Raw genomic sequence first — 72,089 nt, forward strand, 5'->3', positions numbered from 1 at the left:
ATCCTCAGCCTTATTTTTCCTTTTGAGACAGGTTCATGTTTGAATTGTTCAAGTTTGCCTTGAGCTTGTTCAGTAGCCTGGACACGCTGTGGACTTACATTCCTCCTGCCTCAGCCTACAAAGAAGTAGGGATTATAGGCTTGTACTACCAGACACCGTTTAAATGACTGGGAAATTATTGAAAACGCTCTGCAAATCTAGCACATCTGAAGCTATTACTTCTTTTTTAATACTTTTGTCCTGAGAATACATTACTAATTCTTATTTTCATTCCTATGAAACTTGGTTGAATTTCAATGGCTTGAACAAGTTCATTCAAAAGCTAATGGAAAAGAGAAGATTGGGTGTTTGTTTTTGTGAGTTTGTGGCATTCTGGGTACTGAATTTTGTCCCTATCACATACTCCTCATTGTATTAGTTACTTGTCTTATTGCTGAGACCCAATATCTTTCAGGATCAACTTAAGAAGTGAGGTATTGATTTAGGTTGATGACTCTAGGAGATATAGTCCATCATGGCAAAGAAAATACCATGGCAGAAGGAAGTGGTTGGTCACATTTCACTTGTAGTTGAGAAGGACAAAGCCTAAATACTTGTGCTTGCTTCACTTTCCCTTTTCATTTATTCTAGGAACCCAGCTCAGAGAATGGTACCACCCATAGTTGAAGATGGTTTTTGTCCCTTGGTTAACTCAATATAGATAACTTCACAAATCTTCCCAGAGTCTTTTCTCCTAGATGAGTCTCCATTCTCTCAAGTTGATAATATTAGCCATCACATGTCCCCACACAAACACTCTTTTGTGTGACATTCTATTATAGCCATCAGGGTACTACATTTCAATCACTACAGCAAGTACAAATCCTGGAAAACAAAGGTCAGAAACACATCTTGACATTTCTCACTAAAATCAGAAACACTGAGACTTAAGGGTGATTGGTTTTGAGCCTTATGAAAAATGAAATTTTCAATATTTCAGTGTTCTTTACAACTTTAATGCTGGCAAGGATATCCAGAGGTCATTCAATGCAATCAACTATTTCTAACCAAAAAGTATGTATACTTCAGTGTAGCAGGGATGAAGCTTTCTCTTAAAGTCACTATCAAAGTGTTTCTCTTATTTCTGGTTGTATCATACACAGCCAGTGATCTGTTCTTGTAAGCAGAGAGAACATTGCCTCAGTGGACTTTCTTCTGAGTGTTGGGGCTCCAGCACTCAGATTCCTTGTCCACTGCTCTTTGGCCAGGGGTATCACTATATGAAAGTTCCCACCTGCCCTGCAGACCACATCAAATGCTCCCTAATGCATTTCACATGTATGTTGATAAGAAAAATGTAAATGTTACACTATCGACCATGTGTCAGTAATATCATTAACACATGTGGCAGTTATCTTTAGTTCCCAGTTTTCTTCACATTGTTTGATAGGTAAGAGGCATTCAAAATCTGCATACTAAATCAAATAACAGGAAAACATATGCTATTATTACCATAACCTGGCTACGGGTAAGATAGCTGAACAATTCTATCCATTACAGCTCCACTTTTTATATATTAGAGTACACCTTGAGGAATAAAATTCTCAGAATGCAGAAACCCTTTGGGGTGTGTGTGTGTATGTGTGTGTGTGTGTGTGTATGTGTGTGTGTGTGTGTGTGTGTGTATAAGTAAAAGTCTCTGTTTCAGTTTCATTTCTGTTGCTATAATAAAATATATGTACGAAAAGTAATTTTTGGAAAAAGGGTTTATTTTAGCTCACAATTCCAAGTGTGAAGTTCACCACTCTGAAAGAAGTTGAGGTAGGAACTCCAAATAGCTAATTATATCACATAGCTAATTACATCAAATAGCTAGTTATGTCAAATACCTAGTTACATCAAGTTCATTGTCAAGAACAGTAAGAGATGGTTACTTGAGTATAGACTTGCTTTCTTGCTTATGGTCAAATCAGTTTCTTCACTCCACCTCACTCACTGTTCTACTGAGGTTATAGTGTTGCCCATGCTGGGTATGATCTTTCTATGCCAAATAATTTAATTCCTCACAGGCATATTCTAAAGACCAATCCAATGTAGACTTTATCTTATTGACACTCTCTTTCCAGGTAATTCTAGGCTTTGTCAAGCTGACAATTAAAGCTAACCATTATATTATTTTACTTGGCAGTGATTTTCATTGATCTGGTTCATAATTCTGTTCACTTGTACCTGTGACTATGTTTCAATATATGCCAGATAATATACTAGAAAACAAGTATTCTATTTTGACAACCTAATAAAACAGGCTTATAGAATCACTATCAATCATTTGTAATAACTTTATTACATTAAAATATTATGACTGTACCCTGAGGTCAGATAAGGAATACAAAACAGGAGTTAAGTTGAAGAAGGAAAATGTCATTTAATCATTCCATCATGAGCCATTAACAAAGTCAAAGTAAGACAAAGTCAAAGCAAAATCCAAATTGTGTTATTTCCAAGAGAACATGAGTGATGCTCAAACAAGGCAGACCTTAGCCAATCTGACTACTTGTGTATTGATTATAGAAAAGATTATTCATGACCTGAGAAATTTCAAAGACTGATATGAAACTTCCTTCACTTTTTGATAGTATCTGTATCAAGACTATTACCACTTCCAGCACTCTGCTGAGAATTCTGTAACACAAGACTGACTCTTGGAGGAAGTTTATTCCCATTATCCCCTTCTACATTGCGTCCCCTGGGCTATACTTTTCCTTCCTTCTAAAGTAGAATAATCCAAACATTCTTTTGACTGTACATATGTTCTGAAGGACATTTTGGAGTGGGCTTCCAAAACATGTTTCCAAATAGCAAAATACTCTCTAAAAGTTATAGTGGTTCAGTACTATGGTGTTCTGTTTCTGGCTTAGCTATGAATTAAATCTATGTGCACCCTTCCATGAGATGCTCACGACTCACAGCATAAATTTTTGTGATAAGTCTTTCTCTGTCTCTCATCAGTCTGCTTCCAAATAACCACACAGAGACTTATTAATTGTGAAAACTTAGCTGATAGTTTAGGCTTGTTTCTAACTAGCTCTTATAACTTAAGTTAACCCATTTCTATTAACTTACTTTTTGCCTTGTGGCTTTATTACCTAATTTACTGTACTGTCCATGCTGCTTTCCTGTTTCCTTCATGTCTGGCTCACTACTCCTCCCTTTTTCTTCCCAGTGTTCTTTGTGCCTGCTATCTGTGGTTCAGCTTTTTATTAAATGAATCAGAGAGACATCTTCACAGTGTACAAGATTTTTCCGCAACTCACTCTTCTTTGTATCAATTTGGCCTGCTGTACAAAAGCAATATAGACAGAGAAACTTTCAGTCAACATTTCTCCTCAGGCCTCCATAGGCTTGGAAATCTGAAATTAGGGTGTCAGAGTTAGTGTGTTCTGGTGAGGGCTTTCTTGCAGGTGGCAAATGGCTGACTTGTTTTTTCACATGGTGACAGAAGCACAGCCAATTCCCTGGACACTTCTAATCCCACACACCAAGATTCTATGCTCATGATCTACTTACATCCTAAACAGCCCAAGTTACTTTGGAATTAAAGTTTCAACACATGAAATTTGGGAAAAACCGAAAGCAGCCCATTGTAGCTTCCTCATCCTTCCTTCCTTCCTTCCTTCCTTCCTTCCTTCCTTCCTTCCTTCCTTCCTTCCTTCCTTCCTTCCTTCCTTCCTTCCTTCCCTCCCTCCCTCCTCCCTCCCTCCTCCCTCCCTCCCTCCCTCCCTCCCCCCCCCTCCCTCCCTCCCTCCCTCCCTCCCTCCCTCCCTCTCTCTCTCTCTCTCTCTCTCTCTCTCTCTCTCTCCTTCTCCTCCTCCTCCTCTTCCTCCTCCTCCTTCTTTTTGATATTTCAAAATGCTTTATTTTCACTTGGTCCCAAGACTTGGAAGGGGCTCCAGAGCAGATACAAAGCTGCCTAGAGGTTCAGGCGAAGGTGCTGAGAGGCTGGCTGGTGCAGAGCAGAGGATGGAGGCCCCTTGGAAGGTGAGGCTTCCTGGTCATGCTTGAGAGTGAGTCTCTCCAAGAGGTACTTGCTCAGAGATAGCGAGGACGCACCAGTCTGTGCTGGCTGCGGCCCAGCCACTCTGTGGAGGTTGGTCAGGTGGTTGCCCATCTTCTTGATGAGCTTCACCTCCTCATCCAGGAGGTGGTTTTCCAGTTTTCCAGGAATTCACAGAGGTGAGGATCTGTGCCAGAAGAAGCCAGGGCATGAACATCCAAGAGGGCCTGGTTCAGGCTCTTCTTCAGGGCCAAGGCAGCTTCCATGGCCTTCTGGGATTTACCCCACTCATCTTGAGATGGCTTCTGCACATTCTGGAATAGGGCGAGGCCTCCAGGTTCGTTCTGCATTTTTAGCAGCCGCTCGGCACCCTGGCGCTTCTCCTCGGCCAATTCACGGAAGAAGTAGCATACACCCTCCAGAGCCATGTCATCACCCTCCATAGCCTTGTCATCCCGATCAAAATAGTAGCCAAAAGACAGGTAGGTGTAGGAGGCCCGCAGGTGCAAGTTGACCAGGCGGTTCACTGCAGTCTCCACTTCGGTGGAATTATTCTGAAGAACCCAGGAGCATATGGCATATACGCAATATGGAACTAACCGCCAAGAGACTGTACTGTCTGGTCCTAGGAGTCTAAGGCTGGGAGAAGATGGTCCCAGAGGCTGTGAATGGAGACACTGAGAGGCGGCTGGAAGCTAACAAAGGGAGTCCCTGGGTCTGCTCCGTCCAAACACTGTTGAAGCAAGACACAGACATGGGATCTCTGGGTGCTGCTTGAGAAAATGTGATTTTCATACTAAAACATCATTCTGTATAAGGACCACTAACTTATTTATACTTGGTTTGCTCTAATTTTCTCTTTCTTACAGTGAAAGACCAGGTGAAGATCTTTAAAAGGGCTGAACTAGTTCTCTTCCCTTCTATTTATTTTTCACCTCAGCTTTTAACATCAGCTAATGATACTAATATGATAGAATTAACAGGGATGTTTGATGATATTACTAAATATTATTAGACCCTTCAGACTGGACTGAAACAGAAAGAGGAGCTTAGGCTGCACCTTAACTTGAGTCTGAGCTACGGTTCCTCAATTGGAAGTTTTGTGTGTGTGTGTGTGTGTGTGTGTGTGTGTGTGTGTGTGTGTGTGTGTGTTGTGTTCACAGAGTTGATAATTGATTGGTCAGTAATGAAAGTATTATGTTATAAGTTGTGGATGTAAAATTCTGGGGCCAACAGTGGTGATCTTACAACCAGAAGTTGGAATAACAGTACTCAGAGGAGAGATTCTTGTGTAGCAGCAGTGGTGAGCACTAAGTCTTTCTGTAAAGTGCGATCTGTGTTGATAGATAAATTAGAGATCCATCAAAGGTTAAAAGGGGGGGTTTAATTGAGAGTTTTCTGGAGCCATTGCAGTTGAGATCTGGAAAGTGAGTAGAAGCCCATGTGTGAGAAAGTTACTGAGGGAGCACATGGCATAGGTGACTGCCAGGAAGCCAGGGAAATTTTTGAATTCGAGTAAAAAAGAAACTGGCAATGGTCTTGATATTATACCCCACACAACCCTACAGAGTCATATGTTAGATACCATCACTTTGGAATTAAGGGTTCAACATAGGACATTTTGTAAAACACAAACCTTTATTCATTACAATCTTTGGGTATAATTAATGAATTTTGGGAAAGAAATATCACTATTCTATCATCTCCCAGAGGTCATATGTTGAAATCTTTATCACAGTTAGGTACTAGGTGATAAAATGTTTCAGGGTGATTAGTTTTAGGAGGTAGGCCCAATTTAGAAAGGTTGGCTCTCTTATAAGGAGTCTTAGAAGGTCCCATTTGCTCTTTCAATAGTTGAGAACACAAGAATGGACCATCTATTTCTATAAAGTGAGTCCCATCCAACATAAAATAGACTCCGAACCTGAACTTTCTAGCCCTAAGAATGGCATTTTTGTTTAAAATCTGCCCCGGCTATATATGGCAAGTGGTGTGGAAATAGCCTCATGTAAGAATCAGGGATACTATTATAGGATAAAGCTGATTATGTCATTTAGTTCTTGTTCAAATCTGGTGTTGCCAAATATTGTTTCCCCTGTCCATGTCCCATCTTCCTTCTCTTATTGCTTCTCTCTCTCCTCCTTCTTCCCTCCTGACACCTCCCTCCCTCTCTGCCTTCCCCACTTTGAGTCAGCTTTCAGATGTCTACTTCTTTTGTGTGTAGTATTCTTTTTCTCTTAGTCTGGCTTCTATCTGTTCAAGAGTTGGCATACCTAATACTACAGATTTGGTTTCTCCTATAGCATTTCACTATATCTCATCTTGCTGGACCACAGGCAGCTCAGAGGCTCATAATAAGCCAGTAAAGCAGTATTCTGTATGCATTTCAGAAGGTGCTCAACTTCTCTATGCAATACTTTAGTGAGTATAACAGTATCACAACATTATTATTAGAGCTATTTATTAGACATAAAGTAGTTGGGATAGCTCCTAGCACACAGTAAGTATTCTACCTCTAGTTATCTATAGAAATTCCAGGTTCTATGCCTAATCATCACCTGTTCTGACTTCTAATTACCACATTAAATTGTACTTGGGAGCCTAATTTCTGCCTACTTGAAATCCTTGGTGTGATCCTATATCTTGACTCCAAGTATAAGCCAATGTAGATGTGTCTAGGAGGAATTTCAATGATTCACTTATTGTAACTGACCCTGTCAATGACACTATCTCTGTTCCCCAGGGTTTTTTTTTAAAACCAAAACCACAGGAAGAGAGATTTCTTTAACGTTGGTTTTGTTAGACAGAGTGGAGTGTAAGTTCACCAGTATAGTTATTTCTTTTCTTCCTGAGAATGAAGTCAAGTTTGAGTAAAGCTGACCTAAAAAATAGATGTCTATAATTTTGCTGATATACTTGGGAACTTTCAAACACTTCATATACATTTTTTTTGAAATTGGTAAAAAAAAATATGCTTCTGAATTTATCATTAGTTTCAGCAAGGTGTTCCCAAACACCTGAAACTACTGGCTTTACCAAGAACATTCAAATCAACAGCTGGGTCAGGAGAGAGAGATGCGCAGTTCGTCAGAAAATGATCCAGTTGGCTCACTGCTGAGCAGTTATTTTTAATGTGCACATTCTATGCTCCTTCATGGAAAAAATTCTTCTATGTCTTCAAGTCAGCTCTGACAGATGGTCCCAATAGCTTAAACCCTTGTAACCTACTATAGATGGCTGGTCTCTTTTCCCCATGCCCTGTGTCATTCAGTTCTTCTGGGATATATTAGCTTCTGTTAGTTTGTTTTCTTAACTCTTGATAAGATATCTACACCACAGTTAATCCAGAGTCAGTGACAGCAAACCACTGTTACAAATGAAACAACACAGATAAGCATGGAGGTCATCCTCTCCTCAAAGATTAAGTGAGAAATTCTCTCTGGTTCTCTGTGACAGAAAATTTATTCTTCATTTGTATCAAAGGAGTAGAAAAACTTGAAGATGAGTAAATTTTTACAGATTCTAGAAGCAAATAAATAAGAATCAACTGAATTAGGAGTTACATTTAGGTCAACTCAGTCCACAGATTCATATTTTTTAGAAAGTCTTGCTCAAAAACTGCATGCTATCCCTCATATAAAGACTCTAGATTATAACGTACATGTGCATGTGTACAAATGGGAAGAAATGTAATGAAAGCCTATGAAACTAGAAAGGAGAGTAAGAAATTGCAAAAAAGATATGCTGCACATGGAGTGGGTGTGGGGTAGGAGATAGCAAGGAACCAGGAAGGAGATACAAGGAGGTCCATTGGGGATGGTGAGATGATAATGTTTTGTTTGAAAATGCTACGATGATTCCTAGTAGTTTGTATGCTAATTTTAAAATACCTTGCTTTGTTTATGTAAATGCAGACATGTTATACACTGCTTGGATCTCCCTTTCTTATGAAGTCTGGAGTCATTGTGACATGAGATAGGTTTCCAGTTCTTATATTTCTTAACTGACTTAATTGGAGAATATTCTAAACCTCTCGTGCCATCTATTTCTGTTGTATAGAAGTGATTGTTGTTATTGTTTGATTCAGAGGACAATTCTCAAAACTAAACATGACCCTGAATTAAAGATACTTTCCAAATAAAGGAGTGTAACAAAAATATGTTAGAGTCATTTTCATGATTGCCATTATTTATTAGAATAAAAACAAGAGTGGAGACTCAATAGTGTCCAGTGAATCTCTCCTGTGTAGATTGTTCCATAACTGACCGTGTCAGTAAGAAAAGATTTTTTTTTTTTTCAAAATGACAAAAGCAATACATCAGGGGTTTAAATTTTTCTTCTCCCAAGGGAGAGGTACTGAGTTTATGATGATTGATTGTGACCTTGAAAATACAATTATTTCCACAGGACTGAAAATGCAATTTATTCTTTTCTGCATTTAGGACAGGTGGAAGGATCTCACGCTGACCCGCAGAAGTGGTGGGAGGGCCCCCGCAATTCAATAACACCAGGTCTGCAGATGTGCCTTGCAAATAAATTCAAGTGAACATTGTTAAGTTTCCTTAATTTTAATCATAATGTTCACTTATTATTGAACAATGCTAGTAATTAAAGTAATGGAAAACACTAAAGGATGCATCGTGTTTAAGTTATTCTGGATAAGTTTGATGTGAACTACAAGGACCTTCAGTATTTCAGACTCTAACAGACAAAGAAAACAGAGAGAAGTTTCTAATATTTATCCTGGTTCCCATGGTTTCAGATACCTGCTGGTAGAAAGATTAACTGCAGCATTTACCAGCTTTGTTTACTGAAATCAAGAATCAATTGCTTTGTGTCTTAATCCTGTATGTATCCATTGGGAATACTGAGGTCTGGACCTTCTTCAGTCTCATTCTCTCTAGTCCCACCCACAGAGTATTTGGACAAATATGCAGCCAGAATTCTTCAGCTAGTTACACTATCTGCACTTAGATGGTTTAAGATGCTGGCAAGTGTGACTGTTGACTGTTTTGTCTCAGCATGGCCTGGGCTGATGACAGTGTTTGCTGTCAGAGATAGATGCTTGAGTTTTAAGGTAACAAAAATGGCACACTCTTTCTTGGCTTGTAAGCATAGTTACCCTTTCCATACTCAAGATGCTGTTTATCGCTTTGTCTCTTTAGTTAAAGAAAACTAAAGCATTGTATCCATCCTCTGTTGTAGTTGTTCTGTGAACCATCATCTCCTTTGTGTGAACAATGTTTTTCTACAAATGTACACTTATATCTACAGTTTGGTCAGTGTTTCTAGGTCCATGATAATTCCTGTCATCTTGCTGGAGCAGAAATGAGGCCACAGAGGGCAAAGTCCTTATTTATGAAGGTGTTTGGACTCTTGGTCATTCCACAGTCTCGACTCTAAACATTTTTATGTTAGTAAGAAGTACTCTTACATAATTTTACCTACCCATCTTTTATATTTCCTTTGAAACACAGCTTTGGAGCTTCAATGTATCTGAGTGTAAGAAAGTCTTACATTTTTAGAGACAAAGTAAAATAATGGAATAATGAATTGTTTAGCTTGTAGAATAAGGCTCATTGCAATAGCTAGAATAATAACACTTCAAAGACTTTCACATTTGAAACTATAGAAATTGAGTATTTTATATTAGCTAGCAAAGGGAAGTCAGGCTTACACATCAATTAAGTGAATTAATGAGCTAACTTTGGGATGGGGAATTTTCTGACCCTGCTCATCATTGACAAGGGTATTAAATAGAAGACAGAGGTGTTACTATCACAATGGTAATGAAGGAGGAGCTCAAAAAGTGATGCATCATGAGAAGGACTTGACCAGCTATAATGACCCTGAAACATAGAAACCAAAACCCAGGGAAATTCTTTGAGCTGGAAAAGTCAAGGAGATGATTCTGCTTTGAACCCTCCAAAAGCAATGCAACACTTCTGATGGATTGGCTTTAGCACAGTGAGATCCATTTGACATTTCTGAGTTCCATAAATATAAGATAATAAATCTTTATTGTTTAAAGCCATCAAGCACTTGAAAATTTGTTATAGATGTAGCTGAGAACTTACACAGTAAGCAAGTATTTTTGGTTAAGAGCCAGTCAGAAAATGGTAGAGATTTTGATGACCATACTCTCTTTTCTTACAATTTAAAAATATTGCCACTCTAGTGTAATAGAAGACACAGAGAACACTAAAATAAATAGACATGGCTGTTGTCCATTAATATTTGAACTAGAAAAAAGTGGCAGCCCAAGTTTAATTGTGGATCATGTTTTGCTGAGTGATAGATAGATTCTGTTAAGACCCCCACCCCTAGTTCATACCCTTGGATCTTTGGGGAAATTATTAAATAACTGTGAACTGTATGTATATGTATGTATGTATTATGTATGTATGTATGTATGTATATATGTATATAAGTGTATTTATTTATTTATTAACAGTGAAGACACTTACTCTCACATACCAGAGATAGATGGCTATCTTCAAACACTCATCTTCTGGATTTTGTAATGGAAGGTATATCTGAAATGTGGCTACCCTTCAAGAACACCTTTCCTGAGGGACTAACCTAGGCATTTTGCATATATGTTACAGTTGTGTAGCTCCTCTTATGGGACTCCTAACAGTGGGAGCAAGAGCTTTCTCTGATTCTTTTACTGGCTTTAGGGACCCTACTCTTCATACTGGGTTGCCTTGCTCAGCCTTAATAGTTGGAGAGGTGTTTAGTCTTACTGCAACTTAATATACCTTGCTTTGTTGATACCCATGGAAGAACTACCCTTTCATGAACAGAAGAGGATGAGTGGATTGGGGAGTGGGAACAGAGAGGAGTAGCAGAGAGGGACTGGGAGGAGAGGATAGAAGGGAAAATGTTGCTGGGATATTGTTGTTGTTTGGTTTTTTTTTGGATCTTTTTGGGGGCCTACAACCCAGCTTCCACATAAATCACACATGAAGGCTTATTCTTAATTATAAATGCTTGGCCTTAGTTTGGCTTATTTCTAGCCAGCTTTACTTAACTTAAATTATCCCATTTACCTTTTGCCTGTGGGCTTTTCAGTAAATCTTACTCTTACTCCATGACTTTCTGTGTAGCTGGGTGGCTAGCCCCTGGAGTCCTCCTCCTTCTCTGGCTACTTCCTTTTCTTTACTCCTTCGTCTATTTTTCCTCCTCCCCTTCCAGATTTCTCCTTCTATATATTCTTTCTGCCTACCAGCCCTGCCTCTCTCTCTCTCCTGCCTTGCTATTGGCCATTCAGTTCTTTATTAGACCATCAGGTATTTTACACAGGCACAGTAACACAGCTTCACAGATTTAAACAAATGCAACATAAACAAAAGTAACACACCTTAAAATAATATTCCCAAATAGTATATAAATTAATTAATTGATTAATTAAAAAAGAATACCTTTGCTGCCTTCCTTTTACTTAGGTAGAGTTATGACTTTATGGGTATGGGAACATGAGACCATGTGATTGGTACTATGTCCTTGATCAATCATATGATCATTTTCTGTAATTTCTTAGAGTAATATCTAGAAAATATCTAGAGGATATTTTAAACAATGGAAGTAACATCAAGGCATCTTTCTGTGAAACACTTTGTGGAAAAAATACATTTCTATTCTATTTTCAGATCCAATAATATGCAGTGAATAGGAAGTAAACCAATATTTTTGATCTGTTATAACATCTAGAGTTTGTTAATGTAAGCATTTATATGCTTTAAGTATAACCCTATGTTTATAAATGCTGGTGAAGATGAAATATTATATTAAACACTACATATATAAACTAGTACTAGAGAAATATTAATCATACAGCCTCATTTTCTAAGTCCTTCAGCATTCTCCTTGGATGTAATTGTAAGTTGACTATGGGTTGTTAGGCTCTCATTCTGTCTGTGTATCTGTCTTTTTCTCCCTCTCCCTTTCTCCTACATACACACAAACACATACACACAGTATACGTGGTAGTGCTTTAAACAGAGAGAGCTCAAGGACTTACCATGTGATAAGCTAATTCCACCACTTAGCTGTTGCTTCTATTCCTTCTGGCTCTTGCCTCTATACTTCATAGAGAACAATTCCTTCTACTTTTTGAGGCCCTGTAGTAAAAAAAATCTAAAACAATGAACTTCAAACTTATCCTTATGAGGATATATTTCCCTGTATTACCTATATTTCTAAAATATAGTTCAGCTTTAATTTTACTTGACATCATTTATATAAAATGATATTTACTAGATAACAGACATATATATTATGTTTAATTTCTATGTGTGTACTGATTGTATGTCAAGGTAATAAAAAGTAATAATTGAGACATTTATTCACTTATAAATTAAGCAACATTTAAAAAGTGCTAATGGCTATTTCTTCTGGTCTACTCTTCCAGGATTTTGAACTTTACTCTTTCAAAGCCTTTAGGTACATCATTAAATTATTAGTTTGAGATCTTTCAATTTTTGATGTAGGCATTTTTCTCTTAGGTCTACTCTCTTTGTGTCCCACAGATTTTAGTATGTTCTAGTTTCATTTTTGTTTAATTCTAAGATTTTTAACTCCCTTTTTAGTTTCTTTCTTGCTTCAATTATAATTTATATTAGGTTGGTTAGTTTATTTACTTCTTCTAGTTTTGATTGCTGTTGATATCCAGCTTTGTTCTAGTGAACTCAGGATTCATCACAACTTTCCTGTATTTGTTGAGACTTGTTTTGACTTCCAATATACCATCTACTTCAGAGAAAGGTCCATAGACTACTGAAAAAGAATGCATATTCGTGTTTTGGTGGAATTTTCATAGATGTCTATTAGGTACATTTAACTTATGATATCATTTATTCCCAATGTTTCTGTATTTACAAAAAGTATGGGTGACCTATTTGTTGGTGAATATTAAGCCACCCATTCTTACTATGTTGAAGTCATTGTGTAGTTTAGAACTAGGGATGTAGTCTGTGTTTGGTGTGTATATGTTTAGAGTTGTGATATCCTGTTGGTGGGTTGTCCCTTCAATGAGTATGAAATGAACTTCTATAATTATCTGACTAGTTTTGGTTTGGTATCTATTTTGTCAGATATTATAATAATTACATATACTTATTTCTTATTTACATTTTCATAGAATACCTTTCACCCTAAGTCAGTGTCCATCACTGATGGTGGGGCATTCTTTCATAGAGACAGCAAAGTATGGATTCTGTTTTCTTTTTCTTTTTTCTTTTTTTTGGTTTTTCGAGACAGGGTTTCTCTGTGTAGCTTTGCGCCTTTCCTGGAGCTCACTTGGTAGCCCAGGCTGGCCTCGAACTCACAGAGATCCACCTGGCTCTGCCTCCCGAGTGCTGGGATTAAAGGCATGTGCCACCACCTCCCGGCCTGGATTCTGTTTTCTAATTTAATCTCCTATGCTGTATCTTTTTCCTGGGGGGAAATGAGACTGCTAATATTAAGAATTATTGTTGAAAGTTGTGTTCATTATGCGTGTTGTGTCATTATGTTGCTTTGTGGTATTTCTTTAGACATCTTTGGATTAACTGCTCTGGAAATATTTATTCCCTGTGACATCTTGGGTATGTTTATCCTTTTCTTCAGAGCTAAGTGTTACTTTCAGTATCTTTTCTAGAGCTATCTTAGTTGTCAGAGATTCATTTAACCTTTTATTTTAATTGCAAGTTTTTGTTTCTTTTTCAACTGTAATAGATAATATTGCTGGGTATAATAGTCTAGGTTGATGATTGTGGTTTTTCAGATCTTGCATAGCACCTTTCCAGGACTTCTGGCTTTAAACATTTCTGTCAAATAAGCTATTGTTAATTTCATGGCCCTACTGCTAAAAGCTATTCAGTCTTTCTTTTATCAAGCTTTCAAAATCATTGATTATTCTGTGTTTGTAATATTTTAAGTATAGAGCTGGAGAGATGGTTCAGCTTTAAAAGGCAAGGCTCACAACCAAAAATAATATTTCAAGTATAATATAAAGAGTTTCTTCCTTTGGTCCTCCATGTTTGGTACTCTATAGGACTCTTGTATATGGACAGACATGGCATGTCCTTCACACACATGGACTCACAGGGCAGCATCAAAGGGCTGTTCATGCTCTAGTAGGTGATCTTCCATCAATGAACATACTGGCAGCTCTAAGTGGAATCAGGGTGTGGTGGTATGAATAGGAATGCCCCCCATAGGCTCATATATTTGAATGCTTGGTCATAAGGGAGTGGCACTACTGGAGAGGGATTAGGAGATGTGGCTTTGGTAGAGTAAGTGTGGAGTTGTTTGAGAAGTTGTATCACTAGGAGTGATCTTTGAGGTTTCAAAAGCCCAAGCCAGTCCCATTGTCTGTCTCTTCCTGATGCCTGCAGATAAGGATGTAGAACTCTTAGCTTCTTCTTTAGCACCATGTCTGCTGATGTGCTGCCATTCTCCACACCATGATGATAATGGACTAAACTTCTGAAAGTGTAAGCAAGCCCAAATTAAATGCTTTATTTTATAAGAGTTGCTATGGTTACAGATGATGTCTCTTCACAGTAATTGAATGATGGCTAGACAGTAGGATGGGAAGAAACTGGAGAGGAGAAGATAGAAGGTGGAATTAATCAAAACATATTATATACACATAGGAAATTTTCAAAAATAGAAACAATTGTAAAATACACAAAATTTCTATATGTATATGTACACTTGTATTTTAATTTATCAGATGAATTCAATTTGAAAATCTTCTTTAAGGATAGAGTGTTTAAAAATAAAAATAAGCCCATATAGTTCCCCCAAAGTTCTATGTAGTATCTTCATAATGGCATATTTGCCTAAGTTCTTTGTGATATATAATACCAACAACGAGGACTCAACTTAAATATAGCAAAGAATGGTATAACTTGCTAAATATAATAACTCTGAAGAAGGAGACTTCAGTTAGAATTTATGCTCCTGTGCATACCAATCACATGGTCCCTTCCTATGGTCACTGTTATACAGTCTCCCAACTTCAATTTTTTTAGGTGTAAAGTACAACATTCTGGATGAGTTTTAGAAAAAAATCAGTGAGGTTATATCAAAACTTCTGACAGAATCCAGTACACTTTATGTACACAAGAATTTATCATCAGAAAGATGCGGTACAAATACTCAGAGTTTATCATAATTATCATCAAGAGTTTCACTGTGTTTCTGATGTTTTCTTCCTGGTGAGCTCAAAGTCCTTGTTGTAGAAGTGGCTGTAATACCACTTCAACATGCTGGACTTTGCCAGAGTAGCAGACTTGACTTGGACATGTATTGGCTAACTCCTGAAGATGATGAATGATTTTCATTAAAATTCAATCCACTCTATGTAAACCCAAATACTGTACACAATTAAATCTTCTGATAAATCAAAAGAGTCTGTGTGCAGGCAGAATACAAACAGAGGTCATCTGGGAAGTGAGACTGGTTAATCAATTCATTTGCATAGATGTGAAGACATTCTGTTTAGTTACCCTTCAAGCACTCATGACAACATAAATCACTGTTTCAGGCAGGTTTTATAATATCAGACACTAAGTAGCCCTTGCCCCAAAGAAGCAAAAGATTATCCACAATAATGCTAACTGCTCAGTCACAGCTTGACAGGCAAGAAGCCACTGCAAGAACAGTGCCAAACATCTTTAAAAAGTCATTTCCTTCTCTCCAGATAAATAAACCTGATGGTTTTAACCTCCATGCCTGCAGAGATATATGTCTGAAAAATCCATAGTCCTAGTTTTTGACTCATTTCATACTACATCTTTGAACATTCCTTGGATTTTCAGTTCTTGGGATTATTATTCCTCCAATTCCCCAAGTTCCAGTTTAACGGATGTATCTGACTCCAGTTTTCTTTTATCCTTCATAAAAACTGACTGGTAACTACTCCAGCTTTGACCTGGAAGTACTACCCCTAGTGAGGCTTCTGGTAACTGTTGCACCTACCAATGATGTACCCTTGGGGTGGGGCTCAGACAGGAGCCATTAAGACCCGAGATTCGATGGATGTTCCAGCCCTCTTGGTTCCTGGTGATTCTGGATGCTGGATGGTTGATGGAGCAGAGTTCTCCAGAGAACACCACTGGATTGCACCTTACCTCTCCCGGATCCTGTAACCAACCCCTTTACTGGCTGTAAGTTACCCTAAAATAAACCTCCTTTTTTAACTACATGGAATTGCCTTAATAAATCCCTCAGTAACTGACCAAACGTGTCAGCTAGGTAGTTAACACTTGCTGCTCTTCAGAGTACACTAGTTTGCAGTATTCACAGAGTTTGGCTCACAACTGCCTATAACTCTAGCTAAAGGAGATCTAACACCTCTTCAGACTTCTACAGGCACTCACATATATTCGTCCATACAAAAAAACACACTGAAATACAAGTAAGTCCAAATAAAATTCAAACAGTAAGAATTCATCTTTATGATTCCCAGTTTGTTCCTAAACACCAGCCATGTAGTTTCTTTATTATTTACTGTAGTACTTCTGAAATTGTCATCTACTCTTCAGAAGTGACATTCTAGTTCCAGGAAATATGGACAAAGAAAGCACATTCATATGCTTCTAAAACCCATAAAATTATACAAAAGTTGAAGCCAGTTGTCTATACAAGTATATGCTGCAAATTATATGGAATATAATTTATTGCAAATGTATTCATAGGCTCTCCTGGCTTCCTTTAAAACCACCTATTCTTTCTCTGTTCTTATCACTTGACAATTCAATATTTGCTTTTATTAATTAGCATATCTTTTTATCAACTAGTATATTTTACAAAGGTAAATTGTAATGAAAGTGTCATAGAAAAAATGCTCTCTGTGACATATTTATCACTCCTTATTATTTTGAGGGGAAAATGTACATACACACACACACATCAACACACCTTTAGTAAATTCTTCCATTATAGGTTCACTTTCATATTTCTGAAGAATCCTCTTATATTACTGTTTTGCATTTTCTGTTTTTCATTAATATTCTATTTGGAAAAGGACTGTTTATCTTTCACAATTGCCTTCATGACCTATGATCATATCCTGAAGAGACAATCACAGTAAGGGCATTCATATATTAGCATGCATCAGGATGAGCTCATAGGCTGAGGGAGTACAGATCCAGGGATATTTTTCCTTAGTGTTTCTGATTCAGTAGTTCTGAAATGAGAGACAATAGTTTGTATTTCACATCAGAGAAGGTCATAGCCACAACTCTTCAAGTGGTCCAATGCTGCTGTTCTGTGACATATTTTGGGGGAGACACTGAATTTTTATAGCATTATTATTTGTAAAATCAATATTTGATGTTGTTATTTTAATGACCTGAATATAACTCCTGTCTGTTCCACATGGTGAATGGCTGTTATAATTCCATTATTGTACTATTTTGTTTTTCCTAGAGGTGATGATTTCTTTCATTTTATGTTTAGCCTTTTTAAGAGAACTAACGCATCTCAACTGTTGGAAGACATTCAATCATACATTAATTGATTTCACTTTTAAAAAGCATCTCTTCTGGGATCACACTAAACTCATGTATAAACATGTATGTCTAACAAATATAAATGTGTGTGTGTGTGGTTGTTGTCAGAAATTTTCCTTGACTCGGATTGCAATTCTCCAGTTTTAGCCTCTCGAGTTGCTCTGCTTACAGACTACACTGTCATTTTTGAAACTGTATTGGCTATTCTGATGCCTGGATTTTATTCCTTGTATTTTCATTTTCATTTAATTAGAGTGATTTTTTCCAAAGGTGATCCCTTAAATCTATTCATATATTCTTATTAATTTACATATTTGATTGCCATTGGCTAGTTACACTCTTGTAGGTTTTAAAAATTATTTTCTCTCTGTATTTTTAAAGCATCACTTTAAATGATGTTATTAAGGATTCCAGCATTAATATTCTGGAAGGTCTGTATGTTCTGCACACACACACACACACACACACACACACACACACACACACACACAGTATTATACCATTGAAAAGCAATGGTACTCCAAGTAAGGGTGTGGCAGGGATTTATTAGAACCATTAGATGACAGTGCACAAAATTACATAAAATGGAATATATTTTCCTGAGAGAAATTGTTTCTTTCTACAGCAGCTGAATTAGTCAGAATTCTATAAAGAAACAGAACTTACAGAATGAATTTATTTCTATATCTGTTATATCTCTATCATCTATCTATGTATCTATGTATGTATGTATCTATCTATCATCTATCAATCAATCTATATATCTAATTTGAGTATATATATACATACATATATATATATATATATATATACATATATATATGGACACACAGCCATGGAGAGGGAGGGAGAGTGAGAGACAGAGAGAGAGACAGAGAGAGAGAGAGAGAGAGAGAGAGAGAGAGAGAGAGAGAGAGAGAGAGAGAAGAAAGGGGATTCATTAGAATGACTTACAGGCTGTGATCCAGCTAATCCAACAATGGCTAGCTATGAACAGAAAGTTTAAGAACCCAGTAGTGGCTCAGAACACAAGGCTGGATGTCTTAGCTGGTCTTTGTTTGAAAATGGAATCCCAAAGAATTATGTTATAGTACCTGCAAAGGAATTGACTTGCTAGCAAAGTGAGAGCAATCAGGCAAAGAGGAATTATATTTTCTTCCATGTCCTTTTATGGGCTCAGCAGAATCTATGGCACAGATTATAGACATACGTCTTCCTGTCTCAAGATCCAGATTAGAAATAGATCTTCCTATTTCAAATTAAACAATAATCCCAAACAGGTGTTTCCTCCATTTTTGGATTTAGTTAATTCAGGATGTAGTCAGTTTGACATCCAAGAATAATCATCACAGCAGCACATACTTGGAAATGTGTGTGTGTGTGTGTGTGTGTGTGTGTGTGTGTGTGTGTGTGTGTGTCTGTTGCATGTTTCCATATAAGAAAGAAAGACCTTTCTTCCATGGGATAGCTATGATGATAAATACCATCCTTTTTTTGGAAAATTGAATGACCCAGGATTTGCAATAAAGCAATATTTCTATGTGCAGTTTGTAAATATAGGTACATGACCCTAAATGACTAATATTGTCAATGTCTTCACATTAGATTAAAATTAACTTTTAATTTTTGTGTTTAGTGGCAAATACACATATCAAGAGTTAAAAGCCTCTCTGGGAAGAAAGCATAAAGGCAGAGAGTAACTTGGCTTTGAAAGACAAGTTTGAGACCCAGAATCCTTTAACTTATACTTTGATATATTAAATAGTTCCTTTATTTTAATTTTTGACAATTGGAATAAAGAAATAGTAAAATTGGACTCTTTCAATTCTCCATAGACAAGTCATTTATGGCATTGAACATGCTATTTAATGTGTGTGACACAATACTTATAGGCATCTATGTTGTAATCAAAGACAATCTGAACAGATCTTCTCAAATATCCATCTGTAAATCAGAAAACCTTCCCCAAATAAAAGAATAAGCTAAAATCCAGAGTGATAATAAAGTGATAGAATATGTGTTTGGTAAAGTGCTATCAACAGTGGTTACTCCTCTTATTTAGATTTTATTGTATTTTTATTAATATCGTTAACACTACAAGGCCAGATGCTTATTACACTGAACATTCTTCAGTATAGAGCTTGTGGCATAATTATCATTCCATCTACTGTAATGTTACCTTTATTGTGTCATTATTTATTAAGATGAATAATATCATCATTTAGGACAAATAAGATAACATGCTATTACAATTCTGAAAAACTTTATCATAACCTATCACAATGCCACATGCTCCTTCTTGGTGCGATGATTCTGAATCTTTTTAGTGCTTCTCTTTTGTATGCCTTGCCTCTTATCCCCTTCAATCATAATCTCCCTTTAATTGCCTCTTCTCTGGCAAATACAAACATTATCTTCCTTACTCATGGAATTAATAACTTTTCTGATGGCTTATCATCATTTTTGTTCTCCAGTGTGCCATTTCCAATTAAAATGGAAATTAAATGGAACTGAATCTGAACACCAAAGTTATGTGTGTAGCTTTTGGTGGATTTGGATTATGCTGAATGATAAATAGAACTCTATAAATGAATCTCTTTCCTATCCTGGACACACACACACACACACACACACACACACACACACACACACATACACACACACACACATACACACACACACACAAACATGGAATGGGAAGCTTATGATTGCATTGTTTATTGATATTTTCAATTTTAGACAGGACTTTCTAAATCCACTTAAATTAAAATTTTTGTTTTTCACCTTCTATTGACTTGTATTTCTTTTCAATAATTCTCATTTTAAAATTGTCCCTACTTCTTAAATCATTTCCATAATAATTTGACTTCATGGTGAGAGCTTGACTTGGCATCTACTTGGGAAATGGTATTCAATTTGAGCTGCCCCCCATACTTCTCTTATTTGAGTCATCCCACTCCTAAATATAAAATCACATTCCTTGACCTTGTAGTATCACCGTCTGTGAGTTCAGAGTGCTTTTATCCATGGGACGAGTTTGGTAAAGGCAGGATGGACTCAAACCATTCAATACGGGCTCATTGTATTCAGAGGTCAAGATTCATGGTCATCTGGTGTACTTGGAAGTCACAGAAATCCAAATTCAACTCCATAAATTTCCTTTTTCATCCTGATAAGAGGCTACAAACCCAGAGCTTATGAAAGCATCTCATTGTTTCCAGCAACAAATTTCATAGATCAGCACTGGGACATCCTTGGTTTACATTTCAAAATAACCTTTACTCTAACTCTATTTACTTCTAATTGGCTGTTAATTTTTATTGATTTTTATTTGATAGAAAAGTAATTCCTGTTCATCACTAATAAAATGAAAATTTAGAAATGATAAAGTAAACATAAATTAAAGTTGCTAATGATTTGTACACTTGAAAAGCATTATTTAATGTTTTGGAAAATATATTCTCAGTTTTCACAAAAAAAGTAGATATGTACAACAGAGGAACACTTACCTTTAAAATATGTTATACTTAGTTAATTGATTCTGTTATAAAAATGTACCATGAAATTCTTTTTGGATTTGAATAATAATCTCTGAACTAGTGAACATAGTGTGTTGAAATCAATACCACAGACTAAGTGTCTACAGTAAACAAAGTCCATTTTGCTCCTAGTTACTGGGACTAGAAGTCTGAATTCCCAGCACCATTGGCACCATTGCTCTTATTACTAGTAAGATCTTGTTCCCAGTTTTCTAATGGCTTCCCCTTTATTAAGTTTTTCCATGACCTTTCCTCTGTTTACAGAAAGAAAGAGTTAAGGAGAGAAGGAAGAGATAAGATAAAAGAAAAAAAGGTGAATGAGAAAGAACAGAATAAAAGAGCTAAGAGGTGGGTGGAGATCAATTTCTAAAGACTCCATGTTACACTACATGGACTACAAGACTCATCTTGGAAGTTAGGGCTTCAAGATCAACTATAGAGTGACACAGTTTAGTAAATAAGGATCTCTTTCATATAATTTAATAGTTGCTAAAATCTAATTATATATTCTATAGCATGCTTCACATAATCTATATGCTTATGGATGTCTAATCCTCTGTATTTTTAAACAATAAATGCTGACACAGTGAACATTCTTGTGGAACAGATTACATTAACTCTCAGTTGTTTCATTTGAAAAAAAAATAATAGGAATAAAAATTACTTGGTCAAAGTAGTTTTAAGTTTACCATATTTTGTGTCATTATGTATAAAAAATCACTTTAACATCAATTTATGATGCCCAAAATATGCTTGAATAATGTGTGGTCTTCCACTGGCACATGATCAACTTGCTATGGTAAAACCCTCTTAGAGAAAATTGATCCTTCCATTCCCAGAAGCTAACAGTTGCCAATTGCTTCATGGCTAGAGCTGGGATTGTGCATCCAACTGCTCTCTCCATGCTGGGGTTTGGTCTAGCTTGGACTTGTAAAGGTTTTGTGAAAGCTGTCATAACCATTATTTGTGTAGTTGTACAGTTGTATCTAGAAGATATTTTTATTCAGTTATCCCCCTCTGGCTCATAGAGCCTTCCTAACACCTTATGGAAGAGGGGATGCAATATATCTTATCCTATCTATCTATCTATCTATCTATCTATCTATCTATCTATCTACCTACCTACCTATTGGGATAAGCATTCTGAAGTTTCTTAGTCTCTGAACCTTGGCCAGTTTCTGTTTCAATGTAAATCAACATCTACTGCAAATAGAAATTTCTCAAGGGATGCTTGAGAGATGAATTCTTCTGTTGGTTACATAACATACAAAAGGCTCATGTTGTGGGATATTTGTACACTGTGTAAAGATGTTTTTGTGATTGGTTTAATAAAGAGCTAAATGGCCAATAGCTAGGCAGGATTTCCAGAAAGAAATAGGAAGAGGTGGAGGAATCTAGGCATGAGGATGACACCTGGTGTAAAATCTGCCAAGAGACACAGAACAAGTCCAGTGTACCGAAATGGGGAATAAGTGAAGGGGGGGGGGGAAGCCACATAATAGAACATAGATTAATAGAAACAGATTGAGTTATAAGAGCTAGTGGGACAAGCCTAAGCTAAAAGCCAAGCTTTTATAATTAGTAAGTCTCCACGTCATTGTCTGTGAGCAGGCATCCTGAAGAAATATCCAAGTACATATAGTATCCAACGTAGAGGCTCAAATATCCTAACACAGGGCCCGAGAAAGCTAAGAAAAGCTTTGGCTAGGGAGCTGGATGTGGCTTCCTAGTCCTACAGTTTCTCATACAGGCCAGTGCTCAGTGGCATACAGAGGAATGGCTACCAGCTGCAGCCTGCGGGCTGAAGACAGATGCCAGTACCATGTGCCAGTGCCTCGGGCTAAGGTCAGTCATGTGGTGGCTCACATGGTAGTTTAAGATTTGTCTCAGTGGTCAGAAAATGTTCCTGGTACTTAGACACAGAAAACCTCTAAACAGGTACAATATGTTTTAAAATGTGCTCATATGCAGAAGAAAGATAAGAAAATGTATATTGTTAGTCATTGTAAAAAACAGTTGAAAAATAATAAAGTCTTTAAAGAGTAAAGTAATATAAAAAATAAGCCACTTAAAGATGGGAAATACACAGGATGTCTGGATCCTGTACGGTGCTTTGTTGACTTTGAATTTTTTTAATGCTAATGTATAAAACACAATAGCTCCTAAGAGACATTGGATTTGGAAAACTGCTTTATATCAACCTATGTATTTTAAGGAAGTCTTAACTTCAAAGTGGAAATCAGAATGTATGCTATGTTAGGGAAAAGGTTATGCCTTTGTTTCCACAGGAAACAAAGAGTTATGGTTCTCTTCAAAGTTAGTGAGGATCAGATTTGATTGAGGAAGACCTCCTGAAAATCTTGGCTACAGACATGAAGAAAGAATTCAAGAAAAACAACAAGACTGGTGATGTATATGCTGATCCCTCTACATGGGAACAGCTCTGAGACTGGATAAGACATGAAAATTTTGTTGGCTGCAAAGTTCTCATGTCTTATTATTAAGTACCATCCTTTCATATGGCATAGATAGAGATTTATATTACCATTTGGTTATTCAGTCCAAACAAAATTATTAAGTTGACAGATATCTTTTATCTGCTCAGATATAGAACAGAGAATCATCTTTAGCTAATTTGTGCATACTGTACATTTCATACTTATGTTAATGCAGATATGTATGTTACCTTTAAAAGTTTGTATGGTTTCATAAAAAAAAAAAAAAATGAACCAGATACCAATGAAAACAAGTAACCCAGGTGATTCATCCTCTGTTACAGTTTCCACAAAAAATCTGCAAAACAACTTCAAAGCTGCTAGCTGAGATAGTATAGCCTCATTGACTACTCTGGTTAGGATTTCAAATTAGCTCTGAACTTTCCCATCACACCAAGATTGGACAACAAGTAGCTCTCCCCAGACTTGACCATTATCTCCATTTTCTTAGGTATCCCTAAAGATTCCATCACTCCCAAACAAGAGGAAGCAGTCTAGAGAACACAACATCCACATTCCCAAGAGGTATGGTGGATGGATTTTGGTCATTTGGTGGATTATAGAAGTTTGTCATTGTTTGGGAGGTTTGTTGCAAGTTGTTACTGGTCATGGTCAGGAGAAAAACTAAACAAAGCAGCTGATATTCAGGGATCTCTTTCTGAAAAAGGCAGGGAGGGACATAGGAATAAAGGAATAAAAGAGTACACTATCAAATTTACTTTTTTTGAGACAGGGTTTCTCTGTGTTGTTTTGGTGCCTGTCCTGGATCTTATTCTGTAGTGGTCTTGAACTCACAGAGATCCTCCTGGCTCTGCCTCCCAAGTGCTGGAATTAAAGGCATGCACCACCACTGCTTGGCTGTCAAATCTACTTTTAAACAATAAAAAAGCAACTACTAATCTCAAATATTTTACATTGATATGGGATTTTGTATATTGATATAAAATTAAGATTATTTTTGTTATATATTCTGTATATATGTTTTTATTATTGTTTAAGTTATGATACCTATGCAGCTCATTTTAAAATTAACATTTTAGTCCTTAAAAGCTATTTAGGATAATAAAGAAAGACAGGTTAGTAGTTAGTCATCAATAACAATCAAACTTGTAGTCACATTAGGTATGTTTTCAAAGTTAAACAGACATATTTTAGCTAGATAGTCTTCAAACACTTCAGAAACCTACAGGATATGGCATTTAAGATGTTTGAATAACATAAAACTTTTCATGACAGCGGGACACATCTGCTCCTGGTAGCACCAATTTACTTCAAAAAAGGATGATAGGCATTGAGGAACTTCCATATGGAGTTTGCTTTCATTGTAAAAAAGTTAGCCACTGGGCTAAGACACTGTCCTGGCCTTGACTACTGACAATATGCTGTCTAAATTGGACAAGCAGGACACAAAAGAAGGTGACTTGCCATGAAAGGTAGGGTATTCCTTCAAAATTCCTGCTTCAGAAAAAGTATGTCAGATATTTTAGGCCTGTAGATCAAAGATGAATGCCCCAATGTTGCAGAGTAAACTTGGATGACTGTCCAGGAAGTCAAATGTCTCTGTCATTTCTATAGTTTTGCAAGTTGTTTCCTCTGCATATCCTGATAACTCAGGTAATAGTATATCCTTCTCTGATCTCTGATGGGGTTGAAGACTAGATAGCTATAGTTACAGTTTTCCTTGCTATCAAATTCAGAAAACAAATTCACAAAAGAGGTATAAAGTGTTTAGGGTTGAAAGATATAAAAGCTTAAATTGTCTATCTAAGGGAATGTTTTGAGGTCTAAAAAGATAGCTTTGTGTTAGTAATAGAAGTTAGAATAGAAAGTGAATTAGGTACAAAACTTTGGAGTCTACAAAATAGAATAGATAATCGATTATTTTCCTTGAATGTACCAAACGCAAATGGACTGGACTGTGTAATTCTTAACTGATAAGTGTTCTTATTGTGTATTACTGTGTTTGAGTTTAAACCTTACACTTTTATTTAGACAAAAGAGGGAAATGCTGTGGGATATTTGTACACTGTGTAAAGATGTGTCACTGTGATTTGTTTAATAAAGAGCTAATAGCTAGGCAGAAGAGGATATGTATGACTTCTGGGCGGAGAGAAAGGAAGAGGAGGAGGAATATTAACATTCAGATTACTCCAGGGAGATACCAGGAGACTTGGAACAGGTCAGACATACAGTAATGGAGAAGATGTGAAAAAGCTATATGGTAGAACATAGATTAATATAAATAGGTTAATTTAAGTTATAAGAGCTAGTAGGACAAACCTAAGCTAAAAGCAAAGTTTTCATAATTAATAAGTCTCCATGTGATTACTTGTGAGCTAGTAGCCCAAAGAAAAATCTGACTATAGGCTCATTCAATTTTTAAAAACATTAAGTAATTTATTTTATGTGCACAAGTGTTTTGTAGGTATATCACATGTATGCCTGCTGACAAGGAGGCAATAAGAGGACATCAAATGTACTGACACTGTAGTTACAAATGGTTGTGATCCATAATGTGGGTTCTGGGAAAGAAACCTGAGTCTTTTGAGAGAGCAGTGAAAGAACCCCCAGAGGAGATCTTCCTTCAGGAGAGACCCCAAACCCAAGGAACACACCGAAACCACCGATTAGATGCAAAAGCAAGAGGGTTTATTAGATACACGGGTACCCGGGGCGAAGTCTCTCGGACGACTTGCGCCCCTTCCTAGGGCAAAGGGGACTTTTTATGGGATTCCAGGGCAGAGGCGCGGTTACAGAAGCAAGAAGCATAGTTACAGGGTCCCTATTGGTTGTTTCAAAGAAGGCCAGGGTGAACTTGGGGTCGTATGTGTGTGGCTGATCTGGCCTTGCCCAGGCCAGCTGCTTATTCCTCAAGGCCAGGGGCCCGCCATAAAATATCCTAATTTAACTCAACTGTCTTTCTCTCAAGGCCGCTGACCACAATTATCTCTCTCAAGGCTGGATGGCTGGCCATAGTTATCTCTCTCAAGGCCGGGTGGCTGGCTATGGCTGTGAACTCCTGTTTTTCTGATTCCTTCAGAATGGCGTTTCTTAGGCTAAGTTATTGGGGGGGGACATTTCATCGGCCCAACGCCCCATGTCCTCATAATGGAGCGGGGGTCTTTCAGCAGCAAGTGCTCTGAACCACTGAACCATCTCTTCAACTTCCTATTTCACCTTTATATTAACATTAGTATACATCACATTTCAATACTTCTTCATTTCTCCAATTCTTGACACTATTTACTTACTCTTGTGAGCATATGTTTAACATATGTTCCTCAGAAAGTTCATGTGCTGTAAAGTATGTGTTGGTTGCACCTTTAACCAGATAGATCCTATTGGGTTAACTAGGTCATGGGGATAATCACTAATTGAAGGACAAAAAAAGGGGGTCTTATTTGGTTTACATTTTAGAGGTATAAGGATAAAGTGCAGACATGAGAACAGTTTTGATGAAGACCCTATTGTGGGTGGTGATTAATGGACAGCAATGGTAGTAGTTTGTGTTGGAGTATGTGGAGGAAATAGCAAGGGAAACTGGGGTACTGCAATCCATTATTAGTGCATGTAGCCATTAACCTAAGGACTTAACCTGTGAACCTTGTTGCTGGAGGGCTTCTCTCCAGGTTCCCCAAGCCCCGCAGTCCCACAATCCACTTATAAAATAATCACTCAGACGCTTATATCACTTATAAACTGTATGGCCGTGGCAGGCTTCTTGCTAACTGTTCTTTTATCTTAAATTAACCCATTTCTATAAATCTATACCTTGCCACGTGGCTGGTGGCTTACCGGCATCTTCACATGCTGCTTGTCCTGGCGGTGGCTGCAGTGTCTCTCCCCTCAGCCTTCCGCTTCCCAGAATTCTCCTCTCTCATTGTCCCACCTACTTCCTGCCTGGTCACTGGCCATCAGTGTTTTATTTATATAGAACAATATCACAGCACTTCCCCTTTTTTCTTTTTTTAAAAAAAGGAAGGTTTTAACTTTAACATGGTAAAATTATATATAACAAAACAATTACCGAGCAAGAATTATAGTTACAATATTAAAGAAGATGTCCTATCTATCTTATATTTGTGAGTTTAAGGTTTTATATCTAACTTATCTTTTATCATAACTGAGGGAATTACAACTATCTAGTTTTCAACCACATCAAAGACCTGAGAAGGAACATAATGGTACCTGAGAAATGGTAGATGGATGCAAGCAACTTTTGGGAATCTTGCAAAAGTAGACCAAGACAACTGGCAGCCTGGACAGTCACCTAATGTTTCTCAGCATTGTTGGTGCATTCAAATTGGCTACAGGCCTAGAATATCTGATAGAGCATTTTCAGAAGCAGGAATTCTGAGAGACCATCTTACCCTATCTTGGCAGAGTACAGTGGTCGCTTTCCTTGTGTCTCGCTTGTCCAGAAAGGACAGCATTGCATTTGTACTGTCAGCTATCAAGGCAAGGGCAGTTCTTTGCCCAGTAGGCCATTTTGTGCCAAAAAGACAAACTTCCAAATGGAAATGTCTTAGAAGCCCAACATTCTCTCGGGATCAATTGGTGCAGCCAGGAGCAATTGTGTCTCACATCAACAGAATTTTAAGTTATTTAAATGCCATATTCTCTAGGTCTATGAAGTGTTTGAAGATTACCTATCTATCTGAAATATATCTATGTATACCTAGAAGACTTAACTAACATGGCTACAAATATGATTATCATAGATGACTGATTATTAATCTATTTTTAATTATCCATTACAATTTTAAATGAGTTAAACATAATACCTCAAACAAGAATAGAAATATATATATACAGTATAACAAAATTAACTTCAAGTTTGTATCAATTAACTAAAATTTATACCAATGTAAAACATTTTAAACATAAACTAAAATCTATATCAATGTAAAACATTTTAAGCAAGTTGTTCTTTAAAAGTAGGTTCATTAATCTACCCTTTTATCTTATCATCTCTATATCCTCTTATATATCTATATCATATCCCCTTTTCTTTTTTAGAAAGAGATCACATTTATTACAATCAACCTGTTTTAAATAAAAATATTGTTTTTTCTCTGTCCCACACCAGAGGGCTCTTCTGATTTGGGACACAAGAATCTCTTAACCATTTTTTTTTAAAGCAATATGTCTGGGTTTAGATGGGGAGTGAGCCAATTCCACCTCTAAAGCCAGCTTGGTATATTTGGGAATTTGGGCACAGCATCTCCTACTACTTCCTGCTGGAGGGGGGCGCTGTGTCTCATGGGGAAGCAAGAAAATTTTAAGCCTATGGGGTAGTCCTTGAGGTTGCATTGTGTGAAGCAGTTGCCTTGAAACCGCCCTGGTTGTTGGATCATCTGGGCCATGGTGTCATTGGAGACCTTTCAGGGGGTCTTGGCTGGTGAAACCTGATGTGTCTTAATCTGGAACAAATCCATAGCCTCTGGCTTTCTGTGGAAACAAAGGCAGAACCTCCCCTCCAAAGCAACACATCCCCACATCCAAATTTTGAAGTCAAGGTACCTTCAAAATATACATTTTGGCATAAGTGAACAGCCTTTACAATTAAATATTCCTCCTCAGTTACGAATATCGAAGACAACATAATCCAGATTTTATGTGTGACAGCCATCTTTAAGTGGCTTATTACCTTCACTGTTTTTTTTTAAAAAAACACTTTATTTTTAGATACTATTTGTTTATATAACGGTATATATTTTTTTCTTTTAAGCCTATGTACATTTTTACATGCATTATAAACTATTTCATCTGAATCAGTTTAATTACGAACTTATTGGTTTAAACTGTAGCCTTCCAAGCCTGAAACGGCGCTGTGGCTGCTGGTTCCGCCCACCTCAGCTTCCCAACATGGCAGTTGTACGTTTTCTGCCAGCTCTGGGAGTCATCAAGTCTCAGAAATAGTGGGTCTAAGCTTTTATCAAAGCAGCGTGTAGCCCAGAAACCTCTTTTTAAAAAAAAAAAAAAAAAAATACTAGTAAAGACTAAATCTACCACACAGCGCAATGTGCCGCTGGCAGACACCTCATTCCCGCCATACTGCTGGTCAAACGCACATGCCAGGAACCCGCCAGTGTTCAAACCTGCGTTTTGTGGCGTCTAGCTGCCCTTATGAGACAAGAAGCAGGAACCTGGTTTTGGCTCTGTTTAGAATTGGTTATTAAATATTTTCAGGTTTAAGGTGGAAACTCGAGCCATTGGGCGCCATTTGTTGCTGGAGGGCTTCTCTCCAGGTTCCCCAAGCCCCGCAGTCCCACAATCCACTTATAAAATAATCACTCAGATGCTTATATCACTTATAAACTGTATGGCCATGGCAGGCTTCTTGCTAACTATTCTTTTATCTTAAATTAACCCATTTCTATAAATCTATACCTTGCCACGTGGCTGGTGGCTTACCGGCATCTTCACATGCTGCTTCTCCTGGTGGTGGCTGCAGTGTCTCTCCCCTCAGCCTTCTGCTTCCCAGAATTCTCCTCTCTCTTGTCCCACCTACTTCCTGCCTGGTCACTGGCCATCAGTGTTTTATTTATATAGAACAATATGGGCGCCATTTGTTGCTGGAGGGCTTCTCTCCAGGTTTCCCAAGCCCCCAGTCCCACAATCCACTTATAAAATAATCACTCAGACGCTTATATCACTTATAAACTGTATGGCCGTGGCAGGCTTCTTGTTAACTGTTCTTTTATCTTAAATTAACCCATTTTTATAAATCTATACCTTGCCACATGGCTGGTGGCTTACCAGAGTCTTTACATGTTGCTTGTCCTGGCGGTGGCTGCAGTGTCTCTCCCCTCAGCCTTCCGCTTCCCAGAATTCTCCTCTCTCCTTGTCCCACCTACTTCCTGCCTGGTCACTGGCCACCAGTGTTTTATTTATATAGAACAATATCACAGCAGAACCTCACCTCTCAATGTGTCCCAACAGAGAAACACTGGACCAAGTTCAATCATGATATTTCTTTGGAGGACATTTACGTCAAACTACTCCATAGCAACTCTGAATCCACATTTTAGAGAATTGAGTTCGTATTTGATTTATGCTGTGGCTGTGTTATTGTGTGTGTGTATGTGCATATGTGTGTGACAGATCTAGATATAATCACATTCTTATATTTTTCTGAAGTTTTAAATAGACTTTTCAAAACAGTGTTTACATATCTAGAAAAATGACAATGTATGCCTTCATCAAATTTCCTCTGCTTAATATTTCATATTCTGGGGATTAATTTGGCATAATTAGGAATCAACAACAGTATATTGCTGTTAACCACACATCACTAGGATATTGTATTTATCCCTCAGTATCCCTTTATATTTAGAATTTTGTTCTAGAATATTTAGTTATCAATTATTGTTGCTATTTTTTTACTTGCAGTGTTATGTCAGACTTTCTTTGGTTTTGATGATGTTGACAGAATTAAAGAGCATTGGTATGGTGTTGGGCAGAGTGTTCTCAGTTTGCATCTTGGCAATGTTTTTCTTATAGTTGGAATTGGTATCTCAGTCTATTCAACATGTTATCATTTGCCATCCTAAATTGATAGCCTGTAAACAACTTTATTTCCCACAAGCCATGAGCATGAGAAAGTTCAAAATGAAAATGTTGGGTACACTTGGTGTCTGAAGAGAGCAAACTTTTTAGTTCACACGTTGTGCCATTTTGCTATGGCCTTGCATATTAGAAGGGTAAAGAGTCTTTTGTGTCTTTCAAAAATGGTGAATCATCTCATTTATTAATGTTTCACCCTCATCTCTTAATTATCTTTTAAAATCACCTGAGGGTTAAAGTTTTTCAATATTTGTGCTTAGAGAAACAAACTTTTGGCCTGGCCAATCTAGTATTGGTAGATCTTTCTAGTTTTGATTTACTTTTTATCTGATTTATATTAGCTGCTAAGTATTACTCTAGACTATGATCTAACAGTACATTGTTTATTATAGTTTTCAAAATGTTCCAGATTTGAACATTGGAATCTATTTATACCAGTGCCTGTAATCAGTTCACTATGTTTCACCATACAGAAATGCCTAAGCTGGGTTACTTCCTATTCAGAATTAAATGTCAATGTGTCAGGATTCAGGAGACCTCAAGCCATATCCCAACCATAACAATTCTCAGACCCCATTGATCTGTTCTTATCCCTTTGTCTCTCTGAGCACTTCCTTATTTTCTAACATCATACAGTGGATTTAGTATATTTTCTTTTACAGATCATGATTTCCTCATTTCTTCAAAGAAATCTGTTTCCTTTTTTTGAAGAATAGTCTAGGAAATCAAGGTATAAATATAATGTATTCTCCTATATTTGACAGATTGCCCTAGTTGAATGTCAAGCCATGTTATTACTACTTCTAACATTTGTCCACTGAATGCATTTCAGTCTCCTGTATGAAATCCCATCTGTGTTCTTTCCTTCGGATGGGACTTGATGGTTCTAGTGTAGTCCACGGTGGTTCCCCACCTTTGGTCCTAGGGAAGAGCCATGCTTATCCCTCCTTACTAATCTAGACTGATACTCTGTTTTAGTCTGCATGTCAATCCTCACCTCAATTTCCTTCCTCGCTAGTCCACATCATGACCCTCTACAGTTTCACGTTAATGTGTCCTTTTACAGTTTTCAGGGGACCTAAGTGTTGCTAGAGTTTCCCTGCCTTGCCCACAGTCAGGACAAATCTTTTTCACCCGCCAGTCCCACAGCCACTCAGACCCAACCAAGTAAACACAGAGACTTATATTGCATACAAACTGTATGGCCGTGGCAGGCTTCTTGCTAACTGTTCTTATAGCTTAAATTAATCCATTTCCATAAATCTATACCTTGCCACGTGGCTGGTGGCTTACCGCCGTCTTCACATGCTGCTGGTCATGGCGGCGGCTGGCGGTGTCTCTGCCTCAGCCTTCTGCTTCCCAGAATTCTCCTCTCTCCTTGTCCCACCTACTTCCTGCCTGGCCACTGGCCAATCAGTGTTTTATTTATTGACCAATCAGAGCAACAGATTTGACATACAGACCATCCCACAGCACCTAAGTATGATGTAGAGACTTGGGAAAAGATCGACAAGTAATTTTATTCTGAATATAAATACTGCCACTAAAAGCACCCTTGTTGATTTATGTCAGTAGGTTTACAGGAGTTATTGATGTGGTTACTTGTTTTTCTTTAGGCCGGGAATGGTTTCTGAATAATGTTGCTTTCTGAGGTTGGGAGAACAAAACTTGTAGCAATAAGGTGAAATAATAGGTTGGCTAATAGTACTCTTAATTTGAGGTGGCTTCTCTTCTTGTAGTTTTACCTGAGTTATGGCCAGTATACTAAGGAGTAGAGCCGAAAGTGGCGGTACTGGGGTCAAATAAGCTTGTCTATGTTTAGGCTTTCAGTGATCCCTCATAGGGCCTCTCAGAAATCTCTTTGAAGTGTGGATTAAAGTGCCTGTCAAGTTTTTTTTATTTTTTATTTTCTGTTTTACACACACACACACACATACACACACACACACACTGTTTTAATCAAATACATACCCCTCTTTGCTTCTAATTTCTCCCCTATCCTCCTGTCATATTTTCCCTCTAAACTTTGTGAATTTCCTCCCTCCCCACAACTCTAATAATCCACTGAGTCAATTTAGTGTTGTCTGTATGTACATGGGTGTAGAGCCATCCCATGGAGATTGGGTATCTTTTTCACGGGAGGCATCCTTGAACACAACTAACCCCTGTCCCCTTCAGAGGATTTGCCAGTGACTGTGAGAATTGTGTTATCTATTTTGATCACACTATGAAAAAATAAATTCCATATAACCCCTTAGCTGATGTTTTACCCGGAATTCTCTGTACTTTGAAAGGCTACATGTTATGCTTACATGAAAATAACTTAAAATCTTTCAAAACTACTTGCCTCTCACCTTGAAAATTTTTATTGATTGTACTTTTGTCCTGAAATGCTATAAACTTTGTTTCCTAAATGAACATTATTGAGGCTGGTGAGTTAGCTCACTGGTTAAGAGGACTGGATGGTCTTTTAGAGGATTTGGATTCAGTTCTCAGCATCCATATGGTGACTTACAAACCTCTCACACCAGTTCCAGAGTATCTGACATCCTCTCCTGGTGACTTGACATACTTGCATGCAAAAAAACCTATATACATAAAAAAATAGTTAAAACTTAAAGTAACTATATTGGGTTTACCAAAGTCAGTCAACTTGAACAAGAAACTAAAGTATTATAAAGCACACGTCACTGCTTTCATATGTGTATGCTCAGTTCAATGCCTGTGAGTTAAACATTTTCACACTAAACTCTTTAATTAAGAAAATATATTTTAAAAATAATCATAAATAAATATCAAGAGGGATTATCTATTTTTATCTGTTTGGACATTAATATTTATCTCCTTGGCAATTGAAAGAATAGATAGAAGCTACAAAAATATGGTTATAAAACAAATAGCTTTATCACATCATGTAGAATTTTCTCATAGATTGTTGAGAGAGAGAGAGAGAGAGAGAGAGAGAGAGAGAGAGAGAGAGAGAGAGAGAGAGAGAGAGAGAAACAGAAATAGAAAAATAGCAAGGAAACCGGAAACCATTACTGAGGTCAGGGTCCAGGCTCCACCCCAGGATCCCAATTCAGTGTCCTGTACTTAACAATTCTGTGATCTGAAGCAAGTTATGTGACCTGCCATCTGAAGAATAGGTCTAGTGTAATATTGGCAGCACTAGAGGGCTATGACGTTCTTCTAGGAGCTTGTGTGTGACATGTTAGCACAGGATCTGATGTATGGGAAGAGTTCAGTCATTGTTAAACTGTAGTGTTTATTCATAAAAAAATTCAGTTGAGAGTTGCTGCAGTTAGTTTCATATGTTCACTGGACTGTGCCATGTGATGCCCATTGAACATTATTTTGTGAGTTTCTGCAGTAATGTTTTGAAGGAGTTTAATATGGAACTTGACAGGAAAAGCAGACTTCTGATCTTAGGATGGGTCTCATCTAATTAGTAAAGGTCTAACTAGAATAAAATTGTTTACCTTCTTGTACATGAGAAATCATCTTCCCTGCCTAACTTCACTTTAACTTGACCTTTCCCCCCTCTTTTCTAAAATTGAACCACTGAATTCTGGGACTCATTGTGGGTAGTTTGTGGACAAGAGTGACACCAGGCATGGACTCTCATGGGCATCCAGTTAGTTAACTTGTACTTTACATTGGGGAATGCCCTTGTCTTCTTCTAATGGCAGAATCCAAATGCCTATTTCTGTCCCTGTTTCTGTATATCTCTAACCCCTCCCGTCATTTGTGTGTGCGTGCGTGCGCGTGTGCACAAAATCTATTGCCTCCATTTCTCCAGAGAATCCTGCAGAATATAATGATAAGATGGAGACTACAAGATAAGGTATTAAAAAGTTCAAGCATCCTAATTTCTAACATCTCTGACATTCCCTTTAGTTGTAATTTCTCCACCGTATGCTCGCCTGTCAGTGTCACACAGTCATTACAGTACAGCATCAGTGGTGTACATTTATAATTGGTGTAATCCTTATTGCTGACATGTCAATATTTAACTTGCATTAACCTTTCCTCTGAGGCTGACAAATTGTGCATCTGTGGCTTCTTCAGTCTAATTTCTCATGTCACTGCCTTGCAAAGCATACAGATTTATAATGTCACTGTGTGATGGATGCTGACTCCTCCTTTGCCTTGGGGAAGTGTTTCAGCCCACTTAGATTATCTCTCAGTTTATTTATTTATTTCCAGTACCACCTAGCACCTACTTTTAAATGTCTTCAGTGAATTTCTTTCCCTCAGGCTCATATTCTGAGGATGAGTGGAAGGGTACCCCTGTCATGAATCATTACCATGCTTCTGTAGAGGAACTTATGCTCTTCTCTGGCCTATCATACACAGACATGTCTTCATCTGCATGCTCACTTTGCCACTAGCAATTTGATGACTGAAAGAAAGACTGGTACAGAAAAATTAAGTCAGAAGAGTGTATGGGAAGCAAACTGACAGCTTTCGTCACTTTTACCTAACACTAGCAGCAGACCTCCCAGAATTACAGTTTCCACAGGATGTGAACAGATGGAACAGAAACTCAATTATTTCCCCCTCTCTCTCCCTCTCTTTCTTTCATCCTTTCTTTTTTTCTTTCTTTCTCTCTCTTAAAAAATAGAATCTGCCTTTATTCCCTAAAAACTTGAATGAAAAAAAAAACTAAGCAGTTGTCCAAGAATTCTCATTTGTACCTCTTAGACTTGAAGGTTGTGGAGGTAAAGGAAACTTAGGGAACTGCATCTTCCTATGGGTATCCACCCTGTATGTACCCAGGATTTGTTTCTAAGATGGGTTTATACACATATCAATAAATGATTTTGCTTGAAATCAATTGCTCCAAGTTGCCCAGTGCTGTACAAATTTCAGGGCCACTCTGCTGGGGACCAGCCTCAGTAGTTTCGAGGGTGTCGAAGGGCAGGGATGTCTGGCAGGCACAAGAAAAGACTAGGACACACGAGTTGGTGCATGCTGACGAGTCTTGTCAGATCTGGAGATGTGCGTCTTCTCCACCTTCTCTTGATCTGACTCAACCCCAGTCTTTTATTATAATAATACAAGGAAATAGGGGATGAGAAAATTCAACAGGTGATTGAGTTCTTCACAACAGTTTCAAAAGTTCTTATCGTAAATCAACAAAGTGTACCTCATGCCTTTTTATTGCACATAGAAGTTCCCAGGAAGAAAGTCAAAGCATACCAGCTTATTCTTTAGCAGGTTAATAATTATCAGAACATCTGAGGTTATCACCTCAGAGGCCATCTACTCACTGTTTCTCAGAAAGCACAGAAATACAAGCAATGGTTTAAGGTCCAAGACTGCTAGCTTCCTCTCAGTTTAAGTCCTTCATCACTTCGTTGTTCATCAAGTTGTCTTCTAACTAGTTCTGGGCAACTCTTGTCTTTTATCCTATCTATATCTCACTCCACCTACAGTTTTCTGCCACCAACCTTCTGGGTTTCTCTCATGACCTGCACAACAGCTCTAACTCCTGCCATTGTCACAACCTCAGTATCATTTCTAATGGAAACCACTGCAAGAGAGAGAAAAAAAATCATAAAGAACAAATAGAGTAAGAGGATTACAAGAACCAGTAACAGTTGGATGGGTGAGAACATGGCAAGCATATACCATAAAGTCTGCCCTCAGGACACAAAGGTTGTTTTCTCACTGGCCCACAGAAGGCAGGCTTTGTAGTATATACAATGGGGCAGGCCTGGACGGATTGATGTCCTCATTCTCAGGTACCTCCAGCATAGATTCCACTGGCAACACGTCAGGCTTTTCACGTGCCATCTCTGGCACCACTCTCTTTAAGAATTGGTGAACTATTTAATGCAATATTGTTATTCAGCCTCTGCAGCATGTTAGTGAGTTTATTTTTTTAAAAAAAGATAGCCAAGATAGAGAATGAAAGATAACTAGGCAATATATTTAGGGGGGTGATGATTATTTTAATTTATACTTTTAAAAGTGTTTGAAAAATTCTAAAGGAACTTAGACTGAAATGCCTACTATATTTTTGCAAAATATTATTCATATATGTGCTATTAAAATGTAGCAGCCATTGGTTGATTACCTTACCTTAATCCTACACTAAATGTTAGCATATTTTGGGTGACTTATGAAACTTAAAGATGTACATATGTTTGATGACCACTTCATTTAGTTGGTCATTTAAATTTGTCTCTGTCCTGGTCTGAAGAAGTTCTTCAAAAGTTGCATATCATATCTTCAATTACTTTTTCCCAAGTACTTAATTTTTTTCTAATTTTCAATTCTCCTACACTGTATAAACAAAGTTAATGTATATCAAGATAAAAATTACAAAGTGAGATTAATCTGTGCTAATGCTAAGGCTGTGTTGACCATCATACTTTCAGGTAGTTGTCACTTTATCAATGAAGTATAGTCAATTAGTTGAGCAAATAGGGATAGCTGTTCCAAACAAACAAGCTAGGATATCAACTAGATTGTTTCTTTGTATTTTCTTTCACCCTGCAATTTGCTCTTTAAACAATAACCTTACAGTCTGTACGTCCCATTGCCAGTGAAGGGTGGGAATAAAAGTTTGGCTAAAGTAAGGATTGTATTTTAAAGCAAAAGAAACAAATACTCCCTTTGTCAAAGTTCCTGCACAGAATCTGTGTTCTCTTCAGTGCTTAGACTCTGCCGATTCCTCCCAATGCTTGATTTGCAAAAAAGAAAAACAAAGCCAAAAACCACCAAATGAGCAACTCAATATCATATGTTAGCAAGCCCAGAATAAAACAGAAGAATCCTAACTGTATTTAAAGTCCAGGTTCCTTTTGGTAATAATAGATCAGGAGGCCTCAAGATGTTATGAGTGTTGGGGTAAAAAATGATGAACTGAATAATTTGTTCAAAACCTTAGAAGGTGACAAGGACTTAAATAGTCCAAGAGAATTATCACCTGAAGCTGAGAAATAATTGGCCTTGGTAGGAAAGAAAGTACATGAAGGGCACCTGGATCCTATTGATCCAAAGCTGGATTGCATTTTGGTTATTTTACCTTCTAGGCATTCTCCTACTGGAATATTAATGCAGAGGGAAGATATTATATTGGAATGGATATTTTTGCCAAATAAACCAAATAAAAAATTAAAAACTTATAGGGAAAAATCTCTGACTTGATTTGGAAAGGAAAATTGAGACTTCGTCAATTAGCAGGAATAGACCCAGCAGAAATTGTTGTACCTTTAACTAAGGAGGACATTGAAAAATTATGGACAGAAAGTGAACCTTGGCAAAGAGCTCGCAGTAATTTTTTGGGAGAAATTAACAGCAAATATCCCCAAAGCGATAGAAATGATCTTATAAAGACAGCTGATTGGATCTTGCCTCGAATTGTACGGCAAAAACCCATATCTGGAGTTCGTACATTTTATACAGATGCCAACAAACAAGGAAAGGCAGGTTACAAATCAGAAAATTTAAGTAAAGTGGTTCAAAGTCCTTATAATTCAGTTCAAAAATCAGAATTGTATGCTCTTCTGTTGGTATTAGTGGATTTTTCAGAACCTCTCAACATAGTAACTGACTCTCAGTATGCTGAAAGAGTGGTATTACATATTGAGATTGCAGAATTTATCCCTGATGCTTCAGAATTAACTTCACTATTTATTCAATTACAAGATACAATCAGGAAAAGGAGTCATCCTTTATATATAACTCACATTCAATCCCATACTGTCTGCCAGGCCCTCTAGCACAAGGCAATGATGAGATTGATAAATTATTGATAGGAAATGTGCTGGAGGTCTCAGAATTTCATAAAAAACATCATGTCAGTAGTAAAGGTTTAAAAAAGGATTTTTCCATAACCTGGCAACAAGCCAAAGAAATAGTAAAGAAATGTCCTACTTGTTCCTTCTACAATCAAACACCATTACCAGCAGGATGTAACCGAAAGGGTACTCAGAGGAATGAAATCTGGCAGATGGATGTGTGTCACTTTGCAGAATTTGGAAAACTGAAATATGTATACCATATCATTGATACTTATTCGGGATTTCAATGGGCAACTGCTTTGAGTTCTGAAAAAGCTGATTCTGTAATCACTCATTTGCTAGAAGTTATGGCCATCATGGGTATACCTGCACAAATCAAAACTGACAATGCTCCATCATATGTCTCTGTTAAAATGAAACAGTTTTTTGCTTATTATAATATAAAGCATATTACAGGTATACCACATAATCCTACAGGTCAAGCAGTTATAGAAAGATCAAACAGAACTCTAAAGGATATGCTAAATAAATAGAAAGGGGTAACAAAAAGCCCCAGAAATAGACTGCATAATGCTCTATTAACTTTGAATTTTCTTAATGTCAATGAGAAAGGAACAACAGCTGCAGAGAGATATTCAATATTAGGAAAAACTACAGAATTAAATCAGTCTGTATACTTTAAGGATGTGCTGACCTCAGAATGGAAACCAGGGTATGTGTTACATTGGGGATGAGGTTTTGCTTATGTTTCAACAGGAGAAGATAAGCTGTGGGTACCATCAAAATTGATAAAGGTTCGATTTGAACAAGAGAAACTTTTTAATTAGAGGAGGTGATAGTTCATCAACCAGCATGAACATCCAATTTAAACTAACTTGTACCAGTAACACATGCCTTTTCATTTAATCAGATAATAACTTGCAAAAAAGGAACAACCCCAAAATTAGTCTTGGGGAAAGGTTTTTGTTTTTGTCTTTTAGGAGAATGAAGGTTAAGGAATCTGAAGAACACTGGACAAATGAGACAACTGAAGAAAAGGGCAACTCATCTATCACAGGAAACAGAGTGAAATGGCATATGAGTATATATTATCTAAAAAATTTTACGTCTTCCTAAATGTTTGTTTCTGCTTTTCTCTAAAGATTTAACACTATTGGTCTTCTAATAGTCCCAGTTCAATTAAAATTTAAGGCTGACTTTGGAGTTGGAGAATGGCTCTCTCCTTCTTTAAACTCAAGTAGATTGTTAAAAGGAAAATGCAAACTCCCTGTATTATGCCAGAATAAAAGAGCCATCTTCTGCTATGGGACAGGACAAAAGCCAAATTAGTTAAGGGACTATTCTATTACTAATCTCAATTCTTTGATTCTATCCTGATTCTTTAAACTTTTCTAAAAGTATGATTTTTATATCAAAATTTACAAGATTAATATATATATATATATATATATATATATATATATATATATATATATATACATTTTAAACTTTGTTAAGATATGAATGGTCATATAGAGTACTAACTAATTCTAGAAAAAAGGCTTCAATTAGCTGCACATATATGTCTTTGAGTCTCTTATCAGTTTTCTGCAGGAAATCATGGCCAGGCCTAACATCAGCTGAAGGCTCCAGGAAGAAGATGGGGCCCCACAACAACAACAATTCCATGTGGACAATAACAATATCATTAAGCTGACAAACATCATCTACAGATCAGCTTTGAACTACAAGGTACTCAGAGCAATTTTGAGATGACTAGCTGAGATGATCCAGTCTCAAAGACTACTTGAATCAGGACTTGAGATAAACCCTGAACTTTGGCATTATACACAGACTGGATAGTGAAGGATATAGTTACCTTTCCTAGAATTTGACAATTAACCTAAAATTTTTCTTTCAGGATAAAGATAACTTTGCCCATACCCAGCAGGAAGCAATTTTAAGAATATGATGCCCACATTCCCAAAGAGGTGGTGTGGGGCAGGTGGTTTTTTTTGGTCTTTTTAATGGGTTTTGGGTCTGGGATAATTTTCATTGTTTAGGGGGGTTGGTTACAAGTTGTTGTCAAGGGTTAGGAAAAAGGCTAAGCAAAGGAGATTAGATTTAAGGTTCTTGTTTAAAACGAAAAAAAGAAAGAAAGAAAAAGAAAGAAAGAAGGAAGGAAAGGAAGAAAGAAAGAAGAAAGAAAGAAAGAAAGAAAGAAAGAAAGAAAGAAAGAAAGAAAGAAAAGAAAAGAAAAGAAAAGGACAATTACTAGTTTTAAATACTTTACATTGGATTGGATTGTTTTATATTGTATACAAATTTGAAATTGATATTGTTAGAAAATGCTATATGTATATTTCTAATTGTATTTACACCATTCATTTAGCAATGTAATGCAATTTTCTGATCCTTGAATGTTATTATTACCAACTATTAGAATATAAAGAAATGAAAGTTAGTAGTTAGACATTACAATAGAACTTATAGTCATATTAGATATGTTTTAAAAATTGAACAGATATATTTTAGATAGACAGGTCATCTTCAAACCCTTCAGAGATCTACAGAACATGGCATTTAAAATGTTTTAATAACTTAGAAATTTTTCTTTTTTGAGACATGTCAGCTCATGGCAGTACCAATCTACTTCAGAGAAAATATGGGCATTGAAGAAACTGCATATGGAGTTAACTTTCATTGCGGCAAAAGTTAGCCACTGGACAACAACGTATCCTCGAATCAACAGGACAAAATGGACAGACAAAACATGATCCCAGAACTTGGTAGGCAGAGCTAGGTAAGTCTCTGTGTGTTCAGGGATACAGCCAGCATTGGAGACATACGCCTTTAAGACCTGGAGGGCTGTACTTACAGGCAGTGATGAGGCAGTCACATGTTTGGGTTTACAACCAATGAGAAGGCAGAACAGAAAGACTATCTAAAGACAAACACACAGGAAGTAGGTCTCTTTTGGAGAGGTAGGACCACCGCAGGAGGAAGGGTAAGGTTTTAACTCTGAGCTCTGACCTCTTGGTTTTCTCTTTTACATTGGTTCTGTGTTTCTTATATAATAAGATGGTTGGTTACATCTACATGTGAGTTCATTCATTAATTCAACTCAAAACTTATCTTGTATCTACTATATGTTAAGATGTTCTTCAAATCTTAGATGGTCTTTTAATCAAAAAAAAAACAAAAACAAACAAACAAACAAACAAAAAAAAAACAGAGTGTAGCTAGAGTTTTCCTGCCTGGTCCACAGTCAGGGCAAATCTGTCACCCACTAGTTCCACAGCCACTCAGACCCAACCAAGTAATCACAGAGACTTATATTGCTTACAAACTATATGTCCATGGCAGGCTTCTTGCTAAGTGTTCTTATAGCTTAAATCAATCCATTTTCATAAATCTATACCTTACCATGTGGCTTGTGGCTTACTGGCATCTTCACATGCTATTTGTCATGGCAGCAGCTGGCAGTGACTCCTTCTGCCTTCCTGTTCTTTCTTTTCTCTTCCCTGTTAGTCCCACCTATACTTCCTGCCTAGCCACTGACCAATCAGTGTTTTATTTATTGACCAATCAGAGTAATTTGACATATAGACCATCCCACAGCAACAGAGCCAGATATCAGGTTAAAGCTGAAAGATCAGAGAAGCAGAACAAGGCACAGTTAACCTCCCTTCGCCAACTCCTCAGCTGATCCTATTTCCTCAGACTGAAATCCTGAGTCCTCACCTGAAAGGATCTCAACTGAACTGCTTTAGTTTCTGTTCCCTCATGCCTTATACACCTTTCTCTGCACAGGCAAGTCACTTCCTGGGACTAACGGCGTGTGTGCTTCCCATTACTGGTATTAAAGGTGTGTGCCACCATTGTTGGCTCTGTTTCCAATGTGGCCTTAAACTCACAGAGATCCAGAAGAATCTCTGCCTCCCAAGTGACAGGATGTTCCCCACCACTGTCTGGCCTCTATGTCTAATCCAGTGGCTGGCTCTGTTCTCCGATCCCTAGGCAAGTTTATAAGAGTTCACAATATACACTACAGTTAAGTACTTCTAGGTTGGAGACACAGATATTTTAATGAAAAGCAATTCTATCTTAATAGTGTATATTTTAATGAATGGTATAGGCAATAAACGCATATATTAATACTCATTTTAAGGTTAGTGTCATGTAAACCATTCAAGACCTACCTGAATCTTATGGAAAACCATTCAATAGTTTGAACCGATTAAATAATGGAACATACTTTGAAAAATTATCCTTTGTACAGTATGAAGAATGAGCTACAGAGACAAACTCTGAAGTGCACATTAATGGAGACAAAGACTAGAATCAAATCTTTATGTCTGTGTAATATTTTTTTATCTGAAGTCCCTGCCACCATTAACTTGAATTCTATAACTAATACAAGTTCAAGTTAGTTTCATGGTATTCATTCCTTTCAGGCAATGGGAAGTTAAATTAGTGAAGCAGGAAACCATATACTTTGATTTCAAGACCAGCATCCTACTACATAATAATGGCTCTTTTGCTTTGATTTGTTATAGGAAAGATGGATACATGCTTTTAATTGGAAAGGTCAACAAAGTTCAGGAGCTTTCATCTTTTTTATTTTCAATGTTTTTGCACTACATATTAAATGCCAGCTATTATATTAGGTGTTAGACATACAAGCTGACACCAGTTCCTAAACTGACAGTGCACTATAATATGTACTAATAACCCAAAAATAACAGTTTTGTTCATCAGCACTTAGTATGTGTTAAGCAACTTAGAGGTCATGTATGCTTTAATTCTTCTAGTAATTGCATGAAATAGGACAGTTGGTAACTGGCACTTTAAAGATGATGAAATTGAAGAACTACTGGCTTAATTAGCTCACACAAGATCACTTGGTATATTTTGTGAGCATCTCAGTTCAAGTTCACGTTGAGCCATGGAGACTGTTCTTTTAGAAGTCTTTGCTTTGTGACTCTTTTATTATTCAATATGTTTTGATGTCTATGTTGTTTATTTCTTTATGCACCTCAATTTATCTTTGTTTATATTGGCTATGAATTACCAGTTGAATGGGCTGAGTTAGAACTTCATTGGATTTGGGCTCTTGAAGGCCAGTGGGCTACCAAACATGGCATCACACAGCATCACCAGTACCATCACTGTAACACACACGCAGAGCTCTATAACACTTACCCATGCCATCAGGTTTCTTTCTCAAAGTCTTTCACGGTTATTCCTCTAAAACTTTTAGAAAACCTGAGGATAAAGAGAATCTCCCAGGCTGTTAGTTTTCCCTATGTAAGCACAGGCCCCGTGATATAGCAGCAAAACCAGGCTCACTCAACATTGTTACAACTCAAGCTCTATCCTTTCTCTGCTAACCTGAGAAAGGGCTGCATACTTCAGAGTTTTCCTGGGTTTAGGTAGTTGGTGGATATTTAGGGGTATAAGCTCTGAGTTTGAGTTAAATACAAGCTACCTCATTCTTTACCTGGGACTATTGTGTGTAGCTTGGAGGGAAAAAAGAATATGAGAAAAAAAGAAGAAAGAGGAAAGGCAGAAAAAGAGATAAAGGTGGAAGAAAGGAATAAAAAATGAGAAAGAATACAAACAAAAAAGAAAAGAAATGAATGAATGAATGATTGAACAAATGAGATAAACACAGATTGTTACATAGAGAATAAATAAGAGAAGTAAAAGTCAGAAACAGGAAGAGAAGGGAATTTTTAAGAATAGTATTCTCATGTACAGAGGGCTGGAGAGATGTCTGAACAGTTTGTTTTTGCAGAGTAGCCAAATTAAGTTTCAGCCATCACATCTGAGGCTCACCACCACCTATTACTCCAGCTCCAGTAGATCTGGCACACTCTTCTTTCCTCTGTGTGTACTCACAGACATATGGTACACAGACACAAGCACATATTCATGAATGAAATTAAAAACAAGTCTTTTAAAAATGTTTCCATTTGTGGGAAGATTGGTAAAGCAGGGCATGTGTAAGTTAGAGATATGCATTTAATGTCTAAGCAATGATACAGAAAATGTGACTGAATGCTAGTTAAGCACTAACTATGAATATTTGGATATTTCTGGATATTTGCTACTTAGAGTCATGAGCTGTGATGTAAATTTTAAATATTTAAATATTGAGTTCTAGAGACCTCTGCTTGATATGGGAGGGTACTTGGTGGTCAATTTGTAGTTCATTGGAGTAGGAATTAGCTAAAAACAAAAAAGAATATAGTATTAGATCTCTGACATAGTTGATTCCTTTAAAGTCAAGTATGCAAGTAATAGGATAAATAAAATTAAACAAACTCTAGCCTGATATAATAGCTAATGCCTATGTTCTTAGGTCGCAATAGAAGGATAGTGAGTGAGTTTGAGGCCAGCCTCAGGACATTGCAAGGTTCATGCCAGTTTGTACAAATTAGTTTCAACCAACCAATAAATCAAAGAGAGAAACAAACAAACACAATTTAAATTTCAGTTCCTTAGTCTCACAGGGCCATGTTTGCCTGGTAATGATTAGACCATACAACTGTAGAGTTCTACATCATCATGTTTGCCTAGTGGCTGTTAGGCAGAACAACTGTAAAGTTCTACATCATCATTTTTCCAGTGCTGGCAGTTCTCAAGCAAATTTAATATCATTTCAATGTTCAATAGTTCTGGAACAGAACAGAAATGCTTGAATTGTCTTTTGTATTTCTATGATGAATTTTTTTCCCAGGATAAAAATCATCTGATTCCTATCATGATGTTACTGTTGTCCATGTAACATATTTTATGGCATCTATGAGATCAGTGGTTGCTATGGATACTGTTTCACATACCATCAGCTAATAAGAAGTGGATTCTTGTAAATGTAAAAAAAAAAAAAAATGTGCTTGATTAAAGAAGTAACGTTCCAAGTGATCTTTCTTGTCAAAGAATCTAGTTATTTTGGGTATGGGAAAGGTGTATAATTTAAACTATTGCCACTCATCAGGACACTGTACATGCTAACTCTTATTTCAATTCCACGGCAAGGCTCAAAATACATCAGCAACGCAACTGGAAAAACAAATGACTCATTGCAAATTGTAAAGCTCACAGCTTACTTACTTTGGAAGAAAATAGCTGAAGTAAAAATCAATTTGTTTCTGATGAGTGAAGGTGAGGTCAGCTCAACATCTGATTTGTCCAGACACACAGTGTGATGCTTACAAGAGATTACTGAGAATAGATATAGATATAAATATAGACATAGGCATAGGCTACGCAGTGAAACCCTATCTCAAAAAAACAAAAACAAAAATCACAAAAAGGAGAATATATATATATATATATATATATATATATATATATATATATGTGTGTGTGTGTGTGTGTGTGTGTGTGTGTAATATATATATGTAACATATATATGTATATTCTGGTGCATAACATACCTTATAACTTTGTCAGTATAGTCATTTGATAGGAATCTGCTTTCAGTTGAATACAAATTAGTACAAAATATATTGCCTGAGTACATGAGATAGTTAAATTATAGCAGGTTAGCTAATATGTGAGATGTTTTATTTTTACCTCCTTCTGCAGATAAATCTACTTGGAAACATTAATATCAAGCAACCACTTCATGTTCTTGGTTTTGATGATGGACAAAGGTTGATCATCCTGACTTCAAGAAACTGTCTTCCCACATACTAGTGTAACAGAGATACATATTACTTATTATATTTTCTAAATAGTCAATGAACACTTTAGGTAGGTGGGTTTTTTTTGAGCCATTTAGACATAAAACAAGCATGATAGATGTTATTAAAATTGGCATAAATGAACATGTTTAGAGAATTATAAGGGTAGAGGAAGCCAAGGTTTATTGAACAGATTCTGGCTTGTGTTTCAGATTATACACTTTAAAAAATGAATTATTTGAAGTCCCATTGAATGTGAAAAGGTAGAAATTTGCAGCCACTATGTTGATGGGGGAAATTCACATATCAGGTAGGGTTAAGTAAAATGTACAAAGTTATTATGGTTGTCTGCCTTCATATGAAAAGATTCTACAAGAGACATTTTTTGTGTTCACCCCTATAACTGCTCAACTTTTCTCCAATTTCAGCTCTAACCTCTATTGTTTTTTGGTTCCAGTTGCTTGACATTTCATTTGATCTTATGTTCTAATGCCTTGAGTCGGGGTTTAGGCTATTTTCTTCAGGTTATTTTGGTCAACGTAGGTATTTAGAGTTCCACTATGTCCTTTTGATGGATGTGCACTTTACTTTTGGTACATGGTATTTTCATTCTCTTTGTCTCCACATATTTCCTATTTTTTATGTGAGTTCTACCTTGTTATTGGATTACTTAATTCCAAATGTGTTGTTTAATTTTCATATGCATATGAAATTGTAACATTTACTTTTTAATGTCACGCTTTTGTAGTTATAACACAAACTTTTCTAAAAGAAAAAGAAAGGAATAGATACTTTCCACTCATATTTTAAAGCTATTTTAATCTTGATACCAAAATAAATAAAATATTACATGATCCACTTTATCGGGGAGGCTTGCTACAGAGGTTTTTATTTGGCTTATTGGGTTTTTCATTTCCTGAATCATGTTTGTTTGGTTTTCTTGACTGAGGAGTACTCAGCCACAGGTGGAGAATCTATGACACACCCTCTCTCCAAGGCTCAGGGAGCATCATGGTAGAGCGGGGAGGAAGGATTTTAAGAGTCAGAGGTCAGGAAGAATCTGATCAAAACAGTATCTTTGTGACATGATGGAACGAATTCATTTATGGACTCACAGCAGCTATGGCTGCATGTACATGATCAAGCCAATCAAAATTATGGCACAGAGGGATTCATGAAGTCCCTAGCCCTCGATGAGGAGCTGTGGACAACTGGTGGCTTCTAAGAGTAGGATAATCAGTTTTCTTTAATGGTGTGCCCTTTGGTAGCTGACTAACTCCTGTGGATGGCCCCATATCCAGAAATACATGAAGAGCACATATAGAAGTTGATGGGTTAATATAAAAATAGTTAAAATAAAAGAAGACACTAAGCTAGGGAGAGGGTTACAGAAGTGGTGTTGGATCTGGGAAGGGGTAAAGTGAGGAACTAGAGTGAACATCATAAAGATACATATTATGGAATTCTCAAACAGTTAATTGAAAAGTCACAATCACAAGCAGTATAGTTGATGAATATGTAGCACCTGACAAAATGTTAACAGGTTCTACAAATTTAATATAGCCTGAAAAAGTAGAATACTAATAATTCAAGGTGGTATAAATTTTAAAAACTGAAGTTGTGTATATATATATATATATATATATATATATACATATATATAATTAGTATGAGTAAAATATATATACAAATATATACTTCACTCATACTAGTCAAATTGTGTTCTATTTTGTTCAAACAGAACAAAACCAAATTGCCAATGTTATAAATGAAAATCACTGATAAATTCTAAATTCCTTTTATAATAAAAACACTAAATTTTACAAAATAATAATGAACTCATTGTACAAAGAGCCAAATGTTTGGAAAGACTTAACATGTTCAGTTTACATGGAAATACTCCACACATTGGTTTTCTGTTTTAAGGCATTTGAAATCAAAATCTCAGATGCTCCTTTTTAAATAAGTAAATTGATAAGCTGTGTCTAAACTTCATTTGAAAGTACAATGGACACATGATAGACACAATCTCAAAACTAATAAAACTGAATGTGTTATCATTTCTATTTCAAATTTTACTAAAAACCTAGAGTAACCAAAATGGAATGCCCATGACATCAGACAGACACAAATATTTTAAGTGGAATTTACACTCCCTATGCTTAGGGTAAGCTGATTGCTGACAAGGGTGCCAAGACCACTGTATAGGAAAAGAATAGTGTTTTAATAGTGCATTCATTTAACTGAATAGTTAAAAAATGAAAAAGAAATATAAGTTTAAACCCTACAGAGTAGAATGATCTGTTTGGAACTTGTGTATTTGGTGTACTGATCATATCAAATATATAACAAAATGTATACTTCAAAGCTTCACAGAGAAAGTCATTTTAAAAATGGAGATTATTTAGTATACGTTTATCCAAAGCAGGACTAATAATTTCCAATAAACACATGAAAGGATTCCCAGTGTCCTTAGTCACTTGGAACATGTGGATCAGAAGTAAGTGTATTACTGCCCACTCACTGGGATGCCTTTTGCAAAATCCCACACAACCTAGTAATGATATATATTACTGAAGCTGCTTAGTTAAACACTTGATTATTTACTCTAGCAGTTAAAAATTAAAATTGCCATATGACTCAGATCCCACTTTTAGTTATACACTGAAGCAAAAACATATGTCTGTAGAGCAATCTATGCATGAATATTTTTATAATTTATAAGCATTCATTACAGTAGCCCCAAATGGAAACAATTTAAATGCCTGGTACCTGATTAATAGTTAAACAAAATGCTGCATAGAGTACTTGACCATAAAAAGAATACAATACTAAACCTGTCGCTACAGATATGAACCTTAAAATATTATACTAAGTGAAAAACATCCAATAGAAAATACAACTGTGGTGAACCATGCTGCAGAGTTAGAGCGACCTACCATCGTGGTAAATGAGAAAAACATAACAGCACAGCAGACAGGAAGTGTGCAACATTGAGGCTGGCCAAGAGGCCCTTTCCTGACATCCTAGTCTATACTCCCTTCTGTCTCAACTGAGAATGGTCTTTGAGAATACTGGAGGATTGAGGATGTAGACGGCTGCCTGAGGGATTCTTCAGTGCCACAACTACTCCTGGGCTGGCCACGCTCCTGGAAAGTTTTGATGACACTGTCTATACCAGTTACTACAACAAATGCACTGGCTCCCCAAGCTGGTCTTCAACTGAATTGTTTCTTCAGTCTTTCAGTATCACTCTATTTGGTACTAATAGGTATTTCTTTCCTTTGTCATTAGAGGAGTCACTTGACAGCATTTGTTGTATCATATCATATTTAGAAACAAATTATTAAAGATATTTATATACTTTATTTATGTACAAAATATTTATATTATATTTATGAAATATTTAAAAGCATGCATTTAAATAATCCACTATAGCTAAATCTGATGCAGCAGCACACAGAATAGCAGGTGCGTGTCAGAGTCCTGTGGGCACTCACTGGGATTTACAGACTCTTGTGTCGTAGAACAAGGAATTGGACAAGGACATGTGGGTAGTATTATAAGTCAAGACAGTTTACTTCAAGGAGCTCAATGTGCACCAAAGCTGGTAAAAGGATTAGAAGCTCAATGGCACTGTGCTCAGTAGATTGGGACCTTTGTATGACACTTTAATCTTGTGCACATTGGCACTTTTCTGCACATGATCTACTAGACTTCCACTCCATTGGGAAGGTTATCCAGTCCGGTTTCTTTTATATGATAAAGTTGACCTTACTGTCATTCTGCTGCAGTACAAGGAAAGTGTAGATGGGGCAGAGAGGATGGATTCTTAATGGAAGAGGTAGTTGTTAGACATGCAGGCATTGTCAGGGTGTGGCAAAGCCAGCAAGTCTCAGTGTGGACTTTCAGGGAGAACAGTGAATGTCCAGGAAAGTATGACAAAATTACTGTTTCACAGAGGGCAAAAGACAATGGGAAAAAGATGCAACAGAGTTAAAGAACAGGAAGTATTTTGAGCTTTTGTGTCTAAAGGAATAACAGTTACCATGGGAACATTAATACTTCATCAAGATGATTTATTTTTATTTTTCTAAATTATCATATAAGTATATAAGTACATATTGAACATTGAGCATATCCCCCACCATGATCTTCTCCTTTTTTGCCTTACCTATCTCCTGTAAGTCCATTTTGTTCCCTATATAGCTTTACTTCAATGTCTATGCTGCATATATGATTTTATAATATATACATATATAATATAGGAACCAAAAATGACAGAAAACATATTTGTCTTTCTGAGATTGGCTAAATTTACTTAATATGATTGTCTCCAGTTACATTCATTTTCTTACAAATGAAGTTAACTTTGTTCATCTTTATGACTAAAAAATAACCCCATTGTACGTAGTACACCACATTTCCTTCATCCATTTTTCTGGTATTGGACACTTAGTTTGGGTCTGGACATTAGTTATTGGGGTAGAGATGTAATAATAATCAAGAACATAGATCTTGTCATCTTCTGCTCACTGTGTTCACTTAAGCTGCTGGATTTCAGTAGCTACCCTTTATGGTGATCAGTCATTTTCAGCCCAGCTGCTCAACCCTTACTAACCAGGTTGCAAATTGTAAAAGCAACAAATGGTTCACTTATGCAATGAGATACTTTATCCCAAATGGTCTCAGTTCAGAACTTCTTTCATGAATTAACCAGACCATTTTCTTGCTTATTAGAGTAGAAGTGTGGATATGTCAATAAACATTTCGAGAATTTCTGGGAGCAATCAACATGGGTTCTGCAGCAGATGTGTCTGATTCTTGGGTTATAGGATCATGCAGAAGAGCTGATAATTTCAGTTCTATAACAATGACAGAAGAAGAAAAGGTAATTAAAACTTAGAAGCTCTCTTGGCTCCTTATCTATGGTGAGTGTGTACACACTGTATCATCATTTAGCTGTGCACTTGATCCTCACCCAAGCTGGTAAAACAACACATACACACAATCTTGCAAAGCATCTTTTTCTTTGTCCCAGAAGCCATCTCCCAAATAATGAAATGAGACTTCTTTTTAATTATGAAAGCTTGACCAGTAGCTTAGGTTTGTTCCTAAATAGTTATTATGACTTAAATTAAATAATTTATATTAATCTACATTCTATCACATCATGTGGCATTACCTCTCTTCTTTCTTTCATGTCCTGTTTTCTCACCATGTCTCCTGGCTTCTGTGCATCTAGATTCCTCTTCCTCTTCTTTTCTTTCCCTAGAAATCCTGCCTATACCTCCTGCCAAGCTATTGGCTGTTCAGCTTTTCATTACACCAATCACAGCAAATACATCTTCACACAGTGTACAAATACCCCAAACATTTCCCCCTTTTTGTATAAATAAAAAGGAAAGATTTTAACTCTAACATAGTAAAACTATATACAATAAGAACAATTATCAGCTAAGAATTATATTCACAATGTCTGGTTCATTTGGATTTGGCAAATTTGGAGAAAATACTGTATTATCTATCCTGTCTTAGTGAGTTCAAAGTTTTATACCTAAAACACTTTTTATTTTAACTTGTATTACCATCCTAAAAGTGCCTTTTTAGACCTTAAAACATCTTCTCAGATAAGCATTTTAAGCTTTTATGTTTCTTAACCTTATAAACTTTACATCTCTTATGTAAGTTTCTTTTCTGAATTTGGTAATAAGGAAAATTATAGCTATCTAGTTTTCAGCCCAGTCAAAGACTTGAGAAGGATATGATATTATCTGAGTAAACAGGAAGTACAGAACAAACAACTTCCAAAAATATAGAAATGACAGAGATATCTGGCTGCCTGGACAGTCACCCCAAGTTCCTCTACAGTGTTGAGGCATCCATCTTTGGTCTACAGGCCTAGACTATCTGAAAAACCTTTCTGTGAAACAGGAATTCTGAAGAACTCTCCAACCTTATCTTGGCAAAATTCAGCAGTTGCCTTCTTTTGTGTTTTCTGTCAGTAATTGAGGCAAGGTCAGTTTCTTGCCCAGTGGTTAACTTTGACACAATTAAAGCAAACTCCATATGGAGGTTCTCTGATGATCATCATCCTTTTGTTGAAGTAAATTGGTACTTCCAGGAGCAGACATGTCTCATTATCATGAAAAGCCTTAGGTTATTAAAACATCTTAAGTGCCATATTCTGTAGGTCTCTACTGTGGAAAGACTACCTCTATATCTAAAATATACCTCTGTTTAACCTTGCAAACAAACTGACATGAGTACAAGTTTGATTGTTATAGATGACTAATAACCTGTATTTCTTAATTATACGTTACATTTTTAAATAAGCTGCATAGGTACAATACCTTAAATAAGAGTAAAAAACATATATACAGTATAAAAAACAACCTTAAATTTGTTTCAATAACAAAAATATTTTAAACAAGAGTAGGAACATACATAGAGTATTTTCTGACAAAAATAACCTTAAATTTATATAGACACAAAAATACATACCAATGTAAAATATTTGAGATTAATATTTGCTTTTTAGTCTAAAAGTAGATTCAATAATCTACCCTTTTATCCTATCATTCCAGTTTCCCCCTTTTTCTTTACAGAAAGAGATTCTTCAATCCACCCTCCCTTGCTTAGTTTTCTTCCTTACCATGATCAGTAACAGTTTTCAACCAACCCCCCTTCACTTAATGATGACAAACATCTAAAACCCACCAAATGACCAAAAACTACATACCCCACCTCTTGGGGTGTGCTTAAAATTACTCCTGTTGTTTGGGGAGAACAGTATCTCTAGGGGACCCTGAAAAATTGGGACAATGGTCAAGTCCTGGGAGAGCTAGATGTATTTTTTTGTTTGTTTGTTTAGTCTCTGTGTGATGGGGAAGTGTAAATCTTATCTGAAGTCTTGGCTGGAGTAGTCTTTGAGGCTGAACCTTCTGAGCTAGCAACTTTGAAATTTTTCTGGATACAGAATATTGAGGAAACTTTAACAGAGGCATTCCAAGAGGCTATAACAGAGGCACCTGGGCTGCTTGATTTTATTGGTGTCTGGTACTTTTTTTCTGAAAACACATGAACTTTTAAAGGTAACATATATATCTGTATTCACACAAGTATGGAATGTGCAGTGTGCCTAAGTCAGCTATAGATGATTTTTTGTTGTTGTTGTTTTATGTTTGAGTAGGTAAAAGGCATCTGTTAACTTTATAAGTCTGTTTGGACTGTATAACCAATCCTCTATCCATGCCATACAGAAGGATGACATGTAATAATAAGTCAGTAGCCTACAAGATTTATCATGTCTCATCCAGTCTCAGAGCCAGTACCTGGTCGAGGGATCAGCATATATGTACCTTGTCTTATAGTTTTTCTTTTGTTTCTGTTTTTATGTCTCTAGTTCAGATTTTCAGGATGTCTCCACCAATCAAATCATGTCTTCATTAATTTTGAAGAGAAATAGAGGATTTTGTTTCCTGTGGAAACAAAGGCAACACCTCTCCCCCCAACACAACATAGTTTTTTTTTACTTCTATTCTGAAGTGAAGACATTCTTAAAATATATAGGTTGGTTCAATTTAGCAGTTTCCATAATTCAATGTCTCTCAGCAGCTATTGATTTTTGTATTAGCATTTAAAAAATTCAAAGGGAACAAAACATAGGATACAGATAGATGCCCTGTGTATTTCCCATTCTTAGCTGGTTTATTCTTTTCATATTACTTAACTCTTTATTTAAAGACTTTATATTTTTATGACTGTATATTCACCTTTTATTTTTCTTTATTTAGCATCTACGTACATCTTTAAATATACTGTAACCTTTTCAGAAGGTTTGTCAACCTGGACTTGGCTTTTGTTTGTGTGTGTGTGTGTGTGTGTGTGTGTGTGTGTGTGTGTGTGTGTGCAGTCTCCTCTGACCATGTGAGCCAAGTCTTAAACTACTAGACTACTGCCTCAGGGCTCTACTTAGTATATGGCATGCTGGTGGCTAGCTCCACCCGAATTGGTTCTATGAGAGCCTAGTCCATTGTCAGCAAGTACTGGCTCTGGAGCTGCATTTAACTGCCCCAGCTCTGGGAAATTCTTGTCTGTCTTAAGCAGGAGTTTGCCCAGTGCCGGCTGCTCAAGTGTTTAGCTGTATAGCAAGGCATCTTAAAAAAGCTGTGCCTCTGTATGCTGAGCATACCAGAGAAACAACTTTCTCAGGTTCTTTGTGGATGTTTGAGCCCCACATTGGGTACCATATGTAACAAGTCTTTTTCTGCATCTCCAGCCAGCTCTCAAATAATGACATGGAGACTTCTTATTGATTATGAAAGCTCAACCTATAGCTTAGGCTTGTTCTTAACTAGCTCTTATAACTTAAATTAATCTATTTATATTAATCCTCATTCTATCACATGACGTTATCTCTCTTCTATCTTGTACCTCCTGTTTCCTCTCCATGTCTTCTGGCTTCTCCTGTGCAACCTGATTCCTCCTCCTCTTCCTTTGTCTCCCTGGAAATTCTGCCTATACCTCCTGCTTAGCTATTGGACATTCAGTTTTTTTTTATTACATCAATCATAGCAAATATATCTTCACTCAGTGTACAAATATCCCACAATACAGTCTAATGGTTATTGCGAGCATAATTAGCATGTTTCTAAACATTTGATACTTCCTGGGTGACAGTAGTAGGGATGTCATTTTGTTAACCTTGAATTTTGAACCCCAAGCTCCTTCACTGTCTAGTAGCTTTGCTCAAGATTTAGAGTCTCTTCATAGACATTCTCATCCATACTCAATCCCAGGTCTTAGTAACCTGTACAACCCAAGCACCCATCCTAATAGAAGCAAGAACTATTGCTTTCCTTGGGCTGTGTCATCATCAATAGTTTTCTTCAAGAGAAAGAGCTGGGAGCTTTGCATCCTGATGGTGGAAGAACATGCAGCCTCCTGGCCTTAGAGTAGTCTGACTTCTGGGCAGAAGAGAACAGAGTTTATAAGATACTTTTTGATGCATCTTAATTAACTGTCAGAATGGCAATGGCCCTCACATACTTCAAGCTTCACTGAAGTCCCCCAGATGTTTGTTGCCAGAGCAGCAGCTGTCTTACATGGATATAGGGAATAAGGGAATACAATAGCTTTATATGACTTAAAGGACTTATGGAGCTAGCTGAAGTGAATATCACGAATGAACATTTGTAACAGGGTGTTCAACATGGTGCTGGAAGAGAATTCAGATCCTCCATTACAACAGTACACAGAACAGAATGTGCTCTTAAGAGCTGAGCCTTAGTCCTGGGCCTAAGTTGCTTAAAAACAAACAAATAGAAGGCAAGATCACAATTTATGATCAATAATTTTCTCCAGTGTTGAGTATATAAAAGTAAATGCATGGGAGTAAGTACATATATAGTTATGTTTGCACACAAACACAGTATATATATTCAGTCACATTCACATTGTCTGTTTAGTTTTTGTAATTCTCAATGAAATATAAAATGTAACTGTCTCTATGTTAGCTTATGTTAAAATTTTTTGTATATTTGAATTGATTTTCTTGATGTTTATATGTAACTCAAAGTTACTGTAAATGTTCACAATAATTTAAACACTCATCCATCTTTCCAAGAGGGCTTGCTATGAAACCCACTGGAGAATTACTTTCAAATATTGACAGTACTGTTCCTTTAGTATGAAGGATTTGGAAATTGCCTTGGCTCCAAGGCACCTCCTTAGTTTTCACTGGTGTTTGATGTTTGGGTCTCAGAGGTATTACAGGAAGCAGGAATTCTCAAAAGGCCCTACAGAAGTGGGTCTGCTTTATGTTAAAGAGCCAAGTCAAGCTTACACTAGAACTGCTGTTGTCTGTTGTACCCTGGGGCCTTAGGGGATGTTAAGTATTTCAGGGTACTCTGATGTTCCCGGAGCTGAGGTCACAGGCAACCTTCCATCAAATATGCAGGGCTCCAGCTGTCTGAAAGTAAATTGGATTTATCTTCACGTATTAATAGATAAATTAGATCATACTTGTAATGGGTGACTCGGGTTATTATTTCTTTAGGTAAATTTGAACCCACTCATTGTAGGAAACTTAGTCAAATCTCTATCATTTTACTTCTATTGGAACTCAGATGCCACTAAGAAAAGCTTGATCTTAAAAAAAAATACAGTGTTTTCTTTTTAAAATTTAAATCTATTTTTTTTTTCAAGACAGGGTTTCTCTGTGTAGCTTTGTGCCTTTTCCTGGAACTCGCTTTGGAGACCAGGCTGGCCTCCAACTCACAGAGATCCACCTGTCTCTGCCTCCTGAGTGCCCGGCTTAAATCTGTTTTCTTCTACCCTACAAATTTAGTTTTAAAAGAATGCCGTGCTCTTCAGTTTAGATAATTTCCATGGTACCCGTCTAATAGTGACAAAGATCTATTGGAAATGATAGATTAAAAAGTTTAAACTTTTATAGAACATGCAGGTATTATTTTAGAGTAGAACTAAACAAACAAAACAACAACATAGGTAAATGTTTTTGGATTTAAGAGTAATAAACAAATCCTTTAAGTCAATAGCTTCCCAGGTTTTTCCTAAGAATGACCAGGACAACCTGCAGCACTTTCGGCAGAATATGTTGGTGTAGGTGTTATATGTTCTATAGTAGCCCTTGAGTAAAGGATTTTGTAAAATGACCGAGCCTGGCTCCATCCAGATATTAGCTTCCCTGTGTGAGGATGTGATAACTGTTTCCACCCATATTTGAGTTGCCATACTGCTGGTACTATGCCCTTGAACTTTTAAAACTGTAAGTGAAACAAGCCTCCTAAAATTCACCACAAAGGACCCAGGATATCTAAAACAAATTTGAGCAAGAACAAAATTGGAAGTACCACACATTTTATTTTAAAATATATTACAGGGTGAGGATGATGTTAACTAGTATGATTTATATAAACTAATAACTTCTACAGGGCAAAGGAAACAACATATTTATAAATCTTGTGTTTGATGAAGTGCTAATTTCTAGATTATATAAAAGTACCAATTTTATTGATTGGCCAACACCCTAATTCTTAGTTCCCCATTGAATAATCAGCAAAATAAAAGCAATTTTAGAGCACATTAAAGTTCCCAGTAGGCTTTGAGGTAAAGAGGACAGATTTCCTGTATACTTTCTGCCTTTTCACAATTCATGGTATCATTCATGATCCACATCCCTCAACAGAATGGAACACTTATTATAATGGATGAATCTGATTTTTACATGTCACTATCACCACACTCCAAAGTGAGGATTTACTCTTGTTATTACACATTCTATGGATCTTGGCAGAAGCATAAAGATCCAAACCACCATTACTATGATATATAAAATAGTTTCACTGCCTTCAGCACCCTCTGTGCACTGCCATTTTCTTCCTCCTTTTTCATTAATCTCCAGAAATTACTGATGCTTTAGCTGTCTTCATGGTTTTGCCTTTTCCATAATGACACACCATTGGACTCATTCAGTATGGAGCTCTTTTCTGATTGATTTTCTTAGTGAAAAACATTTTTTGTTCATCTATTTCTTTGTATGGCCTTAGAGTCCCTTTCTTTGCAGTACCATTTTTTGGAATGTCTAATCACTGAGATCTCCCAAATTTTGACAATTAGGAATAAAGCTGTAATAATCTTCAACTTATTTGGAAATGTTTTTGATAGTGATGATGATTGAGGTTCCTTTTTCTTTTCATCAGATGACAAACCAGAATACAGGATTCAGTCATTTTCTCCCTTGGACTTGAAGACTGGCACCTCCCAATAAACAAGAAAATAAATAAGGAGTTCAAGAAGTGAGATAATGTTGTCTATGGTGGTACATACCTGAAATCTCAACGATGAAGTGGTGGAGTCAGGACATTGATGCCAGCTCCAGAGAGGTCTCAAGTCCAGCCTGGGATATGTAGGACACTGTTTCAAAAAAAAATGAGATATGTTTTCTCATATACTGTATACTCATTCAATCTCATATAGCCACACAAGTAGCACTAGACATTCATTACCATTTAACCTCTTAAAACCTTTCTTTTAGCAGAGCCTGACTTCCATCTCCTTCTTGTGTACATGTTTCTCTTGGTTTCTACTTCTATCCAGTCTCTGAATTGGGGCTCATTTTTCTTTCTGGTTTGAAATGTTTTGTCCTCTTGCACAAATATTTGGTTTCCCTGAGAATACCTGTTAGTGAAGAGAGAGTCCAATTGGAGATCTCCATTGAATTCTTCCCTTTGGAGCTGGGGACCATGCAGAAGAGGGGAAAGAAGGATTGTAGGAGCCATGGGGTTTGAGGACACCAGGAGGACATGTGGCCTACAGAATTAACTAAGCAGCGCTCATAGGGGCTCAGAGAGACTGAAGTAGCAATCACATGCCACTATGGGTCTGAGCTAGGTTCTCTGCAAATAGGTTATGGTTGTTAGCTTGGTTGAATTTGTGGGACTCCTCATTGTGGGAGTGGGAGTGTATCTGACTCTTTTGTCTTCTCCCTGGACCAATTTCTTCCTACTGTTTTGCTTTGCCCAGCCTTGGTATAAGAGTTTGTGCCTAGTCGTATTGGATCTTGTTATGCGATGTTTGGTTGATATCTCTTGGAGGTCTGCTCTATTATGAAGGGAAATGGAGGAGCAGCAGATTTAGAGGAAAGAAGAGTTGTTGGGAGGACTGGGAGGTGTGGAGGGAGAGGAGGCTGCAGTCTAGATGTATTGTATGAGAGAAGAATAATTTTAAAAAGGAAGAAATCCTTAGGATATATTGACATCACATGTTGTTTTAGTGTAAGACAATGTAAGATATTGAAATGTAACTAATCTGAAAGTGTTGTTTTCATGTAACAGGAGATGACTCAGTTACAACAGGTATCAACAAACAGTTCTATGAAAAGAAAGAATTCAAAAAATGTGCGGATTATTTGCCATATTTCTATCACTTTCTTCTACTAAGACTTTGTGACTCTAGGCTGTCATTGACTCTATCCAGTGAGTAGCTGGACTTTTATTATGTCTTCTTGTCTGAATGATTATTTCCAGACCTTGATCCTGATCCTTTTCCTACTCTGCCTCTGTCTCTGTCTCTTTCTCTTTCTCTCTCTCTCTCTCTCTCTCTCTCTCTCTCTCTCTCTCTCTCTCTCTCTCTCTCACACACACACACACACACACACACACACACACACACACACACACACCTAGGACAACACTCACTGCTTAAAATTTTCTATTTCCAGCTAAAGTCCAAGATCAAGACAGAAAGTCACATGACATCATCACATGATATCATCACATGGCATCATCACATGGTCCCCTTGGGGGTTATCTGACCACACTTTGTGTCAGGATCCCCATTTCATGGGGAATATCTGGGCAAGTGCCTTGAAACAGTCTGTAACAGCTTCCTATAAAGCCATGTGAGAAAGAGAAAGAGAGAGACAGAGACAGAGAGACAGAGGAGAAGCAGTGATATTTAACAAAATAAATTCTCATGTATCAATTTAGGAATGTGACTTTTCTGAAACTTTTATGCACCTGATGATAAACTGTTCCATTGTTTATAGAAATGCAAAAATGCAACTGCAATTAGATTTTCTTAACATTTGTACTTGGCAACAGCAAGAGTTGGAAACAAATTTAGAGTTTTCAATTTAAAGCAATAAATGTATTTCTTTATATACCCCACAGCTCTACCATGGAAGCACCTGCCCACTCTTATCACATGCTTCTTTATATATCTCTGTGAAGTGCAGACCCTAGGACACTGGGAAGAGGGTCTTATTTATCTGGACACTGGGACTTGCTACAGCAGATGCTTGATAAATGTTCTCTGCAGAATAGAGAGAAGGAAGCAAGTAAATAGAAAGGGAAGTGGAGTAAGAGAAACATTTCATCTTTAAATCACCTTTTCCTAAGAACAAATTTAGAAAGAGTGAGGAGATCTTTCCCAAAATGATAACGGCCCTTTTGGAGCCCACTTCTATGATGGGACACCTAGCACAGCCTTGAGGCAGGGAGAGGGGCTTGGACCTGCCTCTACTAAATGTACCTCTCCATGGGAGGCCTTACCTTCCTGTAGGAGGGAATGGAGAGTGGGTTGGGAGGGGGAAGCTGGAGAGGCAGAAGAAGGGAAGAGGTGGATCTTTGGTATGTAAAATGAATTAAAAAATTTTGTTAATAAAAAAAATGATAATGACCCTTGCCAAAACTAGTATGTATCTATAATGAGCAGCTTCAGGCTTCCTTGTTTGCTTGTTACTATGTACAAGCAGAATGAAAATAATTTATTCTACAAAGCCTGGATGATTATACATGTGACCAGAAGAGAATATCCTGTACTTAGAAGAACAAAATTATTCCCAAATAAACACATTCCGGCATTTGTCCATAGGATACATACAAAACACTAAATGTTTTATATGTTTTACTTCATTTTATTTTCAGCAAATGCAACATATTAGGTGAAATATCCCACCTGGTGGAAGAATATAGGATGTTTTAAACAGTAGAAAGGAAGCTAAGAAGTTCCTCTATTCACAGCCATGTTGTCGCTTTGTTGATTTGTTTGTTTTATTTTTCTTCCATCATTAGGAACATCTCACCTAGGCATGAAAGGCAGGCAGAGCAAAGCCACACTGTCTCCTGTTTAAAGTTCTCATTGCAGCCACATGCATAGCACACACCTTTCCTTTACATGACATAGAAAGCTTTACCATGGGTGTAGAAGATTTCACAAGGTATAATGACAATAAAAAGCAGGCTGACTTTGGTAAATTTTATTATTCATGCTTTTAAATTTTTCAAAAGTAAAGTATCCATTAACACCTTCTTGTATCCTGGGGAGATCTCACTGCCCTGTAATTGGTGTACCATTTTGTGTTTATTGTGGGAAGCCAACGCCTAACTCAAAATAGTAAATATTGAGCATATTTTATTCAATAATTTGTTAGTTGCTTCATAGTGCAATTTAAGTAACAAGGGCTTTGGTTTTATATAGTGCCTTAGGAACTTAAGCTTTTTAACTTGTGGTTTGTGTGGGGCATCCACCACTAAGTTCAAAAATATGGGACAGACCACTGAAAAGAATTGTGGGTAATATGAACCATATCTGTACAATGGCATTGTGGAAATGACATTTACTGAACACACTTCATGACTTGGTGTTATATTACATATATGTTTGTGTCTGAGTGGACTTATTCACTCACTCCTTGATGAGGCCAATAAATGAGTAGTTTACTTGCCACAACAGAAGTATGTTAATCATAGAGTTGACATATAATTTTAGAAATAATTATTGAAATAAAAACATTTTTCTATAAACAAATTTTCCCAATACTAATTCATTTAAATTCTCATAATCATAAATTTAGTCTAATTTTTGAGTATTTCATGACTTGAAATCTTTTTTAATCAATTTTTTTTATCTTAACTTAGCTGTTACTGCCTGGTAGTTCAAAGTATATCTTTCCTTCCCATTTTATTAATGAAAGATGGAGATCCAGAGAAAGTAACAACACATATACCTCCCTTAGTAAATAACAAGTATTCTAAGAACCATGTTGCCTAAGAAGTTATGTTTAACAGTCTTACTTACATAGCCAACAGTCATTCAATAAAGTTCTTTATTAAAATTATTTTATTTTGTTTTAATCTTTAGTGAGTAGTAATCATGTGACATGGTTCTGAGCTACACATTCTTTCCAAAACAGAAAAAAAGAAATTAGAGATGGTTTATTTTTATCTTCATATATTGATTTAAAGCTGCCTAGATCTGGAGACCCGTTTCCATGAATTGATCATAAACACATGCATACACTCAAACATATACATATCATCATGCATACATATCTACACACATATAGATATATATGAAGAGAGACAGAGTACACAAGTATGTTTGTGTCTCAATATGTGCATGAACATAGGCACACTGTTAGAGTGTGCTATAATAATATTTTGCTATAATAGATATTTACTCTCTCACTGTTCTGACTTCTATGACTCTAGGTCTAGATGTGCTCATGACTATGTATCCTCTGAAGCACCAATGGAGAAACCTATCCATGACTATAACATGAATCTTAAAAGTTCTTATTAATAAAAACAAACCTGGAGTCAGTTATTGGGGTGAATGCTAGAAGATCAGAGAGGCAGAACAAGCCACAGCCACCTCACCTTGCCAATTCTTCAGTTGATCCTGTTTCCTCAGACTGGAAGTCCCGGAGTCCTCACCCGAATGGATCTCAGCTGAACTGCTGCTAGAAGCCTAAAAGCTTAACCAGCCTATATTTAAAAAAAGCAGAAAAGCTGCTTTTCACGCCTTATATACCTTTCTGTTTCCTGCCATTACTTCTGGGATTAAAGTTGTGAGTCACCATGCCTGGTTGATTCCAGTGTAGCTTTGAACTCACAGAGATCCAGACAGATCTCTGCCTCTGGAATGCTAGGATTAAAGGCATGTGTGCCACCGTTTTCTGGTCTCTATATCTAGTGGCTGTTCTGTTCTCTGACCCCAGATAAGTTTATTAGGATGGACAATATTTTGGGGAACACAATATCACCACACATGATTCTTACAGTATTCATTGCTCAGGCAATTTCCTGGTTTGTTGTCAAGACTCAGTTCCCTAACATCACTTTCATATGGACATCTTTTTTTCTGTGTTTTCTCTCGTCTATCATTCATAATGAAATAACATTGTCCTAATGCCCAATCTAAATAATTCACCATGATCATATTTCTGCATCCTTATATATACACAGTTACCTTTACTAAATTCACATTCACTGGTATTAAGTGTTTGGATGTTGTCTTAGTTGGGATTTTTATTGCTGTGAAGAAACACCATGACCATAACAACTCTTATAAAGGAAAGCCTTTAACTGAGACTAGCTTATAGTCTCAGAGGTTTAGTCCATTACCATCTGTGCAGGCAGACATGGTGCTGGAGAAGGACCTGAGAGTTCTACATCTTCATCTGCAGGCAGCAGGAAGAAGCCATGTCACACTGGACACACCATAAGACTTCAAAGCCCGCCCCTACAGTGGCACACTTGCTCCAACAAGGCCACACCTACTCCAACAAAGCCACATCTCTTAATAGTGCTACTCCCTAAAGACCAAGCAATAAAACATACGAGTCTATAGGATCCATACCTATTTGAATCATTACAGATATGCATATGCTTTTTTAAGGCCACCATTTAACCCAATATTCTGCATTTATATAGTTTTCCATGGTCGTGTTGTAACAGATTACCACCAATATAAAATCTCATGATAACATACAGTCTCAGAGTTCTGGAGTTTAAAGGCATCTGATACCTTCAAGTTTTTAGCTTGCAGAGTCTGCTGGTTTTCCTTGCCTTGCCCTGTTCTGCCTTCTTGCTTCTATCATAGCATCCCCTACCATTAACCACCTCCCTCTGAAAAGTGGCTTTGGGTTATTATTGAGTACCACATTATTCTAGGCAATCTCATCATCTTAATCTTCTCAGATTAGTCACATTGAGAAATCAACTTCTCCCTGTAAGGAAACATGTTTACAGGCTTTGAGGGTCAGGATGTGGATCTGGGGTACATTGTCCACATTTAACATAGGAAAAAAATTAAAAAAACAATAAATATTTCAAAATCTGGGCAGTTAGATGTACTAGAACCAGTCAGGCAAAATTTTAAAAAATAAGATGAGTATCCCCTGTTCTACAGCTTGGACTGGCACTAGATAGAGGGCCCCTCCATCATAGCAGAGCTAGGCATGGGATTTTCAAGTCGCTGGTTACTGGCTCCTAATATCTGCTCTCCTGCTCTCAGAGCAGTGGGTCTTATTTCTATACTCCCCCTGAGCTGAACTTAAAGCATATTTGGCTTATTAATCTTCATCACCCTCCTGAATACCCCTGCGAGGTTATCAAAGGGCAAAGGAAAGGACAGCAATAATCATCCTTATTTCACAGGCCAGGGATAATGACAGCAAAGTGGTTCAATTAATCTCTCTAATTAATTGTAGAGAAAGACAGGAAAGGAACCCAGGTCCTTGGCCCAGTCATCTGTCTCCTACTCTTGAAACCATGTTTTTTTATCTTTTACAGTTTCCTAAGAACTTAGAGCTGATCTGGGCTTTTGAAAAGTGAATTGGCAGCAGCAGCCATGGAGGCTATATTCACTTAAATTGTGTGTGTGTGTGTGTGTGTGTGTGTGTGTGTGTGTGTGTGTGTGTAGGATATTTAGTGACAGTTTTTCTATTGTACATCCCAAAGGGAGACTAGAATGAACCACTCCCCAAGGAAGCTCTAACTGAACTGTGAATGAGCTACAAAGTAAAGCCAGAATAGCTTTATATTCCATGTGGAAAGTATTTGCTAATATTGTAATTTTTTTCCAGTGGGTCAAGTGGGTCACTCTGCCATCTGAAATTTGTATGGGGCAAAGGGTACAGGGAAGCCTATCATATTCACCTAGTTCTTGTACACACTTGGGGATTTAAATATGACTAGACTCCTTAAGCTATGTTGACCTAAAGGTCAGCCAATCTTTAATAACCCTATGCCAAGGGGAACTGCAGTGAGATGGGAGTGAGTCATCCTTTCTGTGATGAGAGAAGAAAGCTTATCTACTCATGAACCCAAATCACATGTTTGCCTAAAATGTCAGCATCCTTCTTCTTCTGAGCCTCTCCTTTGTGCTACGGAGTACTACTGCTTTTTGGAATGTCATAGAGACCTTCAACAAACTGAAGACAAAAATGTGTATTATGCAATATGATCCCGGGGAGTGCTGTGGTTTCTTTAGCATCTGGCTTTGTGGAATTCCCTTCTGATTCCTCTCAGCGCAGGCAGGTGATGCTTTTGAAATCTGACCTCCCTCATCCGTCAGTCTCGTGTCTCCAGAACTCAAAAATACATGAGATTTTTCAAACATACTATGATTTTCTTATTTGATTTCTTCTGCACAAGATGTATTCATTCCTTTACACATTCTCCTTTTACATTCATTTCTTCTCTTGGGTCCCAGTTTCCATATCATATTTATGTCTTTCTCTTTAAGGCTAACTAAAACATCCTTTCAGTGTTCTCTTTGGTAGCTAATAGATGCTCTAAAAATATTGAAAAAAAGTTCAAATTACTATAGATTTAAAGTTTATAACTGAAGTATATTTCAATAGAATCATCCACTCCTCTAGAAACAAAAGTCAGCAACAGTCCTATCCAGTTATTACATAACTATAATATCCTGGGCTAGAAAGATGACTTAGTAGTTAAAAGTGCTTCCTGCTTGAACTTGTGATCAGTTGCCAGCATAGGCAGTTGGCTGCTGGCAACATCCTGTAACTCCAGCTTCAGGGGATCTGACTCCTTCTGGACTCTGTGGGCACCTGAACTCATGTGTACATTATTGGTGAAATTATTAAGGCCACTCCACGTAGTTAAAAGGGAGGTTTATTTAGTAGAGTAACTTGCAAATGAAGGGATAGGTAGGTTGCAGGGTCTGGGAAAGACACAGCACAGTCCGGTGGTGTTCTCTGGAGAACTCTTCTCTGTCTACCTCCAGCGTCCAGGGTCAAGGAAACAAGAGAGTTGGCTCATCCAGATCTCGGGTCTTCAGGGTCCTCTCTTGGCCCCACTTTGTAGGTGTGACAGTTACCAAAGCCCCAATGGGGATTGGAACTTCCAGATCAAGGTTGGAATGGCTGCCTACTGCATCTCCCCCTTTTGTCTAAATAAAAAGGTTCTAACCTAATAAAAGACTATATACAAAGGAATGATTATCAAATATTGTCCAGGGGTAAAGAGGGTTAATGACCTAGATAAGATGGAACTACAACCAATGCAAACAATATTAAGCAAGAAACACATACTAAAATCCAGAGAAGTCTAGAGCATAGGTAAATGGCGTGTTACAAAGATCATTTGTAACAGGTGTCCTATCCTAAAGAACCTGAATCTAGTACTTAATATGTAGATGTAATTTTTGCTCAGGAATATGACATCTGGAAATTTTCTTAAGAAAATTAAATTCAGAAAGCAAAACTTTGGAAAAAAGATACTTACAGACATAAAGTTAGTAAGCATGTGTCTTTGGAAGTAATATCAAAATTTTTAATAAGATATGAGCAATGACAATATCAATAGACATGCTAAGATGGAAGGAGAGAAATATCTTGGTTTCCAAACCCTGAAAAATAACTATAGGCAATTAATTACTTCAGAGAGAAGGAGGATTAGCCTTTCCCAGGCCAATTAGGCCCCTTATCGATCATCCAATACAAAATAATCAGCCCTGAAATCATATACACATAAACAACAAAAAAAGACTCAGCAGGTTATGTTTATTTATGCATCCCCCTGTGTGTGTATGTATGTACTACTACGACTAATAATAATAAATAAAAGAGGCTCTCAATTTAAGAAAACTGAGAAAAATGAGAAGTAAATTTGGAGAGGTTAGGAGGGAAGGGACATGAGAAACCTTGGAGAGAGGAAAAAGGAAAAGGAAAAAAATATAATTATATTTGAACATAAAAATATTTGGGAAAACACCCAACTTTAAATATGGAAAGAATTGCTGTGAGTAAAATGGTATACATCCACTAAAATTCTTTACCCTGTAGAATTTATGGTGACAAAGAGATACTTGCACTGTAATGTTGAACATGGGTCATAGTTTAAAAAGTTAGAAATAGCTAGTACACATTTCAAAATAATAGCCAAATCAATTTCAACTTGAGGTAAGAGATGCAGCCAAATAGTTTCCAAAGTGCTTTGAGTAGTAAATCTATGTCTAATCCCTTTATATTCTATATTATTTTTCTAAAATATGACAAAAAACATTAATATTAACTTTATAAGACTAATATTATTCTATAAAACAAATTCCCATATTCCCAAATGTCAAAGTGTGTACAAATATACATACGTAAAACAAACAAATAGCAGCACCAAAATGTATTTTTAAAGGCCAAATTAATTAATGGGCAATAAAAGTAATGGTTTTCATCGTCTTTCTTTGGAAGACCTTATCTGATCCTGTGCAGTAGACACAAAGGAGCATACACAGGAAATCACTTAATGTCTGTTGGTGGACATTTGTTTTTGTTTGCTTGTTTTGTTTTGTTTTGTTTTTCTGTCTGGCCAGGCCTCCATGTTCTTGGGAGCTTTCATCCTGACTTTTCTGTGGAGACCAACTGTGCCATATTTAAAAGCTTCTCTGCTCTATGAAGAGGGTGGGCACACAGGATTCAGGTTGGTTAGTCATTTTATGTCATTCCTGTCAACAGGAATTGAATGAGAAAGGATTAATACCCAATAAGGAAAGTGTTATTAGTTCTGTGGAGTTTTGATTGACATATATTATTTGTATGTAATAAATTAGCTTCATGTAATATTTTCATATATGCAAATAATTTGTTTCAGTTCATACATTCTCTTTATCCTTTCTTTTTGATATTCTCTTGGTGAAAATCATTCAAGAGTTTGGCTAAAAACAGCAGCAGCCACTTACTTTTGGTTTTTAGTTTCTGACAAACACCTTTCACATGTATAGCTATCTCAAACCTTCACTATTCAATGCAGATATATAGATGTTGCACTAATTCTCCAGTCTTTATTTGACCCTGTTACTCAATCTCTGCACCTTGTCTCCATTTCAGATAACGTTTTCCAGTAGTCAGTTGTCCACAGCTTCTTTCTGATATGTCTATATATCAGAGTTTCCCACATCTTCTCATTTTTGATATTTGCTAGAATAGTCCCCACATCTCAGGAAAACAACATATAATTTTAGACATACCATGAGGTTTTGTTTAAAAAATACAGTGGATACAGAGGTGAAAAGATGCTTAAGGTGTGGTACAGAGGGCATTCAGCATGGAAGCTTCTGTCCTCTTTAAGGCTGTGGTTGCCATCTTCTTGGCATAAGGAAATATTTTTTCTGTATGGGACTCTTCTTGGTAGGTTTTATATAACTTCCCAATCCTTCCATCGCTTGATGGCTTTCCCCTTCAACCAGTCTTAATAGTGTGGTTAATTGGGGGCTTTCCAAAATTGATTCATTTATATAAATTCAGGTCTGCATGAAAGCAGTTTGCCATGGGAGATAGAAAGGATTTTTGGAACTGTGTGCCAGGAGCCTAGGACCATTTTATATACTATATAGTTTCCATATCACTCTGTCATAAATTTCTGTCACTTAAAATCTGAAAATTCTAGTTTATAGCAATTACCCAAGTGTTTCTCAGAGTTATTCCTATATTTCCACCTATTAATGTAGTTATTTATAGAGAATTAAAGAAAATTTACAAAGTCCACATTCCAGTTAGAAAAAAAACCACCAGTCACTGGTTACTGTATCATCACAGTTCTCAATAATGTCTGTGACCCCACAGTCTCCTTCTTTTTAACTCACAGTTTCCAAAATATAAGCTCCTTTGAAATTCCATATTTCTTAAATAAAATTGAGATAGACTCTTTTTATTGTATGATTTATATTTTATTTACTTAATAGTTTGCTAAAACCAACCTTTTGTAATAGAGTTTTAATTTTAAAAAGTTAACTAGACATTTTGTTCAATGAGTAATGATTTCCTATGATTAATCATATAATTATGAGCCTGTATGTTATTTGATTAACATTCAAATATTTGTTTAGAATCTGCTAAGTAGGTTTGTGTATCAGAGCTCTCTAAGTGACTCATTACTATTCTTGGTTACTGTTGAATTTGATATTTTAAATTAATAAATTATTTGTATGACTTTAAGTGGGAATAAACTAGAGAAAGCGCTGTCTTCAAGAAACAAAGCTTCTCACATTTAACTGTTTCCATATCACTCTGTCATAAATTTCTGTCACTTAAAATCTGAAAATTCTAGTTTATAGCAATTACCCAAGTGTTTCTCAGAGTTATTCCTATATTTCCACCTATTAATGTAGTTATTTATAGAGAATTAAAGAAAATTTACAAAGTCCACATTCCAGTTAGAAAAAAAACCACCAGTCACTGGTTACTGTATCATCACAGTTCCCAATAATGTCTGTGACCCCACAGTCTCCTTCTTTTTAACTCACAGTTTCCAAAATATAAGCTCCTTTGAAATTCCATATTTCTTAAATAAAATTGAGATAGACTCTTTTTATTGTATGATTTATATTTTATTTACTTAATAGTTTGCTAAAACCAACCTTTTGTAATAGAGTTTTAATTTTAAAAAGTTAACTAGACATTTTGTTCAATGAGTAATGATTTCCTATGATTAATCATATAATTATGAGCCTGTATGTTATTTGATTAACATTCAAATATTTGTTTAGAATCTGCTAAGTAGGTTTGTGTATCAGAGCTCTCTAAGTGACTCATTACTATTCTTGGTTACTGTTGAATTTGATATTTTAAATTAATAAATTATTTGTATGACTTTAAGTGGGAATAAACTAGAGAAAGCGCTGTCTTCAAGAAACAAAGCTTCTCACATTTAACTGTAGAGTTAAGTGAAATATAAGAATCAACTCCTGAAAATATTTGTGTATAAACTTATGAATTTAAATCTGGGTTCACAATGATGAAAAAGATAGTATGTATCCAGTTTCTGAGCTAATAAGACTATGATCATAAAAATTACTTATATAATATGTGCCATCTAAAGTTAAGACATGAAGTCATTGAAAATTCTTTCCATATTATTCAGTTATTGCTTAAGAAATAAATGATAACCCAGTGAAATGCCAAATGCCAGATACATTTCCTGAAAATTTTAAAACAAAATAAACGGACAACTCAAAACGTAGGTGGGGCATGCCTGTAATTTCAACATTAGGAAGGGCAAGAGGATCATCAGTGTGAGCTAGCCTGGATTACCTGGTGAGATTGTGTCTGAAATAACAAGGGGAGAGGATAGGGAAGAAGAAGAGAAGGAGGAGGAGGAGGAGGAGGAGGAGGAGGAGGAGGAGGAGGAGGAAGAGGAGGAGGAGGGAGGAAACAGTTAAAGCCCCAAACCCCTTTCCTTTCTCCTGGGATAATAGTTGGAAGATAGTGTGGATGCTGCACCTGGGGTGAACATTGTTAATAGAGTTTATAATAATTAATCTGCAGTGTAAGTCTCTAGTGATCAAAGATGGAATCATATGCAAGTGTGGTTTTAATTTCCTCTTCTAAATGAAGAACAAGAAAAACTATAAATCACATATCCAATTCTGCCATAAATCTCATTTGTTCCATTGCGTGCTGACAATGTGAAAGAAATATTTTATTCCACACATTCCCAGTTCATACCAGGTTCACTGTAGCTTGCTTTTTCTAGGAATAAGTAAGTATAGGTCACACAAACTCTGAAGTTGTAAACATCACTTCCTCTGCTGACCCCCAAGATTGACGGCAGCAGGCATGTAGACATGCTAACAATATTGGCTTGTCTCTGCACAATGCAGTTTCCATTCCAATGAGACAAGATGCACGTGAGAAGCATCTCCTGTTGATTTATGAGTTGCAGTGGGGAAAACATCCTCAGGAACCACCAGTCATAAGGAGATAGTATTTCTTCAGTGTGGGAGCCCAGAATATATCCAGATAAATCATCCTCATCACTGCCTGGAACACTTTTTACTAATTTACAGGAATTCCTGACAAAAACTGATATCAATGATATTTTTAAGAAACATAGGAACTTATTTTTACTTTTACAGAATTGTACACAATTTCTCTTTGTTGATTCATTCAAATGTTTATTATCTACTCTCTCTGTTTCTCTCTCTGTCTGTAGTTTTTGCTATAGAGATGGCTCTATTTGATGTAATAGTATAATAGTAGATAAAATAGTAGAGATAGCTCAATATTTGTTTTAAAAAGACTAGACATAGTGATATGCTAAAATAGAAGTACAATGTTCCAGGAAGAAATGAAAAGCTTAGGCAGGATGTCATTCATCTTTTATACTTTTATACTTACATCATTTTCTAAAGTCATGGCTTGTCACTTATCATATACAAACAAAAAAACCCAGACAAACAAACAAAAACAAACAAACAAACAAACAAAAAACTTGACAAAATCCCTGGATCATAATTCTAACCTTACATGTTTATTTATTTATACATGTTACTGTTTCAGATTGTGAATTTTCTTGTTTGCTGATTCTTTGGCTTTCCTTCTGGGGAAATGAGCATTTCTCCCACTTACCCTCAAGGAAAATGCTGGACTTTGTGTACATTTTCTAGGATATTATCAATCATTTGAAAGAATGCCAAACCAAGAGTTGAATTGCATATATATGTTTAAATGTAAGATTATCTACTTACAAAAATTAGTTCCTCAAGGGGTTGGAGAGATGGCTCAGAGGTTAAGAGCCTTGGCTGCTCTTCCAGAGGTCCTGAGTTCAATTCCCAGCAACCATATGGTGGCCCACAACCATCTGTAATGTGATCTGCTGCCCTCTTCCAGCCTGCAGACAGAACACTGTGTACATCATAAAGAAATAAATCTTAAAAAAAAAATGTTCTTCAAAAATAGGCATGTTTCTG

General features: G+C 36.7%; 1 pseudogene; it reads right to left on the reverse strand.

Moving 5' to 3' along the window:
- Positions 1–3,949: 3,949 nt before the first annotated feature.
- On the reverse strand, positions 3,950–36,940 carry LOC114690921 (annotated as a pseudogene).
- Positions 36,941–72,089: the final 35,149 nt, after the last annotated feature.

The sequence above is a fragment of the Peromyscus leucopus genome, chromosome 10, assembly GCF_004664715.2.
Source record: "Peromyscus leucopus breed LL Stock chromosome 10, UCI_PerLeu_2.1, whole genome shotgun sequence".
Lineage (NCBI taxonomy): Eukaryota > Metazoa > Chordata > Mammalia > Rodentia > Cricetidae > Peromyscus > Peromyscus leucopus.